Source organism: Mytilus californianus, unplaced genomic scaffold (assembly GCF_021869535.1).
Source record: "Mytilus californianus isolate M0D057914Y unplaced genomic scaffold, xbMytCali1.0.p SCAF_3, whole genome shotgun sequence".
Classification (NCBI taxonomy): Eukaryota; Metazoa; Mollusca; class Bivalvia; order Mytilida; family Mytilidae; genus Mytilus; species Mytilus californianus.
The window spans coordinates 45,106,840-45,161,649 of record NW_026262679.1 but is presented as its reverse complement, the minus strand read 5'-3'; the positions used below and the strand labels follow the sequence as shown (position 1 = coordinate 45,161,649).

The 54,810-nt window shown below is 31.7% G+C and overlaps 1 protein-coding gene across 3 annotated transcripts; it reads left to right on the top strand.

Moving 5' to 3' along the window:
- Positions 1 to 25,869: 25,869 nt before the first annotated feature.
- On the top strand, positions 25,870 to 54,137 carry LOC127734665 (uncharacterized). 3 transcript variants are annotated; one of them, XM_052244659.1, is made up of 10 exons: positions 25,870 to 26,052; positions 29,803 to 30,320; positions 30,946 to 31,012; positions 34,557 to 34,638; positions 35,498 to 38,567; positions 40,020 to 40,143; positions 40,568 to 40,651; positions 41,509 to 41,665; positions 44,442 to 44,527; positions 45,745 to 54,137. In XM_052244659.1, the coding sequence occupies exons 2-10, from the start codon at positions 30,030 to 30,032 to the stop codon at positions 45,771 to 45,773; spliced, it is 3,990 nt and encodes a 1,329-aa protein (XP_052100619.1). In that variant the 5' UTR covers positions 25,870 to 26,052; positions 29,803 to 30,029; the 3' UTR covers positions 45,774 to 54,137. The 3 variants fall into 3 exon arrangements, with proteins under 3 accessions (XP_052100619.1, XP_052100617.1, XP_052100618.1); XM_052244657.1 differs by having other exon boundaries at positions 44,442 to 44,532; XM_052244658.1 differs by lacking the exon at positions 40,568 to 40,651 and having other exon boundaries at positions 44,442 to 44,532.
- The last annotated feature ends 673 nt before the right edge of the window (positions 54,138 to 54,810 follow it).

Sequence of the window (54,810 nt, the reverse complement as noted above, 5' to 3'; positions counted from 1 at the left end):
GTATTGCTATAAATAAGGTTTTTCTGTTGTTCTAAAATAAAGTGACACTCCGAATAAAAACATAAACAGGTTACCTTTACTGTTAGTGTTTTATTAAATTATATTTTGACAAAATGAATAATTAATATTGTCATAATGATCAAGGCAACGTTCATTAATCTAAGACTTGTATAAGAAAAGTGGAAGATACCAAACAGCTATCAAACTCTGTTTCTAATACATTTATCCAGCCAGTTCCAGTAATTTACCAGAATATATTAATACCCTCATGAATGAAGTATTTTCTTTCAACAAAGTCATAGAAATAATAGGTTAACATGAATTATATAAGGGTGTTGGAATTCGTGGATGCCGGGGTTCCATTTGAATTTAAGTAAAAAAGATAACAGAGATAAATTGTGTAAAAAAAAAACAGTTAACAGTCATTGTACTGACCATTAACAGCTAATAGGGTCATTTTTTTTTAACTTGACACCAATGTCAATTTTAAGAAAACTGCTACTAGTAATTAGTCTGACAATACTTTACAGCACACATATCGTCGTGTGAATCTTATAGTGTTATATGTCCACCTTTGATAAAAATGGAGATAGCTTTATATTTGAGATTCCAGTGCAATGGCCTATCTCCCTATATAACTATGATACGAGATTTCTACACTCTACGAGTTTTTGTCAGAACTACACTGCTCTATCTCCACACTCCCATTTGGAGTATAATGGCTTATTCAGTTAGTTAGTTCAGAGAAAAATATTTCTATAGTGTTGTATATCCACTATTTCTCATGTATTTTTTGCTGTTAAATAACTTTTATCAAAATTATCTTAGTAGTACTATCATGATGAAATGGTTTGCATGGTTTGAACTCAATCTAGAATTTGGGATATTACAAAGTTAGAAAATCCATGGTCTATCTCCAATTGAAATATAGGGATAAGTTTCTAAAACTACATTGTTTGTAGTGAAATGTTCTATCTCCAAAAAAGGGGATGCTTTATTTATCTAAGTTGGCTGTCTATTAAAAAACACAATCGAACAAAGAGTTACTCTTCATGTACGTTAATTCGATTCCTATATAACTTTTTATGTCTCAGTCAAATATTTATGATATTGAGCTTTTCAAGTAAACTTTAATTTAAATTTTTACCACTATTACCAAATGGGAAATACATCATTATATGATTCACACGACGATATTTTCAGAATAACAGTTAACAAAAAATAAAAAAATGTCTAAAACACCTTAACAGAAAAGATATTGACCCCCTCGTTGAAGACGTTTTGTTGGTAATTCCAAATGTCCTTGTCGTTTTATATTGTTTGTTTGCTGCTCATTGACTTAGCCAAGATTAACGCTCCAGATTTCAACAGAAATATTAAGATGACACAATACGTCGTTAATAAAAAAAAAGTATTTACTTGTTCTATTCAATTTAAGAGATGAAATATGTGGATATAAAGAAACCCTGAATATTTCACACTTATTTCATTTCAGGTATGGGTTGCAATGTCTGTAAGAAATAAAACCAATACTAAATTATTAATTGAGAAATAAACTCACTGTAGCTTTATTAGGATCATTTCCGTAGTACTGTAATGTCGTGCTCTGTGTTCCAACATACTGAATATTAAACTTTGTTACATAACCCTGTTTTGGTTTTCCAATCACCAATTCTCTGATCCCTACACGTGTTCCAAAATCAAACTCGACCCAATTCAGACTTGGATTTTTTCCACACCATTCACCATTGTTTAAGGCTTACAAATGACAAGAAATATAATTACAATGTACATGTAGACGGAGGGACATTTAAAAAAAAAGTTTTACAACACCATGCAATGGATAAAAAAAGAAATCATAGAAACCATTAAACAAAGATAAGATAAATGATACAATTAATTAATAACGGAATTAGATATTGCAAGGAACTTTTAATTTAATATCTAACAAACCATTCATTTTGAACAAATTTTAACTGAAACTGTCGGCTTGTAAATTGTGACAACTGATATATAGCGTTTTTAAAATCAAAATATTTAGGATATTTATAAATATTATGACACCAATCACTGAGGATCAGTCCCAAATTCAAAGAGAACAAGTTTCATATATTTGAGTTCAGATACGGATTTAGTGGGGATCCACGTATATGATTAATGCATAGACCTTCTACAAGTATCAAACCAAAAGTTGGCTTACCAGTCCCACTTTTTTAAATCCTGGATCCACACCTGGAGTTTGCTGTCGCAATGTAACGTGAAATATTTTAAATTATTAAATGATATGAGCAAATAAGCCCTAATACGGATAAATCAGCATGTGCAATACTGAAAACATTCCACTGTCGATATAAATCAAGAGTTTATATTGCTTTTCGAACAGGGCCAAAAGCCGTATTGGCCCATGGGCTAATACGGGACGTTCACTTCCGGATTCAATTTTCTTACGCCATTACTTTACGTTGGTGGTATCGTTATGCATAAAAACATTTGTATTATATTTTTTTAAATTAGAATCATAAAATAAACAGGTTAAATGATGTGCAATGTTTTGTAACGTCTTAAAGTCTTGAAACGGAAAAAACAGGGCCAATATGGAAAAAAGCCGTATTGGCCCATGGGCTAATACGGGACGTTCACTTCCGGTTTTTAATTTTCTTATGATCATTTAATAAAAGTGTTATGAACTGGCAGTTTCTGTATTGGCCCTGTTATAGATTCTCGATCAGCTGTATTGGCCCTCGACTCTTCGAGTCTCGGGTCCAATACAGCTAACCTCGAATCTATAACAGGGCCAATACAGAAACAGCCAGTTAATAACACTATAATATATAATGAATGTTTATTCTCATGTTTTAGAGATTTTATCAAGGTTCTTGCTATTCTATTCAAGGTATGTATTCATTTTAAAATAAAAAGGATATGACACAGCAGCTAAAATTTAAGTTATCTTACCTTGAGTATCTGAAGTTGACGTTGTTTTCGCTGTTAGTGGTGACAAACATACTGTAAAAGAAAAATAGTCATAACAATTCTGTATAGGAGAGGCGAAAGGGACATTCGAACTCGAAAAGTCGAAAATAAACTGACAACGCCGTGGCAAAATAAGAAAAAGACCAAAAGACAAACAACAGTATACAAAACACAACATAGAAAACTAAAGACAGAGCAATGTACGCTTGCTTTTTCGATATATTGGTATTGGAACATACATTTATGGTTTACGCATGTTAACCTCTATATGTCTTTTTTGACTGCTGCTTAGATAAATATAGTTTAAAGAACAAATGAAAAATATATGCAAAGCTAGCTGTGTTGAATCGTTGTTCCACACATTTTGAATTGTCTTCAGGGACTCAAACAAGTTAGGGGGAAGGCTTGCTATATGTTGTGTCATGATCAGAAACGTAGTGTTTTAACTTTGTACCTGTGAAGATCATTCAAATTTCGGATTATAACACCAAATTCACTTTCTTTTAACCGACAACTTTCCACCTTCAAAATCTAACTGGAAACAAAAAGTTCCTGCGTCACATGTTTGAATTTTTGATAAGTGGACGAAAATATATCGAGTAAAAACCCATTTGAGGTTGGTCAATGTTACTCAGTCGCTAATAAAAATAAGGTGTCGTATGATCGAGACAACTAACCATCCAACTGAAGTATGCAATATAACGGAACTGTAGACAACTGTCATACAAGTAGGAGGTTTAGCTAGCTATAAAACCAAGTTTAACCCACCATTTGCTTTGAAAAATGCCTGTTCAAAGTCAGGAATATGGCAGTTGTTTATCACTTGCTCCGTTGATTGATAGCGTTTGATTTTTGTCAGTTTTTTATGGACTTCCCCTTTTTGAAGTTGCCTTAGAGTTCGGTATTTTTCTTATTCTTTTTTCCCAGGTCTGTCACATACATGCAATGTTCCTTAAGCTTTTGTTTATTAGCATTTAATCAACATTAATAAAAACTATTACTACAACTTTAAATTGGTGAACACTTTGTATGGGCAGCATGTCAACACGATGATAAGTTCGTCACCTTCGGGAGGACACGTAAGGATAAAAAGATTAACATACATGTAGTTGTCAAGGATCTTTGTTTCAAGTCAAACCTATTAATAATTCTAATATGATAAAATGATCTTCCGTCAATTTTTTCTCTTCACCGAAGGAATTTGCATATCATAAGACAATTTATAGACAAGCGGCAGCTTCGGTGGTTGTTCTCAGACTAGGAATTCCAACATGTTAATATGTGTACATAAAGTAAAATTAAATGAGAAGATTAACAGACTAATCAAAATTTCACCTTTAGTGAAATAATCTAGGCGTGAGTGAAGCATATTAAGCTTTTACAAAAAAAAAATAAGATAAATTAATATCTAACTTGCTCGGCAAATATTGACAATTGTTTGTTTATTCATATCAGCGCCATTAAAATCCTTTCTCCTTTTCGTTTCCAATTATGTACTGAAGTAATAACAATTTTAAATTCCAAAGATTAGAAGATATTGAGCTGCTGTCACCAAGACTTGCTTTGAGATTTTAAATTCATTTAAAGGGGCGTTGTCATGAAACATCGTTTAATAGATAAAATTTTGATATGATTTATATCTATGTAAATGCAGAAGTACACATAAATAAATCTGACTATAAACAAATAGAAGCATAAAGGTTCTTCGACAAAGTTATATAAGACTGCTCTTCAACTTTGTATTTGATTTGGCTTTCCAACTGTTTTGATTCGAGCGTCACTGGTTAGTCTTTTGTAGACGAAACGCGCGTCTGGCGTACCAAATTATAAGCCTGGTATCTTTGAATAGTTTTTATCATGACATCCCACAAAAACACCGCATGGGAAAAATTCTCAGTTGTTTTCTAAGAGTAACCCTATAATAGGCAACAAATACAAAGCCGTGATCAGAAACGTCGCAAAATGGTTATGAATGCAGTCAAGTATCTAGTGGTAAAAGGTACTAGTATGCATATTGCAGAGTAAATGAGTTAAGGCAAATTTTGCTCATAATTTGTTTCACTCAAGGAACATTCCCAAAAAGTCTTCTGATCTTTGCTAAAATTCATGACGGTAAGGCTGTGTTTGAACATGTAACCAAAGTTTAAATACATACAGATGGCTTAAAACTGCAATGTGGCTAGATTTTTTAGCAAATTTAGAGTAATTATTGAATAATGATCAAAGTGCTTAAATCTGTTTCAAAGAAAAAAATTTAAAAAAACATTGTTTTTGAAAAATACAAATATATATAGTAAACTTAAAATAGATGTAAAATTGGAATACTTTCTATCAAATGAATCAAGTTTTAAACTTATTACAAAATTTCGAGTCATTGGTCATAATTTAGAAATAGAAAGATGTCGTTACGAGATTGTTCCAAGGGAAATAAAGGACTATGTAACACCCGTAAAAAAAATGATAATGAATATCATATTTTTCGTTATTGCAATAGTAATAATCACTTGAGAACTATCTTATTTTAAAAGATAAAAAACATAATCAAAATTTTTTATCTAATCAATCATTGTTACAAATTCAACAAATATATTGGGAGGTGTTGGCGCCAGCAAATATGTTTAACCCCGCAACATTTTGTATGTGCCTGTCTCAAGTCAGGAGCCTATTTTTCAGTGGTTGTCGTTATTGCTGTATATCATATTTGTTTTTCGTTTATTGTTTTGAACATGAATAAGGCCGTTAGTTTTCTCGTTTGAATTGTTTACATTTGTCATTTTGATGCCTTTTATAGCTTACTACGCGGTATGTCCTTTGCTTATTGTTGAAGGTCGTACAGTGACCTATAATAGTTGCTCTGGTCTTTGGTTGAGAGTTGTCTCATTGGCAATCATACCACATCTTCTGATTTTTATGAATAAATTATCAACTTGTTGACTTTATAAATTTGTCCCTTCATTTGCAAAAATGGGGTCCCCGTCAGCCAAAAGTTCCCATAAATATTGTGTGTATTGCGTAGTAAGCAAATAAAGATTATCAAAAACGACATTTACACCAAAATAAAAAATCTATTCAAAGCAATGTTGTATCTTGTCTTTTAGAATCGACTTAACTAATTTATATTAAGGTCTGGAATCGCTGTCCTTCAATGCAGAGTTTACAAAACATGAAAAATTGAGAATATTTTATCAAAATGGTTTTCCAAAATAATGTGTTGCACTGAATAATATTTTGTTTAGTTGATATGAGCAAAATTATTGTCTAATTTCAAACGTGAATTGTTTACTCTTTGACATTCAAATACAAGTTTGTTGTAACAACTTTCAGACTCTATAAATGACTCGAAAGAATTTTTTTCGATTTTATCGATATCTGGAAATATGTCACTGCTCGATTTGTTTGCACAGGAACTCAGTAAAATATAAATGGAGATCTTATTTAAAAAAAACTGAGATCGTGGTTTACTAAACGAGATCTCTGATAAAATTATTAGGAGTGTGTGCCGGCTTCATTTTTTCAATTCTCCGAACCCAATAAGGCTACACGTCAGTTTTATTCCCAGAAACCAGTAAACCAGCTGTCCGTTGTTTTTCTTAGAAATCAATATTAGTACACATACGTTTTTATCTAAGAATATTAAACCCCACGAACTTACTTACATTTGCATAGTTTTATGGTCGATTATCTTTTTTTTCAATTTCACATTCAAAAATTATGGTTCTATACGGGTGTGTGTTCATATCTTTAAAAAATCATTTTTGAATATACTAACATGGGAATGAAAATCGCATGAACTTCAATTTGAATTAAATTGGGTCCTCTATGAATAAGCACATATATCCCGCACTCGGACGATATTGGACATGCCCGCTAACATGTTTAACCTCGCCACATTCTGTATGTTCCTGTCCCAAGTCAGAATCCTGTAATTCAGTGGTTGTCGTTTGATGCTGTATATCATAATTGTATTTCGTTCATTGTTTTTTTTACATAAATCAGGCCGTTAGTTTTCTCCTTAAAATTGTTTTACATTTGTAATTTCGGGACCTTTTATAGCTGTGCCCCCACCCTAAATCCGCCTCTGATATCATGTCTCATTAAGATTAAAGGGCATATTTCCCTTATATTCATTTCACGGATATGGTCATTTTAGAAATGTCTTTGAATTGGTAATATCATTTAAGTGGAAATGGCTAGACTCATCAAATCGGCACTAACCCTGCGCAATAAAACCTTAGCAAAAAAGACAAAAAAAAAAAAAGCCCACAAAGTACCTATCTATGAGTACTCACAGTTACTGAAAGCTAGTTCAAATATAAAATAAGAAGTGGTATGATTGCCAATGAGACAAATATCTACCAGAGTTCTAATGTAGTGGGTGTAAGTAAATTATAGCGGGCCACCGTAGGCCTTCAACAATGTGAAAACCACATACCGTATAGTCGTCTATAAAAACGCCAACATAAAAAATGTGAAACAATTCAAACGAGAAAACAAACGGCCTAATTTATAACAAAACAATTTACGAAAAACAAATAACACAGACAAGAACCAACGACAACCACTGAACTACAGGCTCCTGACTTGGGACATGCACATAAAGAATGTGGCGGGGGTTTAACATGTTTCACGTTGAGCGCTCAACCCTCCCCTAACCTGGGACAGTAGTGTAACAGCACAACATAAGAACAAACTGTAAAAATCAGTTGCAAATTGCTATCAGTACGAGGCACAAAAACAACTGACATAAAAACAATAACACAAAGCACCGAAATAAGAGTACTCGCAGTTACTGAAAGCTAGTTTAAAGCCAATTTCAACTAATAAATAAACCATGTTTTTTCCAGACTCAAACATAAATCAAAAAGTTTAAAACCTCTCGGTCTTGAACGATGTCAGGGACCTCTGTTATAACACAGAATTTTCTAGTGAGTTAATGAACTTTCCAATATTATTCGCCTTTAATAGTGACAATAAATCAAAAAATGATTTTAATTTATATTGACTTCATACAAATTTTAATTAAATGATAATCACAGGTAAAGGTAGAAACACACTTTAATCATACATATAGTAACTCGCCTTTCATATTGTATAGGGCGAAAACGTGAAATGTTTTCACTTCTCGTTTTCGCCCTAAAGAATATGAAAGGCGAAAACGCAAAAACACGAAAACGCGAAATGGCATTAAGCGGCCACCATAAATTGTTGTTTCCTTTATATTCAAACCGTGATCCCTTCTTTATAACAAGAACACAGCAAGATTTACATGTATTACTATAAAACAAACACACAAAAAGGCATGACAGCTCTTGTCTGAATGCATATGGATTGATTAATAAATATGGGTTGTTAATGTACTTTGATATTAATCTTACAAGACCTCCTGGTGAGAATTATTACACATAGAGCTTATTATTTGTATAGAATGGATGATACATATAGATTCTTACATTGATACCAGTGGATTATCGGATTTATCCAATCGAGATAGTTAAATTATCAATTTTAAAGTCTGAGCCTTGGCGAGGACTTTAAAATTTATAATTTAACTATCGAGATTGGATAAATCCGATAATTCACGAGTAACTATGTAAGAATCTGTTTCTCTAATGATTGAAAAATACATTTCCATTTTTTGTTAAACCAAAACCCCTTCGAGTGCCTTCCACATTTCACAAAGTTGTCAATTTCATTAACACCTGTTAGCATATTTTGAGCTGATAAAGGTTATGACCCTTAAATTCATCCAATCATCTTCTGAGATCACCGGCAACCACACGTTGATTAAATTTTTTTATACAATGAGTGTAGAAAGGTATAAATTGTCAAAGAATTAGAGAAACAATCTTAAATCAACTATTAAAATGACGTATGGTTTTATCTGCATTACATCAGAACATTTGTATTTTTTTCAAATTTTATCATTTATTGATTCATCGGTCCTTTCGGGCGTTTTTGAACTACTGCATGGTATTATAAAGCCCATAACGGTATGAATGATTCGTTGCAACTGCCTCAGGCAAAGTTTAACCCAGTCGGAATTGTCCTTGAACTAAAGTTGCAACTGCCTCAGGCAAAGTTTACTTTAGACGCTTTTGGCTGTTCTGTTTAGGACCTTTTCGAAATAATACGTACTTCCAAACTTTTTATATTTTTGGCTGGTCACATTCCATTTTTGTTTCGAGCATATCTGAAGAAGAACTCGTGCTCAACATGCTCAAGAAAACCATTGTCTTTTACATATACAGCATATATGTGCATTGTCGGAAAATATACAATTTATTGGTATGAGCTTAATTTGATACAATGAATATATACACAGTACTCTCAAATCGTACTTTCTTGTTTATTTGACCTGTTGATACTAATTGTATTGCTTTTTTGTTATTTAATGTTATTCAGGGTTATATCTGGTCTATATACCAGCTTTGATAAGTGTTTGGTATAACTATAAATTTTCACTTCGTACTATAAACATCAAAATTATTTATTTTCTGAAAATATTTCCTTTCTCTATTGGTACTGTACACGTATACCTAACAACAAAATTATTTTCATTTATCTGTGTTTAAAGTTATTGCAAATGGCTGATATTTTTGTTCGAGCATATTGTTTTTCTTTAATTGTTTAACATTTCTTACCGATATAACATGTTACTTTTATTATTCTACCCTTAGTTTATTTATTTTGTATTTACATTGTGTCATAGGTCAAATTTATTTGTTCAGTGTATGTTCAATGGTGTTAATATGTCCTTTGATTGAGTTAAGCTATTTCAGTTGATATTTTATAGTGTGTCTTTCTATGTTGTGATGTTACACTATTGTTTCAGAAAAAGGGTGAAGATTTGGTACCATTAAAACGTTTAAACCCGCTGCATTTGTTTGCACCTGTCCTAAGTCAGGAATCTGATGTTCAGTAGTTGTCGTTTGTTGAAGTGGTTCATAAGTGTTTCTCGTTTTTTATATAGATTAGACCGTTGGTTTTCCCGTTTGAATGGTTTTACACTAGTAATTTTTTGGGGCCCTTTATAGCTTACTGTTCGGTGTGAGCCAAGGCTCCGTGTTGTAGACCGTACTGTGACCTATAATGGTTTACTTTTATAAATTTTGACTTGGATGGAGAGTTGTCTCATTGGCACTCATACCACATCTTCTTATATCTACATACATGCACATAACGCTTATAAATCCTAATAGAATAGCTGAAACCAATGTGTACTATTTTCTATAGGTGTCAGTGAAACCTATAAACATGCATGTCGCACTCATCTGATTCTCCAAGACAACACATTTCAAATTTTAAATTCTTGCAATTCAAGAATTCAAGAAGGAAAAGAAAGTTTTCCTTATTAAATTCAAGAACTATACCTCTGAGGACGGTGTCTCTTATAAAATCAGGATTTTTATTGATTACATCTGAAGACATATTCTATTAATTTTGTACAGATTTGAGCCTGTTGATTGACTTAGTATTTTCTGGGAAACTTGTTAAAAGGAGAATCTAGGTGTGAACACGAATTCACTGATTTTGCTTCATAGAAGACCATATTTAAAAAATGACCAATCACGAATAGTTGAGAAATGCTTTCGCTGATCATATTTTTCAAGCATTTGGAAGAAACTATGGGATTATATATCATGTTTCTACCAAAGGTTCAGTGCTTCAATTGTCCAAGTGGTCTTAAAAAAGGTTTGCTCTTATATATACAAGTATGCGTATGTTACTATATTTAACATTCGTCCTAATTTGAAATTACCAAAGTTACATTTTTTCTTATGCATTACTTTTAACTATGTTGTTTGATACACACAAAATAGACGTTTAATTGTGTTCATAATATAATAAAGAATTCTTAGAACAACGAACAATGTTTACATTTTTCTAATCTTAGTCCAAAAATCCCTTTTCATGCACTTATTTATTTTAAAGTTTTAAGAAGGTTTACAATACGTCTAACAGACTTTTATAATTCCAATAACAGAAATTTTAAATTATTGAAACTGATACAATTTGCTTCTAATCTAATGAAAATAAGAATAAACGTTGCCCAGTATGGTTGAAATTTAAGCGGATCTATCAGACATTTTTTAAAAAAGATAAATTATTCAGATATGACAACAGGCATTATGGGACATGGGCTCCGTTTTTCTTCGTTTGAAATATTTTCAATTAATTTTCTTTTATTTAACGTTTTCTTGTTATCACTCACACAATCGAGAGCATTCAGTCTATGTCGAAAAAAGTACAGTAATATAGAGGCGGTGCATAAAACATCTTCCATATAAGATATGTCCATATAAATTGTAACTAATGCAGTGTTGTGTTGTTAATGACAAGAACACGTTAAAAGAAAACAAGCTGATATAATAACTATTCAAGCAAACTAATTAAAGAAAAAAAGATGACTGACCAAGGAAAAAAATAGCTTCGTAAAACTCATAGTTATACACACCCGGGTACGAAGATTCATCAAATTTAAAATCTATAAGTATACAAATATTATTCTTACCATTTGTATTCAATGCAGAAGTGGAAATTCCGAAAACAATACACAACACCGCTAGTAGTAACAGGGACGGAACCATTCCTTAAATATGAAGTGAGAATTAATATACATGTAAATATCAAGTGGTCATATTGTAGATTTAAAAGTACTCATAACAGATATAAATGACAGCAAAATAAAGAAAAAAAAGATAAACTAAAAATGTAATTCTTGAACCTTTGTAAGGATCTTTTGACACTGGAGCTTCGTTTATATTACATGACAGTTTATTTTCCTTTAAAATTGCTACCTAGAGCATATTATCAGCAATATATGGAAAAATCATAAATTCAAGAAACTAGCCAGGTTACGTCTTTGTTAACAGAAATGTAAACATGTTTTTTCTTGAACATTTCTTTATGATTTTTTGCTAATTTTTTCTGTTGATTAATCTATGAATTTTTGTCCATTTTGACCTTAAGGAATAAACATACCTGAGATTTCTGTTGTTAAAGTCAGAGTGGACGAATGGATTTTTATCAATTTTATTTTATTTGGGATTTATCACAACCCCGCCCACGACATCACCTTGTCTAGTTCCTAAGTTTGACCTGAAATTACCCGTTCACCAGGACTTACAATGAAAGGGGCTTAAGATATACATTTGTAGTGTACATATTGTAAATCAGGCGCTGATATCAAAATCTGCACATATACGTGGGCTGCATGAAATAGAGTTATCACGGTACATGATGAGGTATACAGTTATATAACTGTTTGCATGTGGTCAACAGTTGCGTTGGTTATTGATTAAGCAAAGGGATACTCCCAAAAATGAAACTGAAGTGTTAGGTGGTCGTATTATACAAAATTCTCCTTCATAATATAGAACTTGTGAAAACTGCAAAAAGGAAGGTCCAAAGCAATTAACTGTTGGTTCGGAAGGATGAGTATAGGAAAGTATCTTATCCGTCTATCGATTAACTGAATTGGACTTGAGAATAGGTTTGATTTATTGATTTTCTTGTCTCTCTCTCTTTTCATAAATTCTAGAGTGTGCCATTGATTTCTTATTAAGTTATCTTTTGTGTCCTTTTCAGTCGACTTTTGAAATCTTCTTGTTTACTATTCACTAATTTCAAGTATTCACTCAAATCTACAACTTTTTAAATGCTAATTGACTTTACCGTATCATTAAAACTACGAAATTTCTTTGTAATTTTTGCATACGAATAAGCATACCATCATCCGTTGAATACGGAACTCTTTCTCATTTGAAAAAGGCCAAGTTTTGCAGATATCATTTCTAGATTATAATATTCAAAACAAAACTTGATTTGATTCCGATTGGATAACATGCAGAAATGGAAATCACAGCAAAAGTAGACATTTCTGATTAGATACCATTTCAAAGACTCTTGGAACGGATGAACCAATTGAAAAAAGTATGATAGAAAGGACGGTACTTTTTAAGTATTAGTACTTTGGCGGGAATCGGCTATCTGATATAGCAGCTAACAGTGCACCTAGTTTGGAATCAGTTCTTTTAATTCTTTTAATATACATGCAAATAAGTCTTCTCGCGAACTTTGTGCCAATGGTTATCCGCAAATACAGTGTGTGATTATTTAGGGAATTCAATGAATTATTTGTATGTTTTATTAACGTATTGAAATCAAAGTTATTATCAACACCCAAGTCCCTAAATAACAAAACACATTAAGATATACTAAAACAATCACTGACAAGGGTTCTGAGTAAGAACAGCCACATGAACAACCTAACGATAAATAAAGACCCTGTTTCCACACAATATCAATTTTGTTGTCTTTAAACTGGTTTGAAGAATACGTCATACAGGCATTACATTTTACTTTAAATACACGTGAACAGTATCTTATTGATCAAATACAATATGTATTAGTACACATATTTCAATTTGATTAAGAACTGACATTCAATAAACATAGTTTTGGGCGGGTGCACTAAAGTATTTAATATATAGTCCGATAATGGTCATACACACTTCATGTTAAATTGACATCAAAGAATATTCGATACTTCGTTCAAATTTTTGTAAATATAACGAAAAATAAATTCAAATAATCATAAATCTATATCGAATGAAATTGTATGTTGCGATGGACAATAATTTAAATATTACCCTTGACGAATAAATATGTACATTGTAGATTATTAATGAATTGATTATATGAAGCATGAATTATTGTATGGGGGATAAACAAAATATTATGCTCTCTTGAAGAAATAGATCTTTTCCCAATTATTGTGTAATTTTGCTCTTATACATTGTCTATAATTTCTGACGATTAACAAACTACAGGGTTGTACAATATTTAGAAATCTTTCTTTTTTCATGATCATACCAAGCTATGGTTTATTCATAATTTAAAAAAAAATGTATATGTAAGCGGCAATAGGTGAAATTAGGCATTAAGCTTAAATCCTAGGCAATAAGCTAACGCCTAGGCAGTAAGTCAATTGCCTAAATGATGTTAGGCATTACTCTTAAATCCTAGGATTTAAGCTTAAATCCAGAAAAACGTGTCCAGGCATTAATCTTAATGCCTAAAATGTAAATGCGAGTAAATAAAAAGTTATTTATTCAAAGTTAAAATACGTTTGGTACATAATACCATGATAAGAACTGAAGTTTAAAATGTCAAATTCCTGAAATAAAGTTACTAGTTCTGGCGACTTTAGTTTTAACTCGGATATAACCATTTGAAGCTGTAAATTCACGACGATTGTCACTTTGCAGTTTATGGAACGCACCAATTGTGAAAACATCAATTAACTCAAAAGTGACCTCTGAAGCGAGACGTGAGAAGTGAGAACACTAGTGTTACAATCTTTTGTTAGGTGATTTTATAGAAATTTATAGTTTTCATCTGGGTTTGATTGGAAATCTATTCAGTCAATATGTCCTCTAATGCTGAACTCTTTGGATAAAATGGGTTTCACTACTTCTCCGTTCCCTAAATACTTGTTCTTCATGTTATAATTTTCACAAAGTGAAAGAAATAGTTCAATGGAAAGATGATGTGTGTAAAAATTCATATCTTTAGTTGTCTACTTTTGAACAGAACAAAACCAGCTCGACCATTAAAGAGCGAATTTTCTTCAAATTATTTTAAGATAGAATCATCAATCCCCCTAATTTCATTAGATACAATCACTTGTTTGAAACATATCACTGTTTGTAATACCACAAATAAATACAATTTAATTCTGTTATGAATATGAAAAAATATTCAAATTTGAAGATTTGTTAAATTAATGTATATTAATATTTGGAATATAATATAGACGATTCTTTACATGAAGAATATTTCATACAATGTACATTTACATGGAAGATAAAGCAAAAACCTAAAGTTCACTTATTGCCTGAAATGATGTTTGGCAACAGGTTGAATACTCATCATCAGATTTCAGGAAATAAGCTTAATGCCTGAAAATTTCAGGCAATAACTTAATGCCTAGGCGTTAGCTTATTGCCTAGGATTTAAGCTTAATGCCTAATTTTACTTATTGCCGCTAACATATATAAGTTCAATAAGATTAGTTTTATATATACCAATCAACACAGTTGGCACAAACACGTGCACTTAGCCACTAAACCGTAGGGGTTGTAAAATAATAAAAACACAGTTATATCATATGATACCGGTTTCTGTTCACCAAGATATATGTTTGCTGAGTTACATCCACTAGGCACGGCCGGTAGAGTTCAAAAGATTGGGGAGCCAAACACATGAATCATTTGTGAGCAACGAACCAAAATGATCTATAAATCTAAAGCGGTTAAAATTTGCCTACATGGTAAACTTTGCCTAGGGTAAACTTTGCCTTGGAGATTTGTAATCGTACTTTTAGTAAAATTATATAACTTCGTAACTGTAATCAATCATTTAAGCAGCGAAGACTGGTATTGCGATGAGCAAGTTAGAAAAGATTGTATCATATGAGGAGATTTCTTTCGCTAGAATTGTCGAAATAATGATTACCAGACAAAACCAATAACGTTTAGTATGCATGGTATAATTCAAAAAGAATCCAACAGATCTACTTTTGCTAATAAAATTAAACCAAGGACGTATATTAAAACAATTATGACAGAAAGCAACCATCGACAACCACTTGTTTTTATTCAGATTCCTGACTTGGAAGAAGCACATGGAAAATATGACGGGGTTAAACATGTTTGTGAGCGCTCAAACATTTCGCTTAGCAGGGACAGTTGTATATTAATAGTACAAAAAGGGCGAAACTTCAATAAACATACACCCATTATTATCATACTGAAATTATTGCAAGAATAGAATGAAATATTTTAGAAGGCATTCAATCAGAAGTCAGGAAAAAGATCCTGCAGGAAAAAAAACCCTGCAGGAACCTAGCCTTAGACGTATATCATATTTTGATGGTAAATTTTCCATAACTCCGGAAAAGCAATTTTCAAAATCGAAAGAGTGCTTACTTCCCCCTGGGAATTGTATATAATGTCACATATTTCACCAATCCCAACAACAGTGTAAAGTTTAAATTAAATTGATCCAAACCTACTTGAGGTATATAGTACCGACCGTAGTGCATATGTGACATGCGAAAAGTTCCCTTACATCTGACTGATAAAGTATCATGCCTCTGGAATGACAGATAGATAAATTTCCAAATGAAAGGGAGCTTACTTCCACCAATCACAATATAAAGTTTGAAGTAATTTGATTGAAGCATTACCGAATAAGTGTTCAACAAGTGAAAAACTGCCGTGAATCTGACGAATTAACTCCCATAACTCTCGAAAGACAATTCGAAAAATTACAATATCGAAAGGTAGAGTTTACTTTTAACTATCCCAACAATAGTGCAACTTGAATAAATTCATCTGAGCATACTCATTTCAGTGTGCGACATGTGAAAAATTGCCTAAAATCTGATGGTTTTTAAGTCCAATAACTCTTGAAAGACAAGCAAAAAAAAATCTATCTAAACAGGGAATTCCTGGTTTATATATTCTATACCAGTTTATGAAATTTTACCATACCAGTCTATACAGCTTTTGTACGACGTGTGTACGGAACATAAATACATGTACACTAAAGATAGATAATTTAAAGAAATAATTTAGATTCAGTTTATTCAGTAACCTGTTATGTTATAAATTTTACAATTTTATAGTCCTAGGTGACTACACGAAAAAAAGTTCTATTTATTTTTTATACACGCATCTTTTATTTTGGGCTACCAATATAAAAGTTGCAGTTAGTTGTATTTTTTATATTTGCACGATGTTTTGATTTATTTTTTTATACGTTTTTACAGTCGTAAAAAGCTCACAAGACCTTATGTTTATATGTTTTATACTATGCCGAATTAAAATAAAGTTTTCTATGTCCATGTCCATCTATAGTAAAACAGTGTGTCAACAACTGTATCCCTCAGTCTATAACTGTTTGTGTTTTCAGTTTGTAATTTCTAAACCAAATATCGAAATTAATGATAAAGAATGTTGCAGCTGTAAGCAATTGAGCGAAAGTGAGTGTTAGTTTCACATTTATTTTTCTGAAATTACATAACCATTAAGATGGAACTTCAAATGAGGTTGAAAATAAAAATGCATCATACCTAGAGGAGGCGATATTTTCAAGGTTAATTGTACATAATCATTAGACTTAGAAACAACATTGAAAACACTTAAAAGAACTCAAGAAGGAACAATAAAAAACCGATCTATTGACTACTCTAAAAAAAAAAACCAGGGGGGGGGGGGGGGGGGGGGGGGGGTGAAATCAGGTTAAACTATCTTGTCCCAGCCAAAGACGCCAGCCGTACGTGCCGCTTACACTGGAGTTTGATAAAAAAAAAAAAAAAAGGACCGAGCTGGAAAAAGAAAAAGAAAAACATTTGGATTATAGAGAAAAGAAACCATTTATCCAATAGCCTCCAAAAACAGATTTTTTTTTTGCTATTAGAACAAAGAACTTAATTTACTACTGCAGCTCAGCTTAATATAACAGGAATCAAAATAGCGCTCTCATCGATTTTTATCAAATTTTTCCAGCAACTAGAGCATGAGGAACTGCATATAAATATCGAAAAAAAAATTATGCTGGAGGTAAAACGAATTGAATATTTTACAGATGGAAGTTCGAAATATATAATGCTGGTAAATATTACCAACGTATTCGGAATAATTTGTTCAAAAACCTTGAGCTTGCCTATGCATCCTATTTGAAAATACGCTTTTGCCGCTAAAAGTGTTTTTTCCTGTATCAATTAAATACATCGTTTTCTATTGCGGTATAGAGAAAAAAAAACCAACACCAACACCAATAACTGTCTTTTGTTTTTGTAAATATGGTTTAATTGACTTTTGAAAAAATTTATAGAAACAACACGGCGTTGAGGAAAAGTCTGAAACGTTTCGCTCGGACAACAGTTGAAGAAATTGATGATGAACGATTGAAATAAATGCAGAAAACACATTAAAAGCTAACAAGTTGTTTAATTTATGTTATCATTGTCATTTTGCTTAGTTTCTTCTGTTACCTTTTCTAACATCGGACTCGGACTTCCTTTAAACTGAGTTTTACTGTACGTATTGCTATGTTTTTGTTTATTCTACATTGGCTAGAGGTATAGGGGAGGGTTGAGATCTCACAAAACATGTTTAACCCCGCCGTATTTTTGCGCTTGTCCCAAGTCAGGAACCTGTGGCCTTTAACGGTTAGTCTTGTATATGTTTTTTTTTTTATTTTGGTTCAACTATATCATGTTTCGGAGTTTAGTGTGACGTCCATTTTATCTGAACTAGTACACATTTTTGTTTAGGGGCCAGCTGAAGACTGCCTCCGGGTGCGGGATTTTCTCGCTGTGTTGAAGATCCATTGGTGGCCTTGGGCTGTTTTCTGCTCTTTGGTCGGGTTGTTGTCTTTGACACATTCCCCTTTTCCATTCTCAGTTTTATTTGTTATTGTTGGCATTTGTTTTTGTATATACCAATGGAAGTAGGTTCTTTAAATGGAAGACTTGATCACTTTGATAGGCCACTAGTCTAAATGCCACATGTTAAGATAGTTGGTAAGATAAATTCGTTACACAGTGTGCTAGTGACCTAATACGAGATATATGGGGTCAATAAATTTCATATGGGGTTCGAGCTTCGAGCATCGCTCTCACCCCATATAGAATTTACTGACCCCATATATCTCGTAATAGGTCACTAACACACTATGTAACTAATAATACAGATTGTGTATAGTAGTATTGTGTTGTATATTAACCACTGAGGGTAGGTATGGACATATACTGTATATACATTGTAGTATTAATTGTTTTATAAGTTGGCGACTTGTTTAAAAATACGCACGAAATGCTGACAGATTATAACGAGTCCTAGCATTATTAATTGTTTCTTTTGGACTTCAGGTTATTAGAATATCGTCTTATCGGGAATTTTTAGTAAAATGATGTTGTAATAATTTAGTACAGTTGGTCATGATTTAGTTATATCACTACTCCGAACGATTCCATTGGTTCTCTACAAATAAGAATAAAAAGGTAAATAAGATGTTTTATTCAACATTGTATGTCAAACTTTCAAACCTGGAATTGTAGTTTCGGAAAATAAACTCAAACGGAAAGCACATCCTTATTTTTACGGTGATGTTGTTTACCGAGCCCGGAAATTTATGGATACGATCCCGGTAAACTTTTTTAAAACCCAGTTCTTTCAATAAACTTATTCTAAAAGATTACCAATTCAACACTGTAATTAGATCTTATAATATTGTTTTTATTGGTAAAAATATCGATTTTGTTATCAGTAAAATAAAACCATACTAAATATTATTGTTATACACATATATGCACTTTCATGGTACTATAATCTGTCGATACCTACCTATATTTTGGCATTGCACAAGGTCATGTTTTTCTCCGACTGTTAATGATGTCTTTTCACTAAATCATTTGGATGTTGGATGTGGACTGATTGATATTTTAGTCTTAGTTACATGATTTTTTTTTATTAGTTGTTATTAGATTTGAACCAGCTGTCAGAAACTGCGAGTATTCTCACTCAGATCTGTCTTTTTTGTTATGGATGTATAAATACTCTGGCATGTCCGGTCTGTGTTTTTGTTGGATGGTTTTCTGCTTTGTGTCGATCTGACGAGTTAAGCCCTTTTCAACTGATGTTTATAGTTTGTTCTTAGGTAGTGCTGTAACACCACTGTCCCAGATTAGAGGGGATTGAGCTCTCACAAAGATGTTTAACCCACCACATTCTTTATGTGTCTGTCCCAAGTCAGGAGCCTGTAATTCAGTGGTTGTCGTTGGTTCATGTCTGTCATATTTGTTTTCCGAAAATTGTTTTGTTATAAAAGAGAGGCGAAAGATTCCAAAGGGACATTCAAACTCATAAGTCGAATATAAACTGACAATGCCATGGCTAAAAAATTAAAAAGACCAACCAACAGACAAACAACAGTACACAAAACACAACATAGAAAACTAAAGACTGAGCAACACGAATCCCACCCAAAACTGGGGGTGATCTCAGATGCTCCGGAAGGGTAAGCAGAATCTGCTCCACATATGCCACCCGTCGTGATACTCCTATAAAATACGTTGATAAGTTATATCAAGTGATTAGACATCACGCAATAGCGGATTGATAATTGATCCTTATCTATCCTTATAAATTATGCCGTTAGTTTTCTCAATTAAATTGTTTCATATTTTTCATGTTCTTGCCTTTTTTGCCGACTATACGGTATGGGTTTGTTTCATTGTTGAAGGCCGTACGGTTGCCTATAATTGCTTACAACCACTTCATTTGAACATTGGTGGATATCCGTCTTATTCGCAATCATACCACATCTCCTTATTTTTATATGAATTAAATCACGTATAAGGAAAATTGACATGATTTAGTTAAGCAATTGACAAGGCTCAGTTAAGTGTTAAAAAAATTGGGTTTAAACGTTTTAACAGGCGCCAACCTTCACCCTAACATGAAACAGTAGTGTAACATTACAACATAAAAAGACACACTATAAAATATCAATTGAAATGGCTTAACTCGATCAAAAAGACATATAAACAAAAACAGGTAAACATACACTGAACGAACAAGTTTGATCTATGACACATTATTAACATGTTCTCGTCCTGAATATACATTTAATTTATCGAGGGGCGTTCATCATCATCTATGTCCGGAATTAAGATACATAAACACGGCGAAGTTCACATTTAATTGTCCACTGTGAACTAACACTGTCCTGATTGCCCATATTGCCACACGACTTACATTTACAAATAAACAATCTAATTAAAATATAGACCTCTGATTTTATAAGAGATTGACAAATAAATTTTGTATGGTCGTCACAGACAGCTTCAATAATGAGTATATAAACTCATCATAGTTACCAGGATTAAAATTTTGTACGACAGACGTGCGTTTACAAAAGACTCATCAGTGACACTCGAATAAAAAAAAGGGTCAACTAATCAAAACTGAAGGGGCAATGTAATAAAAAGGCAGCCAGGAAACAAAATATAAAGGTATGAAAGATAAAATTAATGCACCCAGAGATTATAAAGCAAACTGAGTGCTAATATTATGCAATTAATGTCTTTTAATGAGGTAAATATTATAGTATACGTCCATACTTACCATCAGTGGTTAATGTACATTACATGAATCCAATGCACATTTTATATAGAGTATCTGTCAATACCTGCTTTCAGTGTTTAGCGTACAATACAGTACTCTTATATACAGTCTATATAGAGTATCTGTCCATACCTACGCTAGGTGTTTGACGTAAAATACAGTATATACACTATCTATCTATAGTATATGTCCATACCTACCCTCGATGGTCAATTTACAATATAGTACTCCTATACACAGTCTATATAGAGTATTTGTCCAAACCTATACCATCAGTGGATAACTTACAATACAATTCTCCTTTACACGTCACTATGTCTCTGCCCATACATACCCTCAGTAGTTAACTCGCAAAGTTTATTTCATAACATAATGGATACATGTATGCCGATGATGCTGCTTCTGGTGCATTGCCAACTAACCGTGACTGAATAGTATGGTTTATGGCTATATTATTTACTCAATAGATGCTCGGATCCACGAATTTGAAAAGGGGGCGCCAAACTAGCTAAGAGCAGAACATGTAAAAGGTCTATGCATTAATCATACATGTACTCAAAGCTCAATAAGGGGGGACCCGGGCTCCTTGGCATCCCATAATCCGCCTCTGCCGTTCATATATATTCCGTATTTGAGCTGGTATTATCTTCTAGTTTATTATGCATGTTTAACATACTAATCGTTGTACTATTGTTGACGGCCACTGAATTGTTCTGGTTGGATTATTCATTTGCCGTAGTTATTCATTAAGTTATTTTGCTAGTACGGCTAAATTTATTTTCATTCTTGTAGTATAAAACGATTTTCTGCATTGTCCCGCATTTTGTTGGACAGGATATTCATGTTAATCCTAATTCTTCCTGGCGTAGGCACACGTGCTTAGGCAAAGTTATATATGATGGTTGGTGAGGGGGGGGGAGGTTGTTCATTTCTTCATTCGGCTTTAGTAAATTTCATACAATTCCCCCACTTTTTTTTGCCAATTATTCTCCATTCTGAAAAGAAGGTCTCGATCATTGGTTTACAGAATAGAGAATAAATATAGACAAAAAGTACAGAATAAAGAGCAAAAAACACAGAATAGAGAAAAAATAAACACAAAAATAGTCACGGTATAGAGAATAATGGGATGCTATTCCTGGGACTATACTATAAACGTATAATAGTATAATAGTCCCAGGCTATTCTAAAATATAAATAGTAGAGAATAATGGGATGCTATTCCTGGGACTATACTATAAACGTATAATAGTATAATAGTCCCAGGCTATTCTAAAATATAAATAGTAGAGAATAATGGGCAAAACTTATAAAAATTAAGGAAATCTGATCTAAATATTAGAGAATATAGAAATGAAGGACCCTTTAGGGACTTATCATTTTTTATCTGGGAAGGGGGGGGGGCTGGTCAAAATGCAGGGGGGATCAAGTTTTTTTCTGTAAGTGGACAAGGGGGGTTCAAATTTTTTTATAAATTCAAAGTGGGGGGATCAATATTGCACTTGGAAATAAGTAGTTCACATACTTCAAGAGACAAAATGTCAAGAAGAACATTACAACAGTCAAATCGAAATATATTTTTAACACCATTCATATACAATTAAGTAAGACATCACAAGACTTTGGTTATGTAAGAAGCTGCCATTTTGTGTCATTTTGTCCTATATAAAATGCATAGGTGCTTCATAATCCGAATAATTCAGTTGTTATATTTCACTCACGTCGATCACTAAATTAACAAGCATTATTGCCAATGTATCTATTTTTTACAGAGTTACTCAGAATCAAGTTTTCTTTAATAGCCCAATATAGGAAAGTAGAAAAAAAAGTCAGAAAAAGCTACTCAAAGCACTGGCTTGCTCTACCTACTAATATTCATGGAAGAGGCCTTATGGAAGAGTCCTATTTCAAGGCAATTTTCCCTCAAATAAGTTTTGGGACTCAATCCACTGAGAAGCATGATTTCATTTTCAATATTTCCTTGAAATACCACGATAAGTGAGGGTCGTAATGGGGGTACCTTGATGACGAATAACGGTAAAAATTCTTGCCAAATGACGTTAACGGTAATTTTTGGTGCATGACGATAAAATGTACAGTTTCTTTTAGACGATAAAAAAAATCAATTGATTTTGACGAATCACGTTAATCATTTTTTTCCAAAAATAACGATAACGATAATTATTTGAGACCTCTGACGAATCACGATAAGGATACTTTGACGCATACCTGCCAACCCTCCCGTTTTGAGCGGGAGACTCCCGCTCAAATGGCGAAATTCTGGAAATCTCCTGCTAGCCGGTACCCTCCCGCGCGGGAGTATAGAATCTCCCACTTTGGGATATTTTAACCTTGAATGACAAGTCAATATTAATTACGTTTTTGTCTCACTGATGAGGGTTGTTTTTACCTGTAAATCATTGACCATGTGAAATTAAATGGCTTCACTTGACAGCTTGGGTGTCAAACATAGTACTAATTAACGATCATTAACGACTTTTGCTTCAAGCAAAACACTTAATAGAAATTTCGGGTTACTTTCTCTGTTTAATCCTGTTTTAAGTTACCCTTAACTTGTATATGTAAGAGAATGATAATCCCTTTCTTCATGAATAAGTACGAGCGTTAGCGAGTACTTATCATGAAGTAAGGGATTATCATTCTCTTACAAACTTAGAATATTGTAAAGTGCTCAAGGCTTAAATGATCTATTCAAGAATTAGTTTCATTGTAAGTGCAATGTTTATAATTGATGCATGACTTCCTTTTTTGGAATGTCATTTATGGATAAGTTTTAGTGATGTGAGGACTTTCTTATCATTTGGGAAATATTTTTAAAAAAATGCGTTATAGATATTAGGTGACACAACAGTAGAAAGAAAAGGTAGGAATTGTATGTTTCCTGATTGTGAGTATGAATGTAAATCATGTAATATTTTAGTGAGGAATTATCCTTTTTTATTTACAGTTTAAATCAATTAATACATTTGAGTTACAACTAAATTTTATTTCACAGCTAATAAGATTTAGGTTATTTTTTATCTGAAAGAATTTTTTTCTTTTATTTTGCATTGCTTTGGTATTGTTTAATTCTATAGTAATTTGAAGTTATTAATATTTTCATAATAAAATTCACGGTACAAATTTTACTGCACCAGTAAACTTCAACTTATTTTGAGATTTTTGTTTGTTTCACAATTTAACTTTTAGTCAGTTTCAATCACTGTGTGATAAATCCTTTCAATCTGATAAATGTGCTTCGGGGCAGTTGTAACTCATTTATAGAAACTCTTTGTTTTGAACTGTAAATAGACCCAACTAATAGGATAATCCCTTACTAAGAACATGATTTACATTCATTCTTCACAATTAAGAGGCATCCAATTCTACAATTTCATTGGTCGAGAGTACTTTGCTATATTCTAACTTAAAATAATGTGAATTGATAAAACAATATAAACTAAATACAAATTAAACAAAGAATCATAAAAGGATGGCAATTAAAAGATTTTGTATGCCTTAAGACAAAAAAAATAATTATATTTTAAAAATCACGTAAAAGATCTATACTTCTATTCAATGTTTATATTGAAATTTATAAGATATGTATTGAACAAAATTTAGTGAAATAGATAAGTGCACACACAAAATGCACCTGTGATAACATGATTGCTCACTTATAACTGAAGTATCTGGAGTGAATGTTGTCCGGAAGGGATTCAAAAGTCAAAGTTGATGAAATAGGAAAGAAACAAGCAACACACCTTCTGTAGGATATAACCATATTTAAAGAAACAAAGTATATTTATTAACTCTTATATGCGTTTCGTAGATTTATAAAAAAAAGTCATATATTTCACTTGAAAATGTCGTTCGCGCAAAATCTCCCCCTCAGCTGTCATAGTTGAGAGGGAGATCTCCCTCTTTGAAGGTTTCAGAGGTTGGCAGGTATGCTTTGACGAATCACGGTAAAATTTTAACAAATTTGACGCTAACGGTAGCCAAAAAAGACCATTTGATGCCTGACGTAAATGGCATTCATACCCTCATAAGTGATTTGCATGTTAAAATTTTGGCATGTTTAATAGAGGGGGGATCACATTTTTAAAATGTTTTTACAGGGGGGATCAAATAAAAATAGTGAAATATTATGGGGGGGGGGTCAAGAAATTTTGTATGTATGATTTCAAAATGACCAGCCCCCCCTCCCAGGTAAAAAATGATAAGTCCCTTATCCAGACCCTCTGTAAACCCGCCAGAGACAGAGTCTCGGTTAAACCCCATCCAGACCCTCGCTTATTTTCACCAGGTTTAATTTGTTTAGAAATTTTGAGTACGGAGATAGTTAGTAGTCTCAGATGTGATCATAATATTTTCAAGCCAAGCCGACGGAAAAGAGGGGCAGTCTCCGTGAAAGTATCTATTCAAACTTGCCGCCAAAATGTCATTTCCCTATGGAATTTGACATGTCTGCGCAGACACTGGATGTAGTTCCTGGAAACCTCACAACCGTATTACTTAAAATACAATATTCATGCACATTATTCATACGGAATGCAGTATATTACTTTTGAGCAAAATTAAAATTCATCAATATTAGTTATTGATTTGGAATTGATTTTGTTTCAATTTAGAGTTAAATAAATGACTAAAATCACAATATATTAAGAACTATTTGCTCTATACGTCACTTCCGGGTATGATCAAGATATAGAATTTCGACGATTCTAATGTTTTGGTGTTACGATTAACTTTGGTGTCATTCAGAATGTCTGATTGATTACCATTTGATCAATGCCATAATCATTACAGACACGGATAACACAATGGGAAACCCCACCGCTTTTTAAAAAGGATGATTCACATGAAAATGCAATAGGTATTTACGCACTTAGTGCGACATTGAGGAAGAGATGCATGTACTAGTAGACTCAAATGATGGCCTTGGCACTTGTATGACCTCAAATTTCTTTTTAAACTCCTGTGTTAGTTCACTCAAAGTCAAAAGAGGCATATTAACTCCTCCAAGTCGGGATCTGCTACTTCAAAGTCCAAAAAATTTCTTGAGCATCCACAAACCGCAAATGGCGTATACATTTCCTATGTCCAATATTACATTCTAACAGAATGCATTACTATTTGAATTTATATTGGCCAATCTGATGAATTAGTTGGTTTTTATTTGCCAAATGTTTAGTTGCAAATATTTTTTGCACATTCCAGATATTCAACGAATGAAATTCACAGTTGAGGGTTCATGTGGACCCTTTGGCTAAAATGGCTGCGTTTTCACCTCAAAATTTACTGAGCACAGACAAACCTGTGCATCTGGAAAAGTTTTAAGGCATAGCATGCCCTAGTCCAAAAAATTATGACGTCTTGCAAGGCTATTTTAATTTTTTTCTGAGGTCATATCCAGCTGCGCTCGCAAAGCTGTTTATTTTAATTTGCATTTATTGTTCAAACGACATGCACTACTGTCTACATATTAATTGTTTTATCAAGTCAATTATTTCTTATTCTGGTGCCCAAAGTTGGAGAATTTTTCCTATTCTTAGCAAAGTATTTTGCTTTTAGAAGATTTATTATATTAGCATCTTCTTTTTTCCTGATAATTTATCTTTACTGATTTTTATACGAACGCAAAAAAATTTTGTGGTCGTATATTGGTATGACGTTGGCGTCGTCGTCCAAAGACACATTGGTTTTCGCACTCTAACTTTAGTTTAAGTGAATGGATCTCTATGAATTTTTACCATAAGGTTCAATACCACAAAAGGAAGGTGAGGATTGATTTTGGGGGTTATTGTACCAACAGTTAAGGAAAAAGGGGCCAAAAATAAGCATATTTGTAACTTCCAGACATAACTTGTGTGTTAGTGTATGGATCTCTCTGACATTGTACCACAAGGTTCCATATCACTAAGGGAATGCTGGGATTGATTTTGGGGGTAATTGCCTCAAAATTTTAGGAATTAGGGGCCAAAAACGGGGCAAAAAACAAGCATTTTTCTAGTTTCATGACAATAACTTGTGTGTAAGTGTATGGATCTTTATGAAATTGTACTACAAGGTTCCATATTACAAAGGGAAAGCTGGGTTTGAGTTTGGGGGTAATTGCCCTTAACGTTTAGGAATTTGGGGCCAAAAAACAAGCATTTTTCTAGTTTCCAGACAATAACTTGTGTTCAAGTGTATGGATCTCTCTGAAATTGTACTGCAAGATACCATACCACAAAGGGAAGGCTGGGATTGAGTTTGAGATTTAGGGGTGATGAATCATACGGGGTTCAAAAAATTGGGGGGGGGGATTTTTTTTTTTCCCTTTTTTTTTCTTTTAAATTTTCCATTTTAAATTGGTTATTTCTGATTCATATATAAAAGCAAATAATAATGATATGATTTCAATAGGTAAATTAAAAAAAATTAAGTTCTTAGACCACATTCATTCTGTGTCCGAAACCTATGCTGTGTCAAATATTTAATCACAATCCAAATTCAGTGTTGTATCAAGCTTGAATGTTGTGTACATACTTGCCCCAACTGTTCAGGGTTCGACCTCTGCGGTCGTATCAAGCTGCGCCCAGCGGAGCATTTTATTGTATGATTGGATTGAGGAAATTTCATAGAGTGCAGGCATAGTAATTTTTATTGAATTATTATAATATTAGTTTATCACAAACATTGAAAAATGCATTTGTCTAAAAATTTCTGTGAATGACTTAAATAAAATGGGATTTATTATTTATTTTAAAGATACATCTCCTGTATCTAGATATACAAATAACATATATTGTAAACAGTGATATTGTTTGCCTCAAATTACCTCCGAAATTTGACTATTTCCCCTAGAGAAAATTCCAAATTACTAAAAAAAAATGGCATAAAATTCCTCCCTTTAAGTTGTACATTTTTTCCAAACGGTGATGGCATTGGTTGTAATGTACATAAATTTCGTTTTCTTGTTATTATTTTGATATTATGAAAGCGCTTTTGAGATCCAAGTTTCTGATTAGAAACATCGCGGTGTTTGTAACACATGGTTTTCAATGTAGTAAGTACTTTTATTTTCTTTCCCCTCCCCAAAAAGTTCCTGTCCGGTTGAAAATGTCTCACAATTCAAAATATTATGTGAAAAAACTGAGCAAAAAAGACAGCAAAAGTCAGTAAAAAATCTGAGATGTGTTAAAAAAAAAAAAATTATTATAGTAAATGATCAGTCATCTGAAATCGAATCAGAGGTCAAACAGCTTGTAAATGTGTTCAAGGGATTAAAGGACAGAAAAATGGACCTTTGAAAATTAAAATAATGAACTGTTATGACTTGTCTTATCAATTATATTAAATTCAATCTTGTCTTCGAATTCAAGTTTTAGTACAATTAATTCTTATTCAAAACTTCCCAATTTCCAAAAAAATTATGCATTTTCCCCCCCCCAAAAAAGGGTAGAGGTAGTTTTGAAAAAAGACAACAATATCACTGCTATTAGTGTTAAAAAGACAATGAAATAGGAACTACACATATATATAGGTTTTTATTGCATTTTGATGAGTTTATACAAAGCAACTAACAATTTAAAGTTATGGAATTTTTCTTATGTGAACTATTGATAATTGAGAGACAATTTTTAACTGATTACGTATCAATATACATGTTGCACTGATTTTAAATTAAGATAAACAGCACTTGCATTCTTTTATTTATACAAGGATCTAACAGCACTCAGTTCTACTTTCTGTTCTGGAAGTCTCGACATCATCCAATGAAATTTCAACCTTAAAATTTTTGAAGGTGTGGATCATAACTTCAAAACCAGAGAATCCCAAAATGTCTTTTAAAAAAGAAGGTAGAACAGAGTGTTGTCAGATCCTTGTGAGCAAAACCTGATTACAGGATCTGTGTTTCAATCAGATAGTTATGTAAAACAATTCAAACAAAAAAATAAACGGCTCATTAAAAATAAAATAGATCTGACAGACTGTAACCAACATAACCCCTGAATTACAGGCTCTTGACCACTTGGTACAGGCAAATATAGAAAGTTGTGGGGTTATGGTAAACATGTTTCGGGTGCTCAACCCTCCCCTTAACCTAGTACAGTTGTACTGTAATGTACATCATGCATGTATAACAGCAGAGCATATAGCCAAACTAAAAATCAGCAAAGGACTTGACTCATAAGATTGGCACAAACAACAACAAACATGTAGACAAAGGACCCAATGTATTGATCTAAGAGTACTTACAGTAACTGATACATTGTTGCTAGTTTAAAGCCAATTACAACTTATAAAATAAATCATGTTTTCTCAGACGAAAATATCAATCAGTACAGTCTTGAGAAAAGCATGACCTTAAATGTATTCATTGCTGAAATATAAGTATCATTTGAATTGACTTTTCCCTAGATATATTTAGACAGACATGAACTTGTATGTACTGATATTAGGAATTTTACTGGACGGGTACCAACCATGCATAAACCCTTTAGGGAAAACACTCCTAGTGTTTTCCATTTTGCCAAATTTTGGATTTTTGCCAGTGGGAAATACCACCAACAATGAGTAATATTCAACCCTGATTTACAAATGTAGCATTATTTATTCATATATGGCTTTATATTTACAGAAATGGCGGGAATGCCTATAATTCCAGTGGAATCAAGAAGTTTGCTGTTAACTGATTTTGAAAGGGTTTAAATATATATACCTGCTGGTAAAATGTCGGCAGAGTAAAATAAAAGGAGATGGAGTTTTCTTGGAATCTGTGTCATCATATCCACAAATTTTATAAATTGATAAAATAGACATGCCACTTGTTTGTTGAAGGAGAAACAAAGTCAAGCTTTTTATCTCATGAAGTATCCAGAGCATAAGTTGTCAATGGAAACGGCTTTGCCGTCATCAGTACAAAGTTGGCTCGGGAATGAACTGGAGATAAGAGGTATTGACTCTGTTATTTACTCACGATACATAATTCACCTGCTTCTTGAAGATCACGACGAAGAATGCATGGAGTATTTGGAACTTTTCTTCAATCCAAGACTTGATGTCAAAAGCAAAGTGAAAAGAAGAAGATGTTCTCGCAGCCAAGAAGAAAAGAAAAAAAAGGCTGCCATTGAATGTCTTCAGGCTGTCTCAGACGAGGTAATATTTGAGATGGTTTGCAATATATATGTAGTTTTTTGAAGGCAATGAATTTTACTTTTATGTCAAATGGTAATCTATCTCTTTTATCACTTTAGTCTTAAATTTATCAGAATGATTATTATGAATAAATGTGAAATAAAAAGGTTTTTACCCTTAACAAAATTAGTTTGCGTTCTCCAACTTTAGTTTGCCTCAACCACATGTTTTAAAACTTATTCACAATGCTTATTACCCCAAACACAGATCAAGGTCAAATTTGGGTAGCGTCACTTTTGTCGATCTTGAGTTGCGTCCCTTTTTAAATTGAAAAAATGCAGAATTTGTAGTATATTTACAAGCGAGGGTATCTGTGTCCCATGGACACATTCTTCATTTGTTTACATTTATTCTGATTGTTAATTGTAATAAGATGATTTTTTTTTGCGGGGGGGGGGGGGGGGGGGGGGGGAGGGGGGGCTGGGTCAAACATTGAAAGTAAAGCAAAGAAAAGGTATGTGGAGAATCACATGAGACAACAATCTCATGAATTACTATGAAATAATAAAATATTTAGAATCATTGAATTAAATGTAAAGAAAATGTAGATGTATGATATCCAAAACTATGTGTTCTATCATTGTAGAATTGTGGCATTGAAAAACTTGTAGAAGAGCTTTGCACTAAATTGAAAGAACTAAGTCAGTCATCAGGTAAGAAATAAGATAATTTCAAGATTAATATTTAACATGTATTCTTCCTGTTTGTTTTTAATTTTCCGTAGCTCTTTTCACAAAAAAAATTTTCAAGTAAAAATACTAGTAAGTTATGAACATTTCAGTATGACTTTCAATCAATTTTAATCGTAAGATTTTTTGTGAAAAGAGTCAGTGCTGTTTAAAAGAACAAACATATATGCATATTTGTACAAATACATGGACAAATGACCCTTAATGTTTATTTTTTGCACTCCTGATCCTGTGTGCTATGCAGGGTTTCCCCTGGGTCAATTTCTTTTTTCGTCACCTCTTTCGGCAATACATTTTTTGCCAACTCACATAAACATGTTTTTGTTTAGAACTTGTTTTCTTTTTTGATAGCAAAAATAAATCAGTTTGCAGCACTGCTGTCTCATTTATTATAATTCTACATATCTATTTCATATCCTACATTGTAATAAATGAACTCTAAATTAAAACAAAAAATTCTTGAACTTTTTTTATAGATACATGTACTGTAAAATTTGACTTCTGGGAACACATGGTTCATCTTTAATCATTTTATTTTATACTTCCTGTATAGTTAAAGGACAAAGAATAAAGTCAGAGATTTTTTCTTACTTATGAACCCTTTCATGAAAACAATAGTTTTCTTTTCCAAATAAACCATCGTAAAAAGTAAAAGTAGAGAAGTAAATTACGCTTAAATTGATTAGTTCGTTGTTGCAGATTGCTATCAAATGCAATCAGCTGATAACTGATTTTCTGACAAAATTGATATGTGTGACGAGTTCAAGGTGAAATCAGAGTATTGCCTGATCATCAAAAAAGTCTGAGAAACCTGAAACAAAATTAAAAGATGGACCTAGTCAAACCATTATCTTTCTTCATTATTGATTTTGTAATCGTCACAATTATATTTTTTCGCAAATTGCAAAAATGGAGACCGCCAACGGAAAGCCGAAACCCCTGGTGCAATGTAAGCTAATGCCACTTGGCCATTTTTACCCAAACTAGGGCAAAATTATCCATAGGTATCAAGTATGAAATTTGTATATTTTGTTCCTGTTAATCAACAACATGCCTATCATGCTATGGCCACCATGGCTTATAATAGAATATAAGAATAACTGCAAGTTATTGTCTGATAAACATCAATTGTCTTTAATACTCTTGCATGTCGCTTCTTGTTTCACTTTTCAACAATTCAGCATTCCTTATTCACAAATTAGGTTACGCAAATATTTAGCCTTCTTCTCCACAATTAATTTTAACAGTACTGGGGAATTATTGGGAATTGTATTAGTTTGGCAAATCTCATTTTCATGGAGATTATTTGACTCCGCCCCCTCAGTCATGGTCTATTGACTTTGAAACTTTTCATTAGTTTACATGTATTAGTTTGTGATTAGGTCAAAGATATGTGGTATGTAGTTGTATTAGCACATCTCATATCCATTAGATTGTTTGGCCCTGTACCTTCAGTCATGGTTCATTGACTTTGAAACTATTGCTTTTTTAATTTCAACATTTGCATTTTACTATCGAAATAACAAAAAGGTGAGCCATATCTCTGTGTTAACAGTTTATCTAACACTTTGCTGTACATTTATATAACACATTAAATGCATTATAAATTCTGGGAAATATTTTTTATTTTTTAAATCATTTCATTTTCCACAAAGGAGTAGGCCCGGTAAAGACCCATTTTGGCTCCAAAATATAGCATTTTTACAAATTTATTAAAATGTAACCTTTTGGTTATTTATTGGAAAGTAGAATACTTTGTTACATAAATATGGGCTGTTTTTGACAATACAATGCATATGCATCAGGTACTAGCATCATTAATTCATGCAAAATTACTGAAATCTTCACAATTTTAGCATTTGTGCTCAATTTTCAGACGGTTTTTGTCTAAAATGGAAGTGGCCACACATTTGTGCTCAATTTTCAGACGTTTTTTGTCTAAAATGGAAGTGGCCGCACATTTGTTTCCCTCTTAATATTTAAATATATGTTGTATATGATGATAATACATAACATTTGTAAAGGTTGAGACTGAACAGGAATTCGGCCACTTACATTTTAGACAAAAACTATCTGAAAAGTGACATTTTATGGGATATTTGATAGATTTTTCATATTTAAGCTAGAATTTTAGCATCTTAATGACCAAATCCTTTCAAATCTTATACATAAACTAATCAAATCGACTGAAGTAGACACTTAACTGTTTGAAAAATGTCAAAAATCTTTTATCAGATGTATTTCAAATTTTAGGCCAAAATTAACCCTTACCTCCATTCACAGGATTTTGTCATACACACATTTATTTTGTACTTAGATGCCAATAAAATGAATTTAGATAAAAATGCAAATGTTACAGTGGCCTGTAGTTGTTTATATCCTTGGTCTTTTAGTTGTTTTTATCCTTGGTCTTTGATGGATAGTCGTTTATATCCTTGGTCTTTGGTGGATAATTGTTTATATCCTTGGTCTTTTAGTTGTTTATATCCTTGGTCTTTAAGTTGTTTATATCCTTGGTCTTTGATGGATAGTTGTTTATATCCTTGGTCTTTTAGTTGTTTATATCCTTGGTCTTTAAGTTGTTTATATCCTTGGTCTTTGATGGATAGTTGTTTATATCCTTGGTCTTTGGTGGATAGTTGTTTATATCCTTGGTCTTTTAGTTGTTTATATCCTTGGTCTTTAAGTTGTTTATATCCTTGGTCTTTGATGGATAGTTGTTTATATCCTTGGTCTTTAGTGGATAGTTGTTTATATCCTTGGTCTTTGGTGGATAGTTGTTTATATCCTAGGTCTTTTAGTTGTTTATATCCTTGGTCTTTGATGGATAGTTGTTTATATCATTGGTCTTTGGTGGATAGTTGTTTATATCCTTTGTCTTTACGTTGTTTATATCCTTTGTCTTTGGTGGATAGTTGTTTATATCCTTGGTCTTTTAGTTGTTTATATCCTTGGTCTTTGGTGGATAATTGTTTATATCCTTGGTCTTTGATGGATAGTTGTTTATATCCTTGGTCTTTGGTGGATAATTGTTTATATCCTTGGTCTTTGGTGGATAATTGTTTATATCCTTGGTTTTTTGTGGATATAGTTGTTTATATCCTTGGTCTTTGGTGGATATAGTTGTTTATATCCTTCAAGGCTTGGTCTTTGGTGAATAGTTGTTTCTTTGGCAGTCATACCACATCTCCTTATTTTTTTATGTTGTCGTAATGAATTAGTTTAAACAGTCTATGAAAGGAATAATTGTGTATCTTCCATTAAAAAGATGATCATTAAATAACCAGGTAAGAATTTTGGACAAGTAATTGCAAAATTTGAAATAAAATATGCAGAAATGTTACAGGTTCCATTGTTATTATATCTATTTCCATTGTTGCAGAATAGAAAAGACATGTAAAGTGTTTGTACTTGATTGAAGTTACAATGCATCAATATATATATATAACCTGATTGAGATGTCTAAGATATTGTTGTGTAAATCCATGGTCAATCTGATATATTACAGGTTCTGATGACACAGACCAAGGAGACAGCACCCCTTCCCTAAGTGATGGAAGTTCTTCTGAATTGGAAGATCCTGCTGAAAGGTAATATACCAAATAATTGGAGAATGTGTCCATGGGACACTGATGATGCCCCAGCTTGCATATACATGTAACGCTATAAAGGGACATAACTCCAGAATGGTAAAAATGACGCCACCCAAATTCGAAATTGATCTTAGTGTTGTGGTAATAAGCATTGTGTTTAAGTTTCATAACATTTTGGTGAGAGAACGGAAACCAATTTCAGGACGTACGGAGACGGATGGACAGAAATGTCCCCTCCGCTACAGCGGGGGCATAAAATAGAAAAAGATAACATGAACCTCATATCTTACCAGTTTAAAAAACAAACAATGTATAGACATCAGACAGACCATGAGGTCTTAAAAATTGAGAAATCTCACACTTTTAGAGAACATCTTGTATGGATTTTAGATGACAAAATAACAATGAATGTGGTTTGCTGGCAAGGACAATTGATAAAAAGCCCAATATGCAAAATGCAGTAAAAAATAATTGTTAATGTTATAGGTCACCATTGATGTTTCAATGGCAATGACCAATCAAATGCTACAAAAAGTCATATTGTCCTATTTTACCCATTTCTAAAGGTATAGCCCAGCATGGGAAGACCTGGATTTATCAACAAGGTTTTTTTTCAGCCTGAGTAATACTTTACTAACCCTGGTTTAAGGTAAAGTCTACAAAATTGGTTGATATTAGGGATTTTTATGAAATATTATATGCATTTAGAACTTGTTGAATTGCATCTGAATATTGAAAAAAATGATATATGTACAAATATAGCATATATATAAATTAAGAGATACAATCAGTTAGATATTTTTGAAATAGATCTATAATCATATCATTGTAATAATACATTGTTGTATATTTTCAGATATTATGCAGCATTTCCTGCCCTTACTGGACAAAATGAAAAGTCACCAACTTTTGAAAACTGTCTACATATGTCCAGTATTTGGAAAGATAACCCATGGACAAAAGAACCACCGGATAAACAACTTGCTAAAATGAACAAATATAAGAAGGCACCCAAACAAAAGTATGAACGAAAACAAAGGAAGAAGTCGTCACCAAATTCTGCTAATTTAAAAAAGCAAACCCCAGAAAAACCTATTCCAAAGCCAAAATATAAACCAAATGAAAATTTCCATGCAAGATTTATGAGCTGGCCTCAATCAGAATTTGTTCCAGTCAATATTTTAGATAAACAAACAAATGAAGAAAAGAAGCTTTGTCAACAAGTAGAAAATATCCTCAAAGAAATGCTCCTCCATGGACATGATAAGAAATTCAAAGAAAGATTTGATATTGATGGATTTATCAGTCCAGAACTTCAGGAAAATGCCTTTTGGTACACTAAGCAGTTTGCCGAGTTGATAACACCAGTTGAATCGGGTCAAAGGTTATATGAAAGACACAGCTGTCCATTCTTCCATAACAATGATGTATTTATAGATCCAGATAAAGTATCAATCGAGGATGAAAAGGAACAGGTACCACAGGACGATCAGTTTGGATTGCAGGACTTGATGAAAAACCAAGAGTTACAAACTGTGGCAGAAAGTGTCCTTCAGAATGTTGATGAAGATTTTTCAAAGAAAGAAGATGTGCAAGAAGTTCAGGCAGAAGGTCCATATGATATGCATAAAGATATTGGTGGATTATTACTCTTGGACGGGGAAATCTTGCAGCCAAATACATCTCCATATGACAACCAAGGAGATTTTCCTGTTATTGGTTTAAATCAGCATGAAGATCTGTGGTCAACACTTGTAAATCAAAGTGAGAACAAATTAATCTGTCAGCCTGGAAGGAATTGGAAAGATGAAAATATATCACAGATGGAACATCAGAACTTATATGATTGTCCAGTTTTTCAAAGTTTGGAAAACCAGATAGGTAATGCTGATGAAGTTTCTTTGCCTTCATGGATGTTTTCTGCCAATAAAACAGAAATGGATTGTTACGGATGTGATGAAACAGCGGGACAAGAAAATGAGAACTATTCTCAACTTTGGGATATAAACATATGGAATAAACAGCAGAGAGAAAATGGCATGTTCCTGGATGGATTTAACTCTACTTTTGATGATTTTAAATCAGGATTGAACCAGTTACCAGACAAAGGCAATAGAAATAGTGGAGTATTCAATATCAACTTAATAAATGAAGGCCTGGAGTCATTTGATCTGTTAGAAGGGGACAACATCAATACTTTAATTCCCAAGATAACTTTTGAACTTGATGACCTTGATGAATCGACCCATGAACATAAGGATGATGATCAACAGAATTTTCCGCGAACATATGATCGCAGTATTTCTTTAACAGATGTACATTTGTTGAAATCTTTGAGAGATAATCAGCTAGCTTCTACAGATAAATTATCCAAAAGTTTCGAGTTGATTCCATCAAATAACTCTGCTTTTAAAGATGTTATTCCGAGAAAAATGACTCATGTGCAGAGTGACTCTAATATTTGTTACTTTAACTACTCTACTTTGATTGATTTTGAAGACAATGTGCCTAAAGTTCAAAATGAAGAAAAAAATGAGAACTTATATTTGTCACCTAAGACCCATTTTCGTCCAATTTCGGCCAAGGTGGAAGAGGATTTATCAGATTTACACCTGAGAGATCTGTTTGGTGGTTATTCTTCCTCTACAACTCCATATCAGAAGTTTCAAGAAGTTACTGACTCTGGAGATGAAGATTCATTTATTCCGATGTTCAAAGTTTGTAAACAACATGACAAAAACATACAGACAGGTTCAAGTTTTGATGACCAACCAGAAAACAATGAGAAAATGTCTTGTGAAGACAAAGGGAGGCCACCTGAAGTAGTAAAAGAGGAAGAGGAAGAGGACATAGAATTCATTCAAGACTTTGATGTTTATGGCTATGTAGACAGTTTAACAGCATCAGCACAAAATACTCCTCAAAATGTATTGGACGTGGCTTGTAACACATGTTTTGACTCTGGATATGAAGAGGCAAATGATGATGAAAAAGTTCAAGAAGAAAAAAGTAACTGGCTTACTGTTAATGAAAGTCATAGACTCAGAAAAGCTAAAACAATGGAATGGCATCACCCAGAGAAAAAGGAAGAGAAGGTTCCAGCAGATAACCAAGATTTATGGGGAGAGAAATGGTCTCATCCACAGAAAAATGAAGAACCCATGGAGAACCAAGATTTATGGGGAGAGAACTGGTCTCAACCACAGAAAAAAGAAGAACCTATGGAGAACAAAGATTTATGGGGAGAGAAATGGTCTCAGCTGCAGAAAAATGAAGAACTGATGGAGAACCAAGATTTATGGGGAGATAAATGTTCTCAGTCGCAGAAAAAAGAAGAACCAATGGAGAACCAAAATTTATGGGGAGAGAAATGGTCTCGTCTGCAGAAAAATGAAGAACAGACAGAGAACCAAGATTTATGGGGAGAGAACTGTTCTCAGCCGCAGAAAAATGAAGAATTGACTGAGAACCAAGATTTATGGGGAGAAAAATATTCTCAACAACAGAACAATGAAGATTTGACAAGTAATATTGATGTTTGGGTAGAGAAATGGCCTTCACAGCAGAAAAATGAGGATGAGGCACCACAAGATAATCCAGATTTTTGGGGGGTAAATGAATCTGAACATGATGGAGAAATAGGCTGCAGTATTCAAGAAAATGTATGGAGCAGCACTGACGATAGCAATTTTCCAGATATGTTTTCTTTCTTCACAGAAGACTGTGATGATCTTAAACCACAGGAAACTACAGCTGTCCATGCACCACCGTGCTATTTGTTTGATGCTGTTTATTCTGAATCTGAGAAATGTAGAGAAATACCATCAAAAGATAATGATGTTACTAAAGTACATCTGGTCATTGGAAAAGGAAAGAAAGTTCTCCAAGATATAGAAAACTGTCCTCGAGATAACTCTGTTTCTGAGGTAAGATTCATCTATTTCTATTATTCAGAAGCTTAGACTATTTATATCTCATTTTCTGAATATGACACAGTTTTCAGAGAACAAAACAGACTGATATGAGAAAAACTGTGTCTACTGAAGAAGAAAAAAATTCTGTCAAAAACAAAACATTAAGCTTCAGTATATTTATTATATATAAAACTATTACCATGAATTTATACCAAAAAACTTGGAAAAAAAAACTATGATTCTAAAAGTAGGCTTTGTCAAACATTCCTCAACATTCATTATGAACATGATGAATGAAAGGGAATGTGATTATAAAAATACACAGATAGAAACAATTGAATTGAATGCCTTTGATAGTACATTGTTTTGGTTTTGAAAATCTCAGATACCTTCAATTAAGATTTCATTCATGAAGCATTACCATATTTGTTGGAGATTTTCTTAGTTTTACATTCCCATCAGTGTTTGATTTTGATGGAATTTATTATTCCTTTTAATAATAGACCTCCAAAGATATGCAAGATATATAATAAAAAAAAGATGCAGGATACAATGTTTAAAAAAAAAAGATATACAAGATTAATAGTGAAAAAAAAGATGCAAGATACAGCATAAAAAAAAAAAAGATATACAAGATTAATAGTGAAAAAAAAGATGCAAGATACAACATAAAAAAAAAGATATACAAGATTAATAGTAAAAAAAAAGAATATGCAAGATACAAGATGTGCAAGATACAAAATGAAAAAAAGATATGCAAGATACAAAGGGAATAAAGATATGCCAGATACATAGTGAAAAAAAAGATATGTAAGATACAACATAAAAAAAAAGATATGCAAGCTTAAGATACATAGTGAAAAAAAAGATCTACAAGATTAATAGTGAAAAAAAAGAATATGAAAGATATGCAAGATACATAGTGAAGAAAAAAAGATGTGCAAGATACATAGTGAAGAAAAAGAAATGCAAGATGCATAGTGAAGAAAAATGAAATGCAAGATACATAGTAAAGAAAAAAAGAAATGCAAGATACATAGTGGAGAAAAAAAGAAATGCAAGATAAGTAGTGAAGAAAAAGAAATGCAAGATGGATAGTGAAGTAAAAAAGATGTACAAGATTTATAGTGAAAAAAAAATGCAAGATACAACATAAAAAAAAATAGATATACAAGATTAATAGTAAAAAAAGGAATATGCAAGATACATAGTGAAAAAAAAGATGTGCAAGATACAACATAAAAAAAAAGATATGTAAGCTTAAGATACATAGTGAAAAAAAAGATATGCAAGATGCATCATAAAAAAAAAGATCTACAAGATTAATAGTGAGAAAAAAAGAATATGCAAGATACATAATGAAAAAAAAGAAATGCAAGATACATAGTGAAGAAAAAGAAATGCAAGATGCATAGTGAAGAAAAAAAGAAGATTCATAATTAATCATACAATTTTGTTTTGCAGCCAATTTATGTGAAGGGTTACATGCCTATGCCAAGAGTTGCTGTTTATTCCTGTGAACTTGAAAAAGAATGGTTAGATAAAGAGTCTCCAAAGTCTAATGGAAAGTCTTCTAAGTTTGGCAAATGTAAGTATTAATCTAGGGAACTAATATTTGAGAGTTCAAGATTTTAATGTGGTGGAATACTGTAATTAGTTCTTACAGATACTACATTTTGGAAGACAATAAAAAAAAAATTTTATTATAATTTTGCAGCAAAAAATATAATTGTTAGTGATAAAAAATGTGAATAAGGATGAATAGATGAGATGTGTGATATACAATGATGAGACAGCAACCAGATAACACAAGTAATAGTGATACCTAGAGAGCAACATACATTCTTAAACAAAAGATGGTCTAAACAAAATGTCAAGTTCTAATATCGTCCAAAGAAATTGTGAATAAATTTAATTATCAAAGATCAGCCATCAAATCTCTACAGATACTTTTGATTTTGAAGAGAGATTCATATACAAACAATGTATATTTATTGAACTATTTCTTTTAGTACTTCACAGATGTATGCATTACGCATCTATGGTCTGTGCAGATTTTTCAGGATTGCCTGAGGCTGAACTTGGACCTTTATATCGTATGAATTGTTAAAATATTTTAAATTTCTTTAATGTTTATCCAGCATACAATTTCATACAACAGAAAACAAAATGCAAAATGAGTTTCAGGGGCAAATCACCTGATAAATAAGAGATTTTTGGAAATAAAGATTTAAAACACATCGACGTGATTTTTCTGATTTCATGCGAAAATAATTTGAACTTTAATAAAATAATACTTTATAAAGATGAAAACATTACTGTAAACAGGGAAATTTTCGTGGCAGTTTTTTTTCGCAGTAAAGTTGAAATGCTAGTGAGCATTTCAAAATAATTTATTAAAATTTGTATAGGACCCCTATAAATCGTGAATTGAGAACAGCACGAATCAAGATTAAGTTGGTAAATCGTGAAATAAAAGTGGTGCGAACATTTCCTGGTTTACAGTACCTGAAACAAACAGTGAAGACCACTCTTCTTTGTTTACATTGATAATGAAGTCAAAAATGAATTGCTTTATAGCATGACTAACATCAAGGAAATTTCATAGTTCAGCTTACTTTTTAAAACAGAAATTATGCAAAAAATTTGGTAACCCTGGTTATCATGGTCATTTGATTGTTCAGGCCTCAATCATGAAGACAATCACTTATGGTATTTTAACTTTATAAGTATATTCATGATTATTGTGTTTTATGTGATTTTTAAAATCCCATTGCTCAAAGTAAAAAAAAAGGATTTCATTAGTAATTAAAATCAAAATTATTTTGTAAATTTAATTTAGAAAAAAAAATAAGTAAGACTTTTTTGCATAGCTATTAAACATACTTCATCATGTTTCACTGGTAACAAGTACATCATATTTATCTACAGGAGAGTTATTTTATCTTGACAGGTTCAGGAAGAAAACCATGTACATTTTTTATGGAAGGAAGCTGCAAACGAAGTGACTGTAAATTTTCCCATGATTTGTCCAACATTACTTGTAGATTCTGGGAGGAAGGAGATTGTTTTAAAGGTGATCTCTGCCCATTCCTGCATAGTTATTATGTGTAAGTAATTACTTAGCAGTTGTTAAATGCATATTGAGAGAAAAATACAAAGAAAAAACCCTAAACAACATGAACAACTTGCCAAATGTAATTTTAGGTGAAAACTCATATAGAACAAAGTTGTTCATTAGGTGATATATGACATTTAATGAGGCCAAATTAAAAATATTCATGTTTAGCTTTTATATCTATTCTGTTTTTATTCCCCCACCATGTCCGTACATCTCAAAATTAGATTCTGTTCTCTAACTTTAGTTTGCCTCACTCAAATATGAAATTTGTACACAATGCTTATTACCACCAAACACAGATCAAGTTCAATTTTGAGTGGCGTCACTTTCGCTGTTCTTGAGTTATGTCCCTTAATAAATAGAAAATTGGTGAATTTGTATATTTACAAGCGGGGGCATCTGTGTCCCATGGACACATTCTTCATTTATTTTTAGCTCACCTGGCCCAAAGGACCAAGTGAACTTTTCTCATCACTTGGCGCCGTTGTCATTTAACTTTTACAAAAATCATCTTCTAAACTACTGGGGCATCCAAACTTAGCCACAATCATCCTTGGGGTATCTAGTTTAAAAATTGTGTCCGATGACCCTGCCTGCCAACCAAGATGGCCGACATGGCTAAAAATAGAACATAGGGGTAAAATGCAAGTTTTGTCTATTATTTTGAAAGCGTTATAAATAGAGAAAATCTGACCGGGCAAAAATGTTCAGAATGTTGAGCTCTACCAATTGTTCATATACGTCAAAATTGTCAAACGACTTCTTATTGGAGTCATTGTCCTTAAATGACAAATTTTACCATTATTATATGCCTGTTTAAGGGACGTATTATGGCATACCGTTGTCCGTCGTCAACATGTTGGACATTAACTCAAAAACGCTTTGACCAATTTGCATGAAACTTTGGTGAATTGTTAATATTTATTGACGTGAGCTTCCTTTCGTTTTTTATAAATTTTATATTTTACGTTTCCGAGTTTTGGGGTTTTATTCATTAAAAAAAGGGGGATTTTCCAGTTTTCTGACAATAACTCACAAACTCTTTCAGCAATTTGCAAGAAACTTTGGTGAATTGTTTATAGCTATTGGCATGAGCTCCCTTTTGATTTTTATAAATTTTTAGATTTTATGTGTCCGAGTTGTGGGGTTTTATTCATTAAAAAAAGGTGGATTTTCCAGTTTTCGGTCACTAACTCAAAAATGCTTTTACCAGTTTTCATTAAACTTTGTCAACTGATTTATATCTATTAAGATAACCTCCCTTTAGTTTTTTATAAATTTCTGATATGACATTGAGAAGTTATTGAACTTTATTCTTTGAAAACGCGACGGGCATATCATGCGCTCATGGCGCAGCTGTTTATTTTATGCCCCTGCCGTTGCCTCAACCAAATGTTATGAAACTTATACACAATACTTATTACCTCAAAACACAGATCAAGTTTGAATTTGGGTGGTGTCACTTTTACCTTTCTAGAGTTATGCCCCTTTACTAATGGAAAAATTGCTGAATTTTTCGTTTCTGTTCTCTAACAAGTTTGCCTCAACCAAATGTTATGAAACTTATACACATTTGCTTATTACTACAACATACAGATCAACATTGAATTTTGGTGGCATCACTTTGACCGTTCTAGAGTTATGCCCATTTACAAATGGAAAAATGTTTCTGTTCTTGAACTTAAGTTTATTTACCATTTTTTTTTCCATTTTTGCCTTATATCTTAAAAATTATAATAGATAGATAGAAACTTAAATAAGCAAAAATGATCAGCAAGACAAGATCTACAATTTAGACAATATGGAGGAAATCGTCCGATGACTCCTTATTGGAGTTATTGCCCTTTAGTGATGAATGTTACCATTTTTTTGCATTTTGCCTTATATGATAAAAAGTATAATAGATAAATAGACACTTTATAAATCACAAAAATGATCAGCAAGGCAAAATCTACTAACAAGTCAAATTTTGCCGATATTGTTATTAGACTGTCACTCTTTATAGGAGTGATTGCCTTTAAATGAGGATTTTTTTTACCCTCTTTTGTGTTTTGAGCAAAAACTAAAGAAGATAGAGAGAAACTAAACAGACTAAATGATCAGCAATCCAAGATCAACAAAACAGATTTTTGTCATGAATTCTATTCTCGTCTACAATGTTGGAGAGTGTCCTTTGTTGAATATGCTCATAGACCAAGGTGAGCGACACAAAATAGCCCCTAGTTTATATGCATACCTTGATGATTTTCATTGGCATTTTTTGTTGAGAAAATAAAAGAAACAACCATTTTCCTAATTTTTCCTATTCATGAAATGTTGCCTTCCATTTGTATATGTTTAACTGGATATCTCAACAAACATGTACACATTTTTTCTACCTGCAACATTTACATTCATTTGACAGCATGTATCGTACAGACCAACAACATTTTATCTGTCATCAAGTACAAAAAAAATATAGATAATTGTTAAAATGTCATATTTGTTTGTTGTACCATCTTACCATCTGGAAAATAAAATCAATTAATGTTCGATACTGGATAGATTGACTTTTTGAAAATGATGATTTTTTTTTTATAAATTTAGTGAAGGTTTTCTCTGAATTTACCTTCATAAGGAATGCTCAAAGCAAAAACTTAAAAGCCAAAGATGCCTACATGAACCTGCCCCTATCTGCCATGTAATTCAATATTTTGTGCTGGTAATTTGTTTCCTCTGACTAACTTTGAAATGGACCATTCATGGATATTGATTTGTTATTACAGTTCTGAAATACCAGTTGATATCAAAGAAAATGTTGATGATTATTTTGAATTTCAAGAAGAGGAGTTTCCACAGCTTTCTAATCAAAGTAAGGTAAGTGCCTTCAGGTATTGTTAAGAACACTTGAGCTGTGTCGGATAGAAATCAACTTTATTCAAATGAATATGAATACATCTGTTAACCTATTTTGGGTTGAAAAAATCTCTATGCAAAGTCTGTAACAAATTGAGTTGATATAAGAACCCTACAAAACAGACCAAAATTCATCTTTTATTTCGTATTTGAATGTTCCAAAATCAAAGTCTTTATACATGTACATGTATACGTGCACTTGCATGAGGTTGACACAGCTCACTTGTTAAATGAGAGTTTGGATTGGGGAATAGAAGTGTAAGCAAAGTGAGAACACTATTTTTTTGTCAGAAATCAATGCAAATGAAGGTTGAATAAGACCACTATTTATGCAGTCTTTGATTATAATGAAAGAATGTTAGGGATGTATGGCTCTGTGATGCTGTTAACAATGCAAAGTTCTGACTTTTGGCTTAATAATAAAACAATTAGATTTTCATCATACATTTGAAATGTTTAGTTTACTGCTAGATTAAGTCATTTCTCATTTTGTTCAGCCTGAATTGTTAACAGTGAACAAATTAATAGTATGGTTGCATATGTTTTCTATGCCCCACCTAGTGGCATTATGTTTTTTGGTCTATGTGTCTGTTCTTCTGTCAGTCTGTCCCACTTCAGGTTACAGTTTTAGGTCAAGTTAATTTTGGATGAAGTTGAAGTCCAATAAACTTGAAACTTACTACACATATTCCCTATGATATGATCTTTCTAATTTTAATGCCAAATTAGAGTTTTGACCCCAATTTCATGGTCCACTGAACATAGAAAATGATAGTGCGAGTGGGGCATCCATGTACTAAGGACACATTCTTGTTATCCCCACCTGTTTGTTGGTGTTTGTCAGTCTGATAAAAAAATATGGTTTGTCCACTCAATATCAAGGTAGAAAAAATATTTTACATATACTGAAGGTTTGCATATTATCAGAATTTTAATTCCATGAATTATTTACAAAATGATGGGTTAGTTGAACTTAGCTAATTATTTTAGATATATAGTGCACTGTTTGCTGGCTCAAGTCTTCTTATTAAGTTGCATTCTTATGTTGATTTCATTTATTTATGGAATGGAATTTAATTAGTCATATATCATATTATAATTACCTTTTCAGGATCTGTTTGAAATTTTTTTTTATCATAATCCATTATATTTTTCACATGTTTTTTTTTGTAGAGACAGAAACAAAAGATATTAAAATCTGAGAAGTCAAATACTTTTGTTGAATCAAGGAAAATTTACAGGACAAATGGATCCAAGCAGAAATCCGTAAAATTAACAGAAAAAAATGAAAATTAAGTTGTGTACATAATATTTACATATCTGCATCAGTGATAAAACATTTTGAACTTTATCCTATGTTTATCTTTAACTCTTAAAACAATCAAAATTGTCAACAACACAAATGTATAAAATTTGGCTAAAAGAGGCTTCATAAAATATTCATTGAAAAAATGCATAATTTGGAACAAGGTTTTAAAATTTACGCTTTTTTTTTTTTTTTTAAATCAGCTTTATAGCTTGTTCTTACCATTCAGCAAAGTTTCATTTATAAAGATTTATTATTGTATTCAGTCATTTTGAAATATTATTACCTTATTAATCATTTTGCAGATAACTTTCATTTCCATATAAGAGATTAAATACAGCCTGTTCTTGATTTATGCATGTATAACATTAAAGAAATTAAAACTCTCCTGTTTAAAGATCAGATTTATAAATATGTGTTTTTTTTTATATCACTGTAACGGTTTTGTAAGTTTACAATAGAAATTAAATGGCAAAAAAATTTACACACTTGTTTCTGGCAAACAAGTTCTTTCAGGAAAGATAAGTAATATTCTGTGTTGGATTGTGACTGTAGATTTCTTTGCTCATAGAAAGTTATAGAAAATATTTAAAAACACTTTCTGCAGGAGAGTTCATGTATATAAAATTGTTTTTAAACAAATGTTTGTAGTATATTGAAGTTTATTCAGATTTTTAAAACAAAATGTATAGTACTAAAGTGCAAGTTTGGGGGTCTTTTTTTGTACAATTGATAAATAGAAGATAAGAAATGAGGTTTTAGCCAAAAGGAAATTCATTTGATATTTGTCTGAAGAGTTAATTATTGAAAGTTAAAGAGTTTGAAATGGAACATTCTTGTTTATCAGATTTTTTGCAAATTAAAGAAAATAGAAGGAAAAAAATGAATCTTACGCATTAAATAATGAAGTTGTTAAATGAAGAGTTTCCATTTTAAACTCCTTGAACCTTTAACATTCTAGTGCTCATTGTTAAAGAGCCTCTTGTACAATTGTTGCCAAGTTTATGTAGAGCAAAATTCTGTTACAGAATGAAAAAATATATATGTGTGTGTGTAGATTTTTTTTATTAATACTCCCTTGATTTTCATAATTGTTACTTTCAGTTATTAGTTTTGATTTTCAACATGTTTTATTTAATGCTATCAGTGTTCAAAGAATACTGAGGAATTATATTAATAACAAGTGTGCCATTATAGCTATGCACCATTTTATTGTATGACTTGTGGTGATGTTCAAAAATTTTGTTAGTGTTGTTCAACAACTGTTTTTTTTTTCAGTACTCATTGGAAATTTTGGAAGTTTATTTGTAAATTCTCAAAGGTTACTCAAAGTATTTGGGATGACTAGATTCTTGAAACACCATAGTCAATGATGATACAAGTAATCAGTGATTTTTCTCTCAGAAATTACAATCTTAACATGGTTTATTCAGGAAAGACCAAAAAGAAAAGTTTTTGTGACAATTTTTTCATCTTGAATTGTATACTGGATAATCCAGTACAAGCCACTTTCTTTGCTGTTGTGGTTTTACTTTCTAATAATTGTTAAACAATTAAGGAGAAATAAAACCCTTAACTGTACTAATTAGGAAAATTAACAAATTGTTGATCAAAAATATTTTTGATGAGGTGTTTAAAGATATGCAAAACCAAAGGATATCAAAACATTTTCATTTTAATTGTTAAAGTTTCTTTTATAGAATAATAAAAATGCCTGAAAACTAAGAAAAGAATGATAAGATTGCATAGTTAAAATTTAAAATGAAATAGTTAAAACTTTGTGTGTAGAATAAATAAGAATGCCTGAAAACTAAGAAAAGAATATTAGGATAGCATAGTTGAAATTTAAAATAAAATAATATGTTGTATATAGTTTAAAAGATAAGATTTAAACAGCATAATCATCAGGAGTCGGTTTCACCAAAAAACTTTTGACTAAGATCAATCTTATGTCATGAACAGTTCAGTATACTAACGATCAATCTTGGTCGTAAGTTTTTTACTGAAACCAACTCCAGGGTCTACTATCATATCCAGTACCTGTGAGTGAGATAAAATGATGGGATGCCAACCTTATTTCTTTATTAAATAAATATTTCAAAGAATCAGAAACTCTACGCCTTTCTTTTTTCTTTCTCTTCTCTATACTTTCTTATTTCTTTCTCTTCTCTATACTTTCTTATTTCTTTCTCACTGTTACTATTAATTTTCCTTCTATGATTGATGCTTATTTCAAATGGGCCAGAGTAGAACCATTCAAAAGTAATATGAAATTCAATGTAAAGGATGGGTTTCAATTTGGAAAATCCTCAACTGAATCAAACTTTACTTTACACTGAAGGGATCACGGGGAAAACATGCCTCTTCTTGGGAAAGTATTTCACCGATTCTTCGTTTTACATTTAAAAGGTGATTTTTTTTCTCCATTAAGTTTCTATTAAAGTCCAAGATGACCACCATTGCTGAGCAAAGTGTGTAGAGGAAATTGCTGAATAATGTGTCATCCAATCCTTTGATAAGTGAGCGTAAAGGTCAGATGGGTTATACCAGCTCATTCAAGTTTCATGGTGTACAAAAAATGGCAAAGGCTGACATAACAAAACACTTCAATAAGTGTAGTTTGATAATATATTATACAAAATGTATAATGATGGTAGAAATCAGACTTACAAAATGTCATTTAAAAGTAGCTATATATATATATAGTGACATGCTTTACATTTCAAGTTAAAATGATGTTAAATTGTAAAGGTATTTTAAATTTTGTGTATTTAAAAAAAACCTATTATAAGAACAAGTCGGGAATTAAGGTTGGCATTGCTGTTTATATCTGTAAAATGAATATCCGTTAATAAGTAGTATTAGATAGTATTAGAAATAATCTTAAACATGGTAAATGTTGTGTGTAATTGTTTTGTGTGTGATGTATGAGTGTTGGGTTTTGTGTGATGTATAAATGTGGGGTTGTGATTAATTTATTTAATAATTGTTTCTGTTGTCTGAAGATTGTTAAGTTTGTAAAAGATTTTTTATTTTGTTTTCTGAGTAAGAGCTGCAAAAGGAAAACATTTGAAAGTTCTCTGTTGTTTTAGCTCTTATACAAATGCAGATTTATCATGTTAAAATGAATGATGTGTGCTTAACATACAAAATATCCAAGTCCTGTTTAATACCAGGTCAGAGCCTTTTTTTTAATCTGTTAATTGGTATTCTCATTATTTATATTATCAACAAGTTTAAAAAGTTGATTTCTTTTTACATTATTGGATGTTATGAAGTAACTCTAGGTCTAGATGGTTTGGAACCAAACAGTATTGATTAGCAGTTCCTAGATCATATTAGTATTTAAGTGTGGGTGTCAATTCTATGACTACAAGCAAGTCAGTTTTAATGTTCATGGAAAAAATACTTATTTTCAAGCTTGTTTAACTGTTAAACCAGATGGAGGACAATTCCATTCATATCATGGAGGCAAGCACAAGAATCTTAACACATTCAAGGTTATTTTTTAAGTGTTGAGACAAACAGAAAAATTGTAACAAAAATTAGGGCATATGGTGTATTAATTCATGAGACAAATTCCCTACACAGACTTTAATAACCAAACCCAAATCAAGCAAAGGAACTTTGGTTTTTTTTTACTGTTTCTTCATCTCAAAGTCATTATGAGGCTTTCAACCCATATCAAAAGCTTAAACCTCTTTGCAATCTCAATTCTATGTATAAATAGTAAATATAAATATTATACAAAGGTTATGTTAAGTATCTACATCACTTGTATAACATGATATCTCTGTTTAAATAAATAAAAAAAATGCAGTTCACGATGAACAAATCCCGATCACATATGTTTTACAGGGACAGTAATTGCATTTAAAATGAACAAAACATGTTTAAGAAGTGTTCATGTGCATGAATGGAGATCGTATACAAGATTTCTCTTCTTAAATTAAATGTACATAAAAGAACTAAAATTATTAGTCAATTGTTTTTGTATTTTTTATTTTTATATAAACTAACCATTAAAAAAGGAAAGCTTTAAAGCAGATAGGAAGTATGTAAGAAATGAATAAGACCAAGTCAAGTTGATTCTAGTCATTTATAGACAGATGTTGCTTTGATATAACCAGATGTAAATGATAATCAGACGTGAATAAACAGACACATTCAAACGATAAATTTTTAACCAAAACTGGCTATGATTATAAGGCAACAGGTGTAAACTGCTAAAAATAAACAACCAGTTAAAAAAAAAGCTTACTTTAAAATATTAATGCTTAGTAAAAAAGTGGCTTGTATGGATTTACATAATGTTTAGGATTGTATCTAAATTTTATTGTTTTTCTTTGCAAGTAGTTGTGTAAACAACTATAACCTAAAGCTAAGTTGATTGCATGTTTCTCAGGATGTTAAAATTAGATAGTTTTTAATTTGTTGGTGTTAACATTGATTATATGATTGTTTGTTCCTTATGACAAAGTCGGAGAATATATTATCTATGTTGTTTGTTAGAAGAAGTTGCTGATGTCTAAAATGATTAGTGTTTATTCCGTCATGGTAGAAACATGCATTCAATTTTATGTAGTATGGGTTTTTGACAGTACTATTTTACTATATTCACTAGTTTTTCTTTAAAAGAAGAAATATGACTGGACAAAAGAAGCAACTCCAGCTTCTTTTTTATTTTATTTTTTTTTGTAAGGGAGGGACATGTCAAATATTCTGTTTTACATAAAAATATTAGGAATTATGACTGGACATTACTTCAATAGTTTAAGAAGATCTGATCGCAAGTTGTATGAACTTTTTGTGGAAGGGGATGAAACTTGCATTTATGGAATAGCAATTTGAATTTTGCAACATAAAATTGCATTTATATGCCAACATAAAGTTACATTTATACAGGGAAAATTTGTGTTAACTTTCATGTAACATTGCTTTTTTCTTTTTTATGAACTATATGATTAAATGTCTGATATCAGTCTGTGCAGATATATATGTACATATTTACACTGAATGTTGGGTGTTTTGAATAGGTTATATCAAAGCAGTTTATTAATGCTTTACGTTTAAAGAAGTCATGAATTTTGATCGTAAATCCATAATCTGAAAAGAAAAAATGGAAAAAAAAAGAATAAATCATTTATATGTATATTTACATTAATTCATCGTTAGATTTCATTTAAACTCATACAACCATATAGTCCTATAAGTCCCAGTAGAATCCTTCCATCTTTTATCCTTAATAATCATAAAGCATATTTTACTTTTTCATACAGAAATAACTTGCATGATTGTTTTTTTATAACACTGAAATGAATGACTTTTTATCTTAAAAAAAAATTCAGACAAAATATACAAAAGAATATGTTGAAACTAGTAAAAGTCTGTCGTCATATTCCTTTTGGAAAATTTCAAAATTTCTTCTTGTCCGAGATTCCCTTTTCAAAGAATATAGGGAATGAAAACTTGATAAAAAAATGTAAAGCCTTTTTTAAAAAGATACAATTTTAAGTTTTAGTTAGTCCTGGACATAGTTTCTATGTTCTGTTTCTGCCTTCACCAGACTGAAAAGTGAACAAATGGTTTACAAATTGACCAAAAATGTCTAGTTGCTTAAAAAATGATAAAAAGTAAACATTGCAATTTTTGTTTAGAGAATGTAAATATTTCAGTGTGCTGTGGTCCTTAAAATGCCATGAACTTGAACCAATTTAAAACAAAGTATATATAAGAAGAAAAAATTTAATATTTGCCATTAAATATGGTTTCTTTGTATGAATGGAGGTGGCATCTGTTATAGTTTTACCCAGAACAATGTTTTGTGTTCATCATTTTAGTTTATGTAAGAAAGTTTGGAGTATGTATGTATGTACATTATTCATCTGTTTGTCATTGTTATGTTACACCCTCAAAATCCATATTCCATGATTTTACATTTAAAAAGTAAAATATTAATGTTTAGCATAAAAAAAATATTATTTAATGTTGTTGATAAATATTGGTGCCGACATTTTGAAATCTATGCACATCTTTATGGTTGATGTGTTATAAGAATTTTACATTGATGCATATAGAGACGAAATTTTCTTCAATCTTCTAAAGTATCAAAGCTGTAGAAGATGAGAAATCTTTCTCACTTCATCAATAAAGGCACAGAGATCATTGTCATGTTTAATGTTTAGAAGTTGATACAAGAATCGGTATTGATCTGTCACAGAGTAATCAGAATCTGTGTTGGTTTTCATATGTTGCAATTTTCAGAGATGATTCTGTATGACCACTTATATAAAAAAAAAATATTTGTTTTGGCAGATTGAACATTTACTTAGATTAATGCCCTTATTTTAAATTGAAATATACAATTTTGTATTATTTTTTTTATATATATAAAAAATTAACCATTGGACAATTTTTGATTAAATTTATCCACAATGCCGTAGACCATTGAATACAAGTAATTTATTTGTGATTAATCAATTTGACATTCTACACAATTCAATAGGGCTTAATATTAATTTTTAAACCAATAAATCTGAGTTTTTTCACTCTTCAGTTTTACTTGATGAACTCAGTCAAGGGGGACCTGCAACTGATAGATTCTTCTGTTACAGAAAAACACTGATTCTTGTTCATGTGTGTATAAATGGAGGAAAGTTTTATAAACACAAATATTTTTTTTCGTTGGATGGTTGCGTACCATCTGTTTCGCACATTGGGTTCATATTAAGTTATCTGAATGTATATTCATTGTAGTATAAACCTTAATTTTGTATGAATTGACCCATTTTGTATGGTGGATTTTTCAGCATAGCATTCTTTTTTGGTAATTTTCTCATTTTGTGTTCGGTGAACACTAATGTATAAATGTGATGTTAATATAAGCTTTGATAGCTTGGGGAATAAGTCACTTGGAGAAATGAGATTGAACGATGCTATTTGTTAAGGTCAACAAATGGAACAGTTGCTGATGTAAAAAATACCTTGAATATTTTAAAGAAATTCAGCTCAAGACAATTGGCCATTAGACTTAGAAATTATTATGTAGACTGTTAGAGGGATGGAATACATTTGAAAATAACACACATTAATGCAAGTCCATCATTTTGCTTTGATATGCATTTACATGTAAAAAAAAATATGTATGCAGTATTACAATTCTGAATAATTGGTTGAAAAATTTGAGTGATTTTAATTGCTCAATAATTTTTTTTGTACTCACTTTTCAAGAAAAAATGTTCCCACTTTTGAATTGCAAAAAATATAATTTTATTAACTTAACCAATAACAGTTCCAGGCCAAAGAATTGTATTATAAATGTGGTAACAATCACAGACAGATTTAACAAAAATCCTAATTTATATCAAACAAAGTTTTGTTGTGAATTAGAAAATGCATATTTGTTGTACATTTAATTGTTTAGTACATGGCTTTTTATGTTGCTTTTATAATAATCCTTGATAATTGTTGACAAAAAATAGGGAAAAAACAAACTGGAGTAAAATATGTTCAAAATTTTGAATACTCCCAAAGTACTTTTTTTTTTTATTTAAAGTTTAGGAGATTAAAAAAAAAAATTTTTGTAGCTACAAGTAATAGTTTATGCTGCTTTTTAATTCTTGTGAAAATAGTATTTGGTTATCGGTGTATGTGGAAGCTAATTAGAAATTAATTTATTATTCAAACTTCAAATTAATCAAAAATCAGCTGTGAATGTTTGCAAATTTCCTGTCATATGTCACATAATTTATGTTTTTAAAATGCTCATGTCTAGTTTGCTATGTTAAAAATTTTGATGAGAAAGTTAAATGTTTCTCAACCAAAAAAGTGAAAAGAATGCTCCAATTTGGGGTTATAATATTATTACAAATATTGTTCATATAACAAAATGACAATGCAATTTACAGACAGAATTGTTAAACCATCAAAACAGTGTAAAAAAAAGTTAATTCTGTAGATTGTGAAATGATTTTACATCATTGATATTTGAGTCAATACCACTTGACTAATGTTCATGAACTAACCATTTTGTTCTGGTTTGAAGTAAGTTATAGAGGAAATTTCAGCTAAATTAAGACTTTTTGATCTAGCTGTGAAATTCCATCTAGAACATGTTATACTGAGAACAAATGGGCTATTTACATGTACTGTGTATAAAGCGGAAGGAGATAAAAATGGAAAAAGCTGAAAAAAGTACAAACCATTGAAAAATATTCCAGAAAATGGTATGTTACAAAAACAATAAAAGTTTGAAGAGTGATTGGTGTTTGATTATTAGCCTTCTATTTTAGATAGCATGCAGAACAGTGCAATGGTCTCTGATGAAGAAATGTGTCCCAATTGTCAGCATCAACCATGGTGCAAAAAGATTGTATCTAGTCTTTATAGCTCTGTATGAAATGTTTCCAATATGAGACTACTTTTTGGCATTATCTTTGGTTTAAAAATCTATGTCAGTGTGACACCTAACCAAACTCCTTTAATATCTCGAGTCATTTTTTTGTGAAAATCAATTTCTGAGTTTTTACAAGTTACAACCCATCTATATTTGGTATATAGAATTTATAGATTGTAATTCCTGTCTGCAGGAGGCACCTAACATTTATATCATTTTAATTGTTTAGTGATTCATATTCAATATAAAGCCAATTTCTTAATTACTAGATCTGTATTTGGTCAAAAGTTTTTATTTTAAATGGTGAACATGTCCTTTCTGGATGGGGATCATTTAAATATGACTTCATTTCCAGACTCATTGATTTATATTATCTTTAAGTGACTTGGTCAGTTTATAATGATAATGATGATGATGGAATGGTGGTTAATGTCCATTGTCAAATATTACATGCAAATCAGACTGAGAACATGTTAATGTGATATAAATATAAAAACAAGATGATGTATGATTGCCAATGAGACAACTATCCAATTGC

Bases quoted from the DNA above. Each gene is read 5' to 3' on its own strand.
- LOC127734665 (XM_052244657.1), top strand. From the start codon at position 30,030: ATGAAGTATCCAGAGCATAAGTTGTCAATGGAAACGGCTTTGCCGTCA. The intron at 30,321-30,945 runs GTAATATTTGAG...CTATCATTGTAG, and splicing joins TTCAGGCTGTCTCAGACGAG to AATTGTGGCATTGAAAAACT. The intron at 40,144-40,567 runs GTAAGTATTAAT...TATTTCTTTTAG, and splicing joins GTCTTCTAAGTTTGGCAAAT to TACTTCACAGATGTATGCAT.